The 72,089-nt window shown below is 39.9% G+C and overlaps 1 protein-coding gene across 4 annotated transcripts; it reads right to left on the bottom strand.

Annotated features, from left to right (window-relative positions):
* Positions 1–41,135: 41,135 nt before the first annotated feature.
* On the bottom strand, positions 41,136–71,345 carry LOC132650676 (cytochrome P450 3A1-like). 4 transcript variants are annotated; one of them, XM_060376016.1, is made up of 13 exons: positions 71,184–71,345; positions 70,150–70,243; positions 66,499–66,551; positions 62,196–62,295; positions 58,581–58,694; positions 58,407–58,495; positions 57,904–58,097; positions 55,469–55,596; positions 54,553–54,622; positions 51,979–52,139; positions 50,481–50,707; positions 48,913–49,075; positions 41,136–46,082 (listed from the first exon to the last, which is right to left on the bottom strand). In XM_060376016.1, exons 1-13 carry the CDS (start codon positions 71,252–71,254, stop codon positions 45,981–45,983), a joined length of 1,566 nt encoding a protein of 521 aa, XP_060231999.1. In that variant the 5' UTR covers positions 71,255–71,345; the 3' UTR covers positions 41,136–45,980. The 4 variants fall into 4 exon arrangements, with proteins under 4 accessions (XP_060231999.1, XP_060232000.1, XP_060232002.1 ...); XM_060376017.1 differs by having other exon boundaries at positions 57,904–58,052; XM_060376019.1 differs by lacking the exon at positions 70,150–70,243 and having other exon boundaries at positions 71,184–71,293.
* Positions 71,346–72,089: the final 744 nt, after the last annotated feature.

The following is a 72,089-nucleotide window of genomic DNA, read 5'->3' as shown; positions in this document are numbered from 1 at the left end:
TACCCCATCTTTTAATTGGATTGCTTGATTTATTACATTTTAAATTATTTAGTTCTTTATATATTCTGAATATAAACCTTCTGTCAGATATAGGGTTGATGAAGATCCTTTCCCAGTCTGTAGGCAGTCATTTTTTTTTCCTTTTGACAGCAGTGTCCTTTGCTTTACAGAAGCTTTACAGTTTCATTAGATCCCATTTATTGGGTGTTCCTCTTAGAACCTGTGTTGTTGGTATTCTGTTCAGGAAGTTGTTTCCTGTGCCAATGAATTCTAGGGTCTTCCCCACTTTTTCCTTTAACAGGTTTAGTGTATCTGATTTTATGTTGAGGTCTTTGATCCACTTGGGCTTTAGTTTTGTGCAAGGTGATAAATATGGATCTATTTTCATTTTTCTGCATGGATACATCCTCTTGGACCAGCACCATTTGTTGAAGATACTGTTTTTTTCCATTGAATGGTTTTGGCTTCTTTGTCAAAAATCAAGTATTCATAGGTGTGTTGGTTTATTTCTAGGTCTTCTATTTGGTTCCATTGACCCACCTTTCTGCTTCTATGCCAATACCATGCAGTTTTTACTATTATTGCTCTGTAATACAGCTTGGGATCAGGGATGGAGATACCTCCAGATGATCTGTTGTTGTACAGGATCATTTTGCAAATTCTGGGTTTTTTGTTTCTCCATATGAAGTTGATAATTTTTCTTTCACAATAGCCACTAATAACATAAAGTACCTTGGGGTGACTCTAACCAAGCAGGTGAAAGACCTGTTTGAAAAAAAAAATACACTTCTTCAAGTCTCTGAAGAAAGAAATTGAAAAAGACATCAGAAGATGGAATGATCTCGTGTGCTCATGGATCAGCAGGATTAACATAGTGAAAATGGCCATTCTGCCAAAAGCAATCTACAGATTCAATGCAATTCCTATCAAAATACCAACACAACTATTTACAGACCTTCCCTTGTATTTTTATCACAAGCTAGTCTAAGACATACGCACCAAAGTGCAAAAGTGGCTTTTTTGTAATTTAGTATTTTATTTTTTAATTATCATTTTTTATTAATTACAGTTTATTCACTTTGTAGCTCCCTGTACTTTCCTCTCTCCTCCCTTCCCAATCCTGCCCTCATTTCCCCTTCTCCACCCATGTCCCTCACCAAGTCCACTGATGAGGGAGGTCCTCCTCCCCTTCCTTCTGATCCTAGTCTACCAGGTCTCATCATGAGTGGCTGCATTGTCTTCCTCTGTGACCCAGTAAGGCTGTCTAACAATTTCTTAACATAGATTCAACCCCCTTCCCTTTTGTTTTTTTGACATTAGACTTCTTGAAGAAAATAATGTACTCATGAGTATGAGTCAGAACTTTTAATACACAGACAGATTTGGAGTCTCTTCTTCAACACTGTGAGGCCTGAGCAGAGACAGCCTGGCCTTCAGGGTGTGGGTGTGGCAGGTGACACATCAGAGAAGTGTTTCAGTATATCTGACATAGAAAGAATTTTGCAATTTCGTTCTTCCTGCTTTTTCATGCTACAATTTTTCCACTTGACCTTTCCACTAGTAAGCCAGCAGCATTGTCTTGAGGAGAATTAAGATATGTGCAACCAGAATGCAAACAGAAAGAATCAGTCTGAATGAAACCACTAAATGTTCAGTTTTCTGGCTTTTTTTAAACAGCCTCTTGAAGCTCACATCAAAAGCAATAGTTTGAAAGTCAAAGCTTTTTGATCGCAGAGAGCCAGCTTTTGTTGAGAGGAAAAAGGGCTCTTAAGAATCAAAAGGGGAATCCAGAAGCTCCAGGGTTCCAGCTTCACCCATGTGGGAAAGTGAACTGAGCCCCTCACCCAGTCCTCTGCATCCTTAGGAAGTGGTGGTGGGTAGAGGGGTGGGAGATGGGACAGTGGGTAGAGAGGGGCATCCAGTTTAGATGTGATAGGTCAGTCTAGCTTCCTACACGGTGTGAGGAGGTGGAGAAGAATCACATGTTTGTAATCACTACTGCCATCTAAATGGGCCTAACTTTTCTTAGTCAGCATCCTGTCACCTGTATTCCTTTGACTGCAGGGAATTGACTGTCATCCACAGCATCCTGCAGGTTCTGCTTAGCATAGGTGATCTCAGAGTTACTGCTGAGCATCACCCTTCACCTCCCACCCAGATTACTCCACTCCACCAAAGACACTCACCAGCTACCCCTGTTATGCTCAGTTCCTGAGACCCCCCCCAAAGACTACCAGGAATCAACTCGACTGCAAATACATGAGGATCTTTTATTCAAGCTCAAGCCCAGGAGGCAACAACCTACCTAGTTGAAGAGGAGGATTTTGGCCTTGTGGTCTTGTAATGCCAGTATCATGGAACCATCAGAGACCACCAGGAGATGACTTGATGCAATAGCAAGAAGGCTTTATTATGAGAGCATCGAACTCGGGACCCAAGCCTCACTGATGCAGCAGTAGAGAAATGGGACCTCGAGCTCTGAGTGAGCAGGTTTTTAAAGGGAATGTCTGTGAGCATGGGGTTTCCATGACAACAAGCAGGGGGGCACGTCTTGACATTACAGGATTAGGTAAAGTTAGAGGGAAGAGGTGACTTTCTCTGAGGCACATAATCACATTTGCTATTCTTCTAAACTATATCTGAAACATTGGGAGAATTTTCCCAGCTGATTCCCAACTGATTCTCATTGATTATTGCCAGGTAGATTGTCTCTATTTTCTATGAAGTATTTATTCTGTGATATTTCCTGGAGGCTGTTGCTAGAAGAGTTAAATTTGTTTTCTGCCAATGTGTACATTCCGTGATATTTCCTGGCACCTGAGGTCAGCTCCCAGTCAAGATGGCTCTTTATTTTAAAATGGAGTCATACTCAGGCTAACTTAAACTCTTCAGTCTAGGAGAACAAGGTTTTTTAAAGGGAAAAATGCAAGCAGGGTGTTACATGACTTGGTGTTACATGACTGGCTAAGGGAAATTGACTTTTGAAATTATTGGTTTACTGTAGGTGTCAAGACCACAAATGATTCTGGCCTGCCCATCTGGGTTGGTTTCCTAGCAACTGTACCTCTATTGGGCAGGAAAACTATGTAGTAAAGCTAGTTCTTTTCCCTAGGTGGCTGCACATGCCTCCATTTGGCTGGACTTCATTCGGGTTTGTGCTTTAAACTTTAAACCAATATCCAGAAGGTTTGGTCTCTCATTCCCCCCTTTCCTTTATCATTTGAAGGCCCAGTGTTGGGTCTTCCAGATATGACACCTACCACTCTTCCCTATCCCACCTCCACCAGGACTTCTGCAGATGTTCAGAGAGGTGATCTAGCTCAGTCATTCACCAAATGTGTTCCTGAGTAGGATCTGTGATGCAACACACAGGAATGGGATGGCTCATCCCAGGTTTTATCAGGCACCATCTGATAGGAGAAAATATCCAGGGTTATTTCCTTAATACACTATGTCATTTTAAAAGCATTAGATTTGACATTAAAAAAAAAACTTCATATGAAAAAAAAATTAACAGACTCATTAATCACTGCAAATAAAAAGATTAAAGGCAACATGATAACAACAGAAAGAAACTCTTGAATGTGATTACATCTTCCTGAAGATGGCAAAGAGGAAAATGCCACTTTCTAGAACCATCAGATAGTTCATTTCTATTCTCTATGACTTCCATAAGATGACTAAGAACCCCTATCAGGCCAGTCCAGTTCACCATTACCAGTACCTCCACATCTAATCCAAGCTCAGAGTCTTATCTTTTTATCAGAGTGTCATCTTCATTTCCCTGAAAATGCCTCTTCCATAATATTCCTCAGTTTCCTCAAAGAAGACAAAGATAAAACACCTGAAGATGTCACAAGCAAACTCCACCTGAAGCCTACTGGCTAGTTCTAGTAGGAAGAGCATTTTTACTTCAGGGGTGGGGTGGGCTGGAATGCTACTGTTGACACACCCTTCAGAGAACAGTTCTGTGTGAGAACCAGCCTTCAGTTATGGCTCTTATGATATTGCTGGTCCATGAGGAAGAGATACCCAAACTCTTAAGGCTTGGACCTTGTTCAGGGAACTTACTGGGCCAGACCCTGTAGGTGCTTCCTAGGTCCTCTTGAGTCACAGTGACATCCTGGGTTGAATTTACCCATATCATATCAAGGTATTCTTGTTCAGGAGAAAGCTGTAAATTATAAGTCTTCATTTCTGGATAGAGACTGGACAGGAGCAATTCTCAAGCTAGAGATTGTGATGGGGGCCCTGATAATGGATTCAACTGGAAAAGACCCAAGGGGCACTTTTGCAGTAACTCAAAACATTGGAAGCGAATAATTGAATGTGAACTTCATGTTAGCAAAGAAATGAAAATTCATTTTGATGACCATGAGGCAGAAAGAGGCCAGGACTTTGTGGGGAAGAATTTCTGGTAATTTTACTCTCCAGGCTTAGGTGAGTGACTGCTGCTTTCCTACTCAAATGAAAATTTGGAATTTGAAGGGACAGCTGTATTAACCAATTAATACAACCTCAAAAAAGTATCATGGAGTTGGGGCTTGTACAGAGTCTTATAAATGGGAAACAAAATGGTGTGGAGTCAGGTTATGATGAAAGAACTCCCAGATATTGTATGTCCTACAATGGTAGCATCATTTTTACATTTTCTTTAAGACATAATATCCTTTTTCTTGGCTGACACTGTAGGTTTGTTCACTCAGGAATGTTTACAACTTGCCTTCTACAGGGACTGCATCACATACAAGCTCCCAGACTCCATTTCAGTGGAGAAAGCAGTGTAGCACAGCTTGGGAAGCTGGTAGCCCCTGTTCATACAGGTTTCCACTTTTGTACAGAATGGAGAAGATCTATGAGGGCAGAAGCTGCTGTTGCTGCCTTCTTCTAGCATGGAGCTTAAACACAGTGTTAGTAGCAGCATCTGTCTTGTGATCAAGAGCATGAAAGCTTAAAGCTTAGGGTGGTGAGGAAGAAGGAAAGAAGGGATCCTGACTCCCCAATGAGGCCTGTTAGCAACTATGCTTTTCTGGTTCACTCACTTTTTTGTTAAAAAAAAAAAGTATTTGGCTGGGGAGATGGCTCCGTTGGCAAAGTACTGGCTATCAAAAGCATAAAGACCTGAGTTTTGATCCTCATCACTCATGAGAAAAGCTAGATGTACAGTGTGTACCTATAGTCCTAGCACTGGAGAGACAGACAGGAGCTTGCTGACCAGCCAGTGTAGCTGAAGCAGAGAGCTCTGAATTCAATGAAAGATCCTGCTTAGAAAAACAAAGTGAAGAATGAATGAGTAAGACATCTGATGTTGACCTATGGCCTCCAAATGCATGTGCACACGCATGGATGCATACTCACATATAGGTATGCACACACTGAGAACTCTGCACACATGTGCATGTGCACACACACACAGACTCACACACAGAGAGACTCGCACAGTCTTTACCCTTTTAAACTAGTAAACAGGCTATCACTCTGATTATATTCTTACTATAATCATGAATAGAATTTTCAAGTAAGCCCCTGCTGTTTAACTCACTCTGGAATTTCTGATGAAGAGACCTAACTAAGCCTCTGTAAGTTTTAAAACTCCTCCACCAGTTCTAATGTGCAACCCATACCAGAAACCTATTGTTTAAGCCAGTGATTATGGCTTTGAGTGTTTCCTTGCCTTTCTTAGCTGGGGGCAACCATGACTGATACATCCCACAACCCTATTAAATAGTTAAAGACTACTTTTATTTTCATCTATATTGGTCTCTACTTCTAGGATCACTGTAAGGATCGATGGAATAATACACATGTGCATACCTTTAAGCACTCAAGGAGGTAACGGCAGGAGGATCTCTGTGAGTTCAAGAATAGCCTGGTCTACAAAAGAGAGTCCAGGACAGCCAAGACTGTACAGAGAAGTCCTGTCTCAAAAGAACAAAATAGAAATATATTCTATTTTTCTATTCTAAAACTCCTTTTAGGAGTTCACATAAGGTCAGAGAATTGTCATTGACACCTGGCTTGGAAAACTGGAACAAGGCTAACCTCTATCTCTGTAAACCTCAAGAACACCTGGGAAATGCCAACATTTAAGCAACCAGACTCCATCACCTGGGTGTATCTTGCATTCTAAAATAGCACAATAACATTAATTCACAGAAAGAGTTTAATCTTCTACTTCAAATGCTTTAAAACTATATACCAAATAGTTGCCTATGATTTTAATTAGTTATTAATTAATTAATTAATAATTAAAGAAAGTTCTCATTATGTAGCCCAAGCTGCAGTGGAATTCACTGTGTATATCAGGCTGTCCTTGAATTTACACTATTCTCTTCTCTCAGCTTCCCACTCACTTGGCATTATATTTGTAAGCCACCATGCCCGGTGACCAATTTTTCCTTCCGTGGCCTTTACTACAACTGCTTTAGTCACAGAAGCATCATAAAATTGTGACACTGACTTTGTCCTTGAAACTTCAGTGACTTTGCATCCTCAGGACAGCCACCTAACCTCATCCCTGGCCCTTTCTCTTTTTATCTTCTAAGGTCCATACTTTCTGTGCTGACTGTCACATCAGGACCTTGGCACTTACTATTTCTCTAACCACGTTTATTTTCCTTCACCTCCACCTTTTTGCCCTGTTTCACTTCACTCTATCTTCCTGCCTCCTACTGAACCTTCTTAATCTCAATTCAAATATTATTTCCTCTCAGAAAACTTTCCGGTTTTATTTTTTGAAAGGATATCCTTATGTAGATCAGGCTGGCTTTGAACCCATAGAGTTCTGTCTGTTTGCCTCCTGAATGCTCAGATTATAGGTGTTCTCCACCACAACTAGAAAGAAGGCTTGTAACTACCATATCATCCATATATTCTTTTTGTTGTTGTTTTCTAAGACAGGATTTCTCTGTGTATCTGTCCTGGCTGTCTTGAAATTCACTTTGTAGACCATGCTACAAACTGGACTCAAACTCACAGACATCAGCCTGCTGTCTCCTGAGTGCAGGGATTAAACATGAGCCCCTAGGCCCTGCCCTATCCATACATTCTTCTAGAACTTGATTTTTTTCTCTTCTTGCCTTTCATCAGACTGTATTATAATTAAATCTGTTTATCTGTATCCTGTTCTAGAGGGAAACAGACACAGCTTGATAAGGACTGGGTCTATATAGGCAATACCTATTAATTTATCATAATGCTCCTTTACATTTGGATACAGCATCTTTTTTGATAACTAATTCTCATACAGTTTCTTGAGAGACTGCTGTGTCTATGAAGCAATTATAATATAGAACTATGGTAAGATAATAATAAACTATAGTAGATGCTGGATTCAAATCCTCACTCACAATTTATTATTCAGAGCCACTTTTGGGTAGGGACAAAAATATTATGCAGAACTGTCTTGAGACAAGCCCTAGAGTCTCTTCTCAGCTAACCTGTCAAACAATACTAGTAAGAGACCACAGATGCAAGTGAAGGGAAAAGGCATTAGTACCCTTTTCTTATGCAAATTACTTATCCCTTCAGGATTTCCATGAGTCTGATTCATGTAAAGCATTTTCATTTAATAATGGACCACTGTCGAAAATGACCAACTTTATGCCTCAGAGGGCTGGATGGCACCCAATTCATAATGGGGAACTTAGCTGCCCTGATAACTTGGTGACATGTGGTCAAGCATCTACAGTCATTCTGCAAAACACTTCCATCACACACATGAAAAGATAAACCCATAAAGATGTCCATACACTGTACAGTGAACACCTAGGATTTCTGGAAATTTGGTTTCTTGTTTGGAGGGAAGGTTGTTGGCTGGTTGGTTTGGGTTGGGTTGAATTTTGATTTTCTTTTTGAGACAGGTTCTTATGGGGGTATACTAAACTTACTATGTAGCTAAGGCTGGCTTTGAAATCCTGAACTTTCTGCCTCCATCTCCAGGCTCTGGGCTTACAACTCCATGTCAGTCATGTTCCCCTCCTCCTGGGAGCAGTTGTCTGGTACAATGACAGGCTGACCTGACAGAAATTTGGTTACAGTGAGGGTTGGATGAAGCACCTAGGAGCATCATCCTCTAGAATGTAACATGTGTAAATTAGATTCATATGTGTTGTTGCATTTCTCATCAACAGTTTTTATGACTCTAAGAATCAAGAAGAGCTGCAGGGTTAGAGTCTCACAACAGAGTAATGCAGCCATGACCATTCAGGCCTTTACAGCCATTGAAGCAGGACAGTCTCCCCAAGCATGGTTGGCTACCATAAAAAGCTAAAATGTTATGCTCAGGATGTGAGGCTAAGCATTGCACTCAGAATCAGCCGCTTTGGACCCAGAGAAGAGCATGTCTGATTGCATGCGGGTTGATGCCCCAGGTCCTGCCTCTGAGAAAAAGGTATCGGACGGGTCTGATGCTCTTTGGGTGGATGACACCTAAATGAACATTAGTACAAAGTCCCAATTTATTTCTAATATCAGAGATAAGACCTCTACTCTTGCCTGATGTGTCTAAAACAAAAAGGGGGAACTGTAGAGAGCTGCAGAATGCTGTGCCTTAAAGATGGAGCTGGTTTCCGCCTTCCACCTTCCCGATGAGGAGTGCTCTCTGTCATGAACAATTCCACATTTGGCTAAGGCTGAGGATCTGGCTTGCTTCCATGTATATGGACCTATCTGCATTGCCCACGTGGCACGCTGGGGTTGGCTACCCAGAGGCTATTTAAGCTGTGGGCTGGCTTTCCCCAGGGTCAGATGATTGTTCAAGGTTCCTGAATAAACTGCATTGAAAAAAAAAGAATCAAGAAGAACAATGTTTATTTTTAACAATTCACTAGGAATTTGTTTTTCTACTTGCTGCTACCCCTTTAGCTTTTGCTGGCCTACAAGTCTTATTGATAAGGCAGGAATTTGGAAATGGCACATTGGCATGTATTTGAAGGCCATTTGGGACTTCTGAGATGAACAGGAATGAAGAGCTCTCTTAAGTTTTTGAAACAGGATGTCCTAGTTAGGGTTACCATTGCTCTGACAAAACAGCAAGACCAAAGCCACTTCAGGAGGAAATGGTTTTTTTGGCTTACATACTGGAATAATTTATTTATCCTTGTGTATGTGTATGAGTGCCAGCAGGTAAGAGGAAGTTAGAGAACACCTCTTTAGACTCACTTCTCTCCTTGCTCTTTGGAACTGGGTGTGTGATTCAGGTTATCATGATTAGGCCAGTAAAGTGCCTTCATCTGCTGAGGCATCTCACTGGTTCTATTTGCTTATTTTTGAGATAAGGTCTCATAGAGGACATGCTGGCTGAGGATGGCCCCTTGAGGCCTAACTGGGATATTTCAGCTACTTCTCCTGGGCTGGATTTTACTCCCAAGCTCCATGTGTCTTTGTCTATGTGGGATATGCTGAACCTGGACCCAATTTCTCACAAGCAAAAATGAATGAGAACAATGTTATTTTTCTACATTCATCATACCTGGAAATTTGCCAATTATCTGTTACACAATGAATTTAAGCCCAAGGCTCATGAGGGTTATACTTGAGGGATAACTAGATATTCTTTCTGTTTCTTTGTTTGTTAATACTGGCTGGGTGTTTTGCATATTCTTGGTTGTCCTGGACTTACTTTGTAGACCAGGCTGGCCTTGCACTCACAGAGATATCCCTGCCCTGCTTCCCTTAGTGCTGGGATTTACAGGTGTGTGCCAACATGCCCTGCTATTGTGGACATTCCTGATATTGGTTGAGTATTAAGAGAAGTACCAATTTATCCCAGTGGGATAGGACAGAACTAAGGCTGGAAGTCCACCAAAAAGACCCTGGCAGGTATTTTTTAGGCCACATGATCTTCCCTCCTTTAGTACTGGTCTTGTTTAGAAACCAAACTGTGTGCCTGTCCACCATTTCTCCTAACAATGTCTTCTGGGAACAAGAAGCCACCATCTCAGTGATCCTCATTCACCCTTTCTTGTTTACCTGTGTTGCTGTGTCTTAGTCAGAGATTCTATTGTGGTGATGAACCATCATGACAAAGAGCAACTTGGAAAGGACAGTGTTTACTTCAACTGACATTTTGTAGTCCACTAGCCAGAAATTCATGAGAATTCAAGGCAGGACCTGAAGCTGAGAGCATGGAGGAATGCTGCTTACTGTCTTGATTCTTGTGACTTGCTGGGATAACTCTCCTCCTCCTTCTTAAATTTTTAATGATGGAAACAAAAATATACCTAAAAGTGAAGCTTCCGGAGAAACCATTTGCTCTTCTCCTGTCTTATATTGTTCTTTGAACTTGATCTTGGCCTCCCACCTGGCCTTGCATTTCAGAGCTGTGTAGCTAAAGACATCCTTTTTGACAACAGTCTTGTCCAAGGGTATGTCCACAGATTACCTTGTGGGCATAAGGTGATTGTAGTTATAAATTTTCACAAAGGACTTGACCTTTCATCTTTTAGCAGTTTTCATCTGGTCCTGGGCAGTTGTCACTTTTTGAGGATAGTGGTCAATTCCAGCCATCAGGGCATGACAGGGTAAGGGCTTTCTGAGGTGCCATCACCAATATTCTTCACAGTGATGGGTTTGCATCTGGAGTGGCATCCAGCTAGGACGAGCAACACTTTCCCAAGTTTCATGAACTTGCCCACTTTAACAGCAAGCAGCCAGCACCCAGCAGAGAGGAAAGAAGGATTTTTTTTTTCTGGAGCCAGCCTTGTAACAGTATCCAGGATTACCAGCACAGCCAAAGAGTGACACTCCCCATAGCAACTTGAAGAGACCCCATATGGACTACCAATTAAGAAAACATACCACAGGACTTTCCCACAGGCCAGACTGATGGGAAAATATTCTCAGATGAAGTTCTTCTTTCGAAATGACACAAGTTTATGTCAAGTTGATGTAAATTAGCCAGCACACCTTTCAGTATGGAGAGGATTACAAGGAGGCTGTTTACTAAGCCATCAAGATACCTCAGTCAGTAAAAGCACTTGTTGCTAGGCCTGATATATTGAGTTTAATCCCTGGAACCAACATGGTGCATGGAGGGTATCCATTCCCTCAAGCTGTCCTCTGACCTCTGTGAAGGAGAGTCTCTGGAAAGAAGTTGGGTCTGCAAAGACTCATTGCTTAGAGATGCAGTGATGTGCAGAGATGGAAAAGTTGCAGCCCAGTGCCAAATTGTACCTTATCTTGGAAGTAGTTTTTGCCTTCCATTAGCTATTTCCTTGCCCACCTATGTGTTGGACGAAACGTCCTGTAGTTAACAGATAAAAACCATCAGTTATCTGAGCAGACCACTAGCATCCACCAACCCTGAAGCTGATGATGTCATCAGATAGCATCTGAGACCTGGGGAAGTGACTCCAGCATCTTGCTGTCACTGTCTCTTTGATGAACCCGACAGTGTATTTTAAATTGGCTCTGGTTTTAGGGTTTTCTTTATTCTGCAACTATAAAACATAAACATAAAACTACGTTAGTGTGAGAACATGAAACCTGAGCTGACTTATCTGCATGTTTCTTGGGCAGTCACTCAGTTTGGCTCCAGAATAAACTGAGTTTTATTTTCTTTGAGACCTGAGCTGTGCTTTTTGTGTCCATGTATACACCACTACATCCTTGTATCTTTATATTACCTCTCCTGCCTACACAATAGGAAAATGAAATGTAGTTTCTACAAAAAGATTTATTTAAATGTTTTCTATTATTTATTTTATGTGTATAGGTATTGTTCCTGTGTATCTGGGCACTTTGTGCATGTTTGGTGTCTGTAGAGGCCAGTAAAAAATAATAATAAGATTCCCTGTAACTGGAGTAATCAGCATTTGTGAGGTGCCATATGGGTGTTAGGAATTGAACCCTAGCACCCTGGAGGGACAGCCAGCATTCTTAACACCCAGGCAGTCTGTCTAGCCCAAGACCCACTTAAAAAATGTCTATATGTGTATGTATCTGTATATATGAGTTTAAGAAGAGGTCAAAGAGGCTGTGGGATGCCCTGAAGCTGGAGCTACAGGTTATAAGCCCTCTTTGGTGGGTGCTGGGAAGTGATACACGCTTTTAACAGCTTAGTACCTCTTTAACTCCAATAAAATGTAATTTTCTTTTTTTAATTTTTATTAAGTTTATTCACTCTGTATCCCAGCTGTAGTCCCCATCCCCACATCCTCCCCACATCAACCCTCCCTCCTTCTTCTTCTCCCATGCCCCTCCCCCCAGTCCAATGATAGGGGAGATCCTACACCCCTTCCATCTGATGCTAGTCTATAAGGTCCCCTCAGGACTGGGTTCTTTGTCTTCCTTTGTGGACTGGTGAGGCTGCTCCCTCCCCTCAGGTGGAGGTGATCAAAGAGCCAGCCCATGAGTTCATGTCAGAGATTGTCCCTGTTCCTATTATTGAGAAACCTTCTTGGACACTGAGCTGCCATGGGCTACTTCTATGCAGGGGTTCCATGTTACCTCCATGCATGGTCCTTTTTTGGAGTATCAGTCTCAGAAAAAAAAAAAACAGTGCCCTGCTCTTTTGCTTTTGTTGCTCTCCTTGTGGAGCTCCTGAAAATGTAATTTTCAAAAGCAGGTGACTCATGGATTTGTAAATTAACATAGTGAAAATGATCAAAAGCCATTTACAAATTTGATGCAACCCCAAACAACCCCCCCTCCATTTCTTTCTTCATGGAAACATTAAAACAAAAGCAAAACCAAACAAATGAATAAACAACAAACAAAACAAAAACTATCTTAAAATTCACGTGGAATCACAAAAGACCCTGGATAGCCAGAAGAACCATGAACCATGCTGGAGGAATTTCCATCCCAGATATCAAGATACCTTAAGAACTATATTACTGAAACAGAATGCTACGGACACAGAAACAGACATGGAGACTAAGGGAATAAGACAGAAACCCAAACATGAGTGAGCTTAGCTGCAGCCATGTAATATTTGACAAAGATACCAAGAAACAAACAAACAGCAAACAATCACTGGAAAAAGGCAGCATCTTCAACAGATAGTTCTGGGAGAATGGGATGTCCACAGGTAAAAGAATGAAATTGGAACCAAATCTATTACCTTGCACAAGAAATGACTACAAATGGGCCAAGGACATAAATTTGAAACCCAGAACACTGAAATGTCTAGAAAAAGAACACAGGCAGTACTCTGCATGGTGTAAGTGCAAAAAAAAAAATATTTTCTCAATAGGACACCATTTGCTCAAAAATTAAGGCCAACAATTAGTTTTATAAGTGGGACCTAGAAAAACTCAAAGTCCTCTGCACAACTAAAGAAATGATGGAGTGAAGAAGAAGCTCACAGAATGGGGGTCTTGCCAGTTATACATCTGACAGGTTTAATAGTAAGAATATATGAAAAACTCAAAAGAAACAAAAACAAAAAACAGAGAAAAAGAAAAAAAAAACAAAATCAAAGTATTCATTTAAAAAAATGGGTCTGGGACCTAAACAGAGAATTCTCAAAAGTAGGAAAAAGTGGCTAAGAAATATTTCAAAAATATATAGTATGCCTAGTAATTATAGAAATGTGAATCAAAACAACTTGAGGATTCATTTACCTTATTCAGAATGTCTAAAAGCAACAAAACAATAAACAAGAATGCTTGAGAGGATGCAGGGAAAAATAAAGCCTTATTTGTTGCTGGAGAAATTACAAACTGCTCCAGCCACCCTGCAATTCAGTGTGGAGACCCTCAACAATCTAAAAATAAACCTACAGTATGTGTCAGTTATACCACTCCTTGACACATGCCCAGAGGACTCATATCCTACTCCACAGCTCCCCACATAGCCATGTTCACTCACAATAGCTAGGAAATGGAAACACCTCCACAGCCCAGGTAGCCTTAATTCAAAATCATCCTGCCTTATCCTCCCTAGTTCTGAGATTACAGATATGTGTTACCATGCCTGGCATTTTCTCCTGAGTATTTTCTATCTGCAGCCAGTTGTCTCTTTGAATATGGAGCATGTGGGTATGCAGCCAGACTCTCTTTATCATGTACAGCATGATGTTTTGAATATACATGTATAAACACACACTCACACTTCTGGAATTATTCAACTGAACTCATTAAAATAAACATTTCTTCACATATTTGTGTGTCTGTTTAATTATTAATTCCTTCACATTTATTTACTTACTGTGCATGTACACAGGCAGGTGTAGAATCCCAAGCCAAACCAACTTGAGACAAGCAAGGAGTTCACTGACAGAAGTGTTTCCTCGAATTCAAGAACAAGTTTGCATCAGCCCTTAGGTACTGGCCCAGCTCTGCATCTCCTGTCCCCATGCCCTACTGTTTACCACCATCATTCCCAGATAGTTAGCTGAAAAATTGCCGGGTTGTTTTTCTTGTCAAGGTTGATTTGCTTCTTTTCTTAAAATTTATTTTATTTTATTTGGTCTGTGTGTGTGTGTGTGTGTTTGTTTGTTTGTGTGTGGGGGGTATGTGCCCATGAGCGACAAATATGTCGTAATAGATGCCTTCTATCTGTATGTGGGTTTCTGAGTCTTGAACTCAGTGTGTCAGGCTTGCACAGGGCATCTGCTGAGGGATTTCCTCATCCTTGGTTCAGGCTTTCCACTTAATAATAATGACAGCAAATGTAAGCTAATTAACAAGAATAGGTTATTCATTTTGTACTGCCACCCTATACTGTAGTGTTTGGCACAGGATATGGGGACTTCATGGCTTGTGTATGCATACATGTTTATGTGTTATATTTGTAGTCTGTAAGGTAAGTTGAACTTTACATTTTTATTTATATGCACTGATGGTACAAAATAATTGGTTTCACTGTGACATTTTCATACTTACATATACTGCACTTTGATCATAGTTTCTTCCTGGAATTTTAATTTAAAAATTGTTTAGAAATTAAATATAATTCTTTCTTTTTCCTCTTTCCTTTCTCTCTCTCTCCAACCCTTCCCTTGTACCCATTCCCTTGCTCTTTCTCAAATTCCTTGCCTCTATTTCTTTCATTGTTGTTACCTATTTGTATATATATTCCTAAATTTATAAATACAGCATGCTTGTTATACATAAGGTGTGTATATGATTTCAGGACTGACCACTTGTCATTGGATTACCAAATTGGAAGCTCTTCCTGAGGAAGACTATTTCCCTGCTCTCAGAATTCCTTAGTTGCCTGTAGTTCTTCTAGCATTGGGACCCCTGACTTTCTGATAGTCATCTGCCTGCCTCTTAGCACAAGGTGACACACAGAGGACATACTGGAAAAAGCTTACGAGATGGACAAATCCCAAGTCCTCTTTTTCCTGATTCTTTACACTCCTTGGCACAGGCCCTTGCTCACCACAGGTGTCTCCTAAGAGCTTATGTCCCAATGTTTCTTTCTCATCCTGGAAATGGAAGTTTACTTTGAAAATGGCTCTCTTGTTTGCCCGGCTGAACTGGAGCAACCCACTGCATGTTTGGCCAGTCTGTACACAGAGTGTTTTTGAGATCCGTAACCTTTCCTTTCAGATCAAGTACTGCCTGGTATAACTGCAAGAGTCAGCACATCCAGAGTAGCAAGTATCCTCAGTTTCAGCTTTTCCTACTCTTCGGTTGGTGTAATTCAAACTATGACATCCACAGAGCCTCACTTTCTCAAAGTTTGATTTCTTAAAGGTTGACAAAACTGGCAAGAAAGAGGGGGAGGGGCTTTATATATGCAAAAGGAGCCATCACCATAGACCCTTTAGGTATTTTACAAAGAGAATACTGTGATCAGTTTGTGCTTAATGAGTGCAGTGTACTAGATTGTGTACTAGAATGGAATACTACCAACCTGAAAACATATCTACAAAACAGATGAGGGATTTCACTTCATTCATTCTAGGTGGTCAGCTTTATTATGGTTCCACAGCCAGACAATGATATCACAAGAAAAGTACAGACCAGCATTCCTCATGAGCTCATAAAATACCAGTAAATTTCCAAAGTGGTTGTACAAGTTTACATTTCCATCAGCAGTGCAGGAGGGTTCCCATTTCTCCACATCCTCTCCAGCATGTATTGCCCAGCATGTACTGTTTTTGATCTTAGATATTCTGATTGGTGTAAGGTGAAATGTCAGGGTTGTTTTGATTTGCATTTCCCTGATGACTAAGGAAGTTGAACATTTCTTTAATTGTTTCACTGCCATTCTACAACCTTCTACAGAGAATTCTCTGTTTAGCGCTGTATCCCATTTTTAATTGGATTACTTGATTTGTTACTTTTTAACTTCTTTACTTCTTTATATATTCTGGATATTGGCCCTCTATCAGATATAGGGTTGGTGAAGATGCTTTCCCAGTCTGTAGGCTGTCCTTTTGTTCTGGCAACAGTGTCCTTTGCTTTACAGAAGATTTTCAGTTTCATGAGGTCCCATTTATCATTTGTTGCTGTTAGATCCTGTGTTGTTGGTGTTCTGTTCAGGAAGTTGTCTCCTGTGCTAATGAGTTCTAGGTTTTTCTCCAGTTTTTCTTCTAACCTATTTATTGTGTCTGGTTTTATGGGCACAAGGGTCTTTTCTGAGACTGATACTCCAACCGTGGACCATTCATGGATGTAACCTAGTTAACCTAGAACCCCTGCTCAGATGTAGCTCATGACAGTTCAGTATCCAAGTGGGATGCCTATAAAGGGGGACAGGGACAGTTTCTGAGATGAACTTAGTGGCTGGTTCTTTGATTACCTCCCCTCAGTGGGGAGCAGCCTTGCCAGGCCACAGAGGAGGACAATACAGCCACTCCTGATGAGAGTTGATAAGCTAGGGTCAGATGGAAGGAAAGGAGGGCATCCCCTATCACTGGACTTAGAGAGGGGCATGGTAGGAGATGAGGGATGGGAGGTGGGGGTAGAAGGGAATGAGGGAGGGGGCTACAGCTGTGATACAAAATGAAGAAATTGTAATTAACATAAAAATTTATTTAAAAAATACTAGTAAATTATAAACAATACTATCTGAAAAAATAACACCAATTATGACTAAGTGGGACTAATTCCAGGAATGAGAGGTTGATTTATAATTCAAAACAGGGACAAAATATTTCAGGGCAGCGGGCCCTCTATGAAACTGTTTCTCCAACCAAGGAACATGTAAAGATATAACCTAGAACCCCTGCTCGGATCTAGCCCATGGTAGCTCAGTAACCAAGTGGGTTTCCCTAGTAAGGGAACAGGAACTATTTCTGACATGAATTCAACAACTGGCTCCTTAACCCCACACCAAGGGAGGAACTGTCTTGCTAAGCCACAGGGGATGACATGGCAGCCAGTCCTGAAGATACCTGATAAGCTAGGGTCAGATGGAAGGGGAGGAGGACCTCCCCTATCAGTGGACTTGGAAAGGGGCGGAGAGGAGATGAAGGAGAGAGCATGGGATTGGGAGGGAATGAAGGAGGGGGCTATGACTGGGATACAAAGTAAGTAACATGTGATTAATATAAAAAATAAAAATTAGTTCTCTGTCAGATAAGGGGTTGGTGATGATTCTTTCCCAATCTGTAGGTAGTTGCTTTGTTTTGATGACTGTGTCCTTTGCTTTACAGAAGCTTTTCAATTTCATGAGGTCCCATTTATTGATTGTTGCTCTTAGAGCCTGTGCTGTTGGTGTTCTGTTCAGGAAGTTTTTTCCTGTACCAATGAGTTCTAGGGTATTCCCTTTTTTTTTCTAGCCAATTTAATGTGTCTGGTTTTATGTTGAGGTCTTTGATCCACTTGGACTTCAGTTTTCTGCACGGTGATAAGTATGGATCTATTTTCATTTTTCTACATGTAGACATCCAGTTGGACCAGCACCATTTGTTGAAGATGCTATCTTTTTCCATTGTATGGTTTTGGCATCTTTGTCACAAATCAGTTGTCCATAAGTGTGTGAGTTTATTTCTGGGTCTTCTGTTCAGTTCCATTGATCCACCATTCTGTTTTTATGCCAGTACCATGCAGTTTATATAACTGTTGCTCTATAGTACAGCTTGAGATCAGGGATGGAGATACCTCCAGAAGATCTTTAATTGTAGAGGATTTTTTTTAGCAATTCTTGGTTTCTTGTTATTCCATATGAAGTTGAGAATTTTTCTTTCCAGGTCTGTAAAGAATTGTGTTGGCAATTTGATGGGAATTGCATTAAATCTGTAGATTGCTTTTGGTAAGATGGCCATTTTTACTATGTTAATCCTGCCAAGCCATGAGCATGGGAGATCTTTCCATCTTCTCATATCTTCTTCTAATTCTTCCTTCAGAGACTTGAATTTTTTTCATACAAGTCTTTGACTTGCTTGGTTAGGGTTATACCAAGGTAAGTTGTCCAAAAGCAAAAAGACACACTCGGTATATACTCACTCATATAAACATACAACATAGAATAAACCCACTAAAATCTGTACATCTAAACATACTAAGCAAAAGAGAGGACCCTAACTAAAATGTTCAATCCCTATCCTGAAAGGCAAAAAGGATGGACATCAGCAGAAAAAGAAAACAGGAAACAACCTCAGAACCTGCCACAGAGGGCCTCTGAAAGCCTCTGCCGTGCAGACTGTGAAAGCAGATGCTGAGCCTGATGGCCAACTGATGGGCAGAGTGAATGGAATTTTATGTAAGAAGTGGGAAATAGTAAGAGCTGGAGAGGACAGGAACTCCATAAGGAGAGAAACAGAACAAGAAAATTTGAACACAGGGAACTTCCCAGAGACTCATACTCCAACCAAGGACTGTTCATGGAGATGACCCTGACAATGCAGCCACTTCTGATGAGAACTGATAGACTAAGATCAGAAAGAAGGAGAGGAGGACCTCCCGACCTCCCCAAATCAGTGGACATGGGGAGGGGCATGCATGCAGAATGGGGGGAGGAGGGTGGGATCGGGAGGAGAGGAGGGAGGGGCTTATGGGGAGGGAAACAAAATGAATAAAGTGTAATTAATAAAAGTTAAATAAAAAAAGAAGAAAAAAATAAATAAATAAAAATTAATTAAAAAATTCAAAAAAATAATTCAAAACAGAAAATCAACAAATATGTGGAAATCACTCACATATTTTACCTAGTTTTACCTAGAGTTTAATTTTGTATATTTGAAAAATCGAATAACAGAGATGAGGAGATGGCTTAGTTGGTAAGGATTTCTTTTCCAAATATGATGACTTGAGTTCAAATCCCCAGCAGTCCAGTAAAGACTACGGATGGCCATGCATACCTGTTAAGACCAGAAACACCAAGGAGAAATGCAGCTTCTGAGAGCTTAGAGGCTGATAAGCCTAGGGAAAATTAGAGCTTCCATTTTCAGTGAGAGACCATGCTTTGAGCAATAAAGCAATGAAAAGTGATAGATGAAGACACTGGCATTCTACTCTGGTCTGTGTGTGCACGTGCACAAGTGTTCACACTTTCACAGTCATGCACCCACATTCATACACACATTTAATGTTTAGTTTTAAATAATATAGAACTCACTTGGATGTGTGGTGCCAGTGACAACCTAATTTTTTTGCCAAAGAGCTATTTTAACAGATGATTTGTTAAATAATTTCATATTTTAGTTTATATTGCTGTGCATTAAGTTACTAATTTCATATTTGTCAAACACTCTTGCCATTATTGTCACTTAATAATGTTTGGTAATAGTATTTTAAACACTTATTTATTTATTTATTTATTTATTTAGGAGCTAGGTCTCATGTAACCCAAGCTGACATTGGACTTTGTAGCTGAAGGCAGTTTTAACTCCTCCTGAGTATGTGCCACCATGCTTATTTTATAGTTGGCTACTTTTTTGGTACAGGGTCTTTCTATGTTGCTTGGGCTCTCCTCAAACTTGTGATTCTCCTGCCTCATTCCTCTGAGTGCTGGAACTCCAGGTACATAGTGTATTAAAGGTACATAACCATATAACCTGTAATCATTTTGAACTAAATTATTTACATCTGACAAAGAAAAGGAGATCTCATTTAAAAATCATTGCTGTAGCCAGATAGAAGTGGCATATTCATTTAGACAGAGGCAGGCAGACCTCTGTGAGTTCTGGACCAGCCTGGTGTATAGAGTGAATTCCAGGACAGCCAGGGCTACACAGAGAAATCCTGTCTTGAAAAACACAACAGAAAAGCATAGTTATAAAATCAATTGTGTTTATTAATAGGTAACATATTCACTTGGCTGTAGTCTCAAATAATAGATTACAGTATCCCAGATACTTTACTAATTTCTTTTGTATTTGCCCATAGATATTTTTTGTTGCACAGGCTGATCTTTCACCTCTGCATTTAAACTGAGTCTTTTGCTTCAGCTTCTCAAAAACTTAGAAACACAGGAGTTTTGCCACTACACCTAGGTGCACAATCTTCTAAGTGTGTTGCATTTTTCACTTAAATTTATATTATTGGTGCTCATTCCCTTTTAATATATGAAGCTTTCCTCCTTATCCTTCTTTACAGATGCATAGTGTACCATCCAATGGAGAGTGGTTACTAATGGTTGTTTAGATCATTTATACTTTTTTTAAATGGAGAAACAACAAATAGAAATAATATTGTATAAATACTTTTAAAGCATAGATTTAAGAATATCTTATACATTAGAGTGTATAATATATACATTAAATGTATATAACATACATATAGTGCATGTTACATACTTTCATTATATAATTTAATCTCGAAAAGAGAAATTAATAGATTTAAATATACATATGTTTTATTTTAAAGTAATGACATACTGTTTCCATTGGATTGAAGGGGTTGTTGTTGCAAGGAGGCAATGGGCTTGTTCTGGCTGCTTCTAAAGGAGAAAGATCACAGGGCAGACTCAAAGCTGGAATTTACCTACAAGCGAAGCAAGAATTGAATGTACACCCACAGAGTATGAGGGTCTGGTGCAGTCTGGCTGTGTAGCTATGCAAGCCTTTGAAGCCCAATGAAACAACTTGTATGTCCAGCCTTTTTGTCCACCTCTCAGTGAGCAAAACCAGATACTGAGGCCTGAGCTATGCATTCCAGTATCTCCCCTGGTATCATATGAAACCAAGGCCACAGCATCTAGAATCTGACAGACTGGGGGTTTGAATCCTGCACAGGTCACTTACTTGCTGTATGACTTTGGTCACACTGGCTTGGAGGCTGGAAATTGAGAGATGAAGGTTAGATGATGTTGGCTCCCTTAATAGACAGTGAAAATTTATTGGTCTATGAGTGATCAAACTGAGTCCTTAGGCCTGGGCAATAACAAAACATTCTCTAACAAAAGGAGTTAGTCCACATTAGAACTTGAATAAAGGTGTATGGTCCTATGGAGTCTACAGCCAGGCAAGATAGAGGGTTATGATGCACCATGTTACAGCCACCTCCAGGTCTCTCTGTGGAAGGCCTTATGTGGAGATGGAAGCTGTGGCCTGAATGAAAAAAGCTTGGTCAAGTAGTATGTGTGAGCCCTTAGATTCCTAGGAGATGAGCTTCGATCAAAAAAGGAGAGAACTGGGGTCAGCCAGTACACAGGTTGATGTGAGCTTGGCCCAATTTGGTCTACTAAAAACTATGGTCAACAAAATGACAGCCTACAGACTTGGAAAGGATTTTCACCAACCCTATATCTGACAGAGGGCTGGTACTCAAAATATATAAAGCACTAAAGAAGTTAAAAAGCAATAAATTAAGCAATCCAATTAAAAAATGTGATACTGAGATAAATAGAGAATTCTCTGTAGAGGAATATAGAATGGCAGAGAAACACTTAAAGAGATGCTCAATGTCCTTAGCCATCAGAGAGATGCAAATCAAAACAACCCTGAGGTTTCACCTTGCACCCATCAGAATGGCTAAGATCAAAAACTCAAGTGACAACACATAGTGGAGAGGATGTGGAGAAAAAGGAACCCATTCCACTGCTGGTGGGAATGTAAACTTGTACAACCACTCTGGAAATCAATCTGGTACTTTCTCAGACAATCAGGAATAGCGCTTCCTCAATATCCAGCTATACCACTCCTAGGCATATATACCCGAAAGATGTTCAAGTATACAACAAGGACATTTGCTCAACATGTTTCTAGCAGCTTTCTTTGTAATAGTCAGAACCTAGAAACAACCAAGATATCCCTCAATGGATACAGAAATTGTGGTACTTTTACACAATGGAATAGTACTCAGCAATTAAAAACAAGGAAATCATGAAATTTGCAGGCAAATGGTGGGATCTAGAAAAGATCATTCTGAGTGAGGTATCCCAGAAGGAGAAAGACACACAGGGTATATACTCACTTACAAGTGGGTACTAGACCTATAAGATAGGATAAACATACTGAAATTTGTACACCTAAAGAAGATAAACAAGAAAGAATGCCCTGGGTAAGATGATCAACCCTCACTTAGAAAGACAAATGGGATGGACTTTGGTTGTAGGAGAAAACAAGTAACAGGAAGGAGTCTACCACTGAGGACCTCTGAAAGTCTCTATGTAGCAGTGTATCAAAGCAGATACTTAGATTCATAACCAAACCTTTGGCAGAGTACAGGGAATCAAATAAAAGAAGGGGGAGTTAGCATGACCTGGAGAGGACAGGAGCTCAACAAGGATCAAATATATCTGGACAGAGGGGTCTTTTATGAGACTATATCTCCAACCAAGGACCATGTATAGATATAACTTAGAACCCCTGCTCAGATGTAGCCCATGGTAGCTCTGTATCCAAGGGTGTTCTCTAGTTAGAGGAACAGGGATTATTTCTGACATGAACTGAATGGCTGGCTCTTTGACCTCCCCTCTCCCAACTCAGGGAGCAGCAGCTCTGCTAGACCACAAAGGAGGACTTTGCAGCCAGGCCTGAAGATACCTGATAATCTAGGGTCAGATGAAAGGGGGGGTTCCTCCTGTATCTGTGGACTTGGAAAGGGGTAGGGAGAAATTGAGGAAGGGAGGGTGGGATTAAGAGGGAATGAGGGAGCAGGATACAGCTGGGATACAAAGTTAATAAACTGTAACTAATATTAAAAAATAAAAATTTAATTAAAAAAGAACTTATGTGTATGGTAAAGGGATAGTAAAACAATTGTCCAAGTGGGTTACATAGTAATGGGAAGAGGAACTGCCTCTGACATAATCTGATTGGCCTGCTCTTTGATCACCTCCCCCTGAGGGGGGAGCAGCCTTACCAGGCCACAGAAGATGACAATGCAGCCACTTCTGATCAGAACTGATAGACTAAGATCAGAAAGAAGGAGAGGAGGACCTCCCCTATCAGTGGACTTGGGGAGGGACATGCATGCAGAACGGGGAGGGAGGGTGGGATCGGCAGGGGAGGAGAGAGGGGCTTATGGGGGGGATACAAAATATTAATTAATAAATACAAAATATTAAATAAAATAAAATTTATTTTATTAAAAAAAAAGAACCATGGTCAGTGGTCAGGTTAGAGTTGGAGGTTTGCCCATTTCTGTAAAGAAGGTTGGGGGATGCCTCTAAGGATCCCAGGGGATTGGGTAATACTCTGGAAGATGAAATTGAATGGCCACATGACCTCAAGTCCATAGTTTCTTCCCTGTGCAGACGTGAGTGTGAAGTGAAGTGTAGTCAGAGAGGGGAGGTGAAGGAGGGCCCCAAACTTGAGGCAGAGTACTCAAGGGATTTTGATTTATTTTTGGGGTGGGATGTGAGGAGGCAGTGGAGAATGGCTGGGAAGGGAGTAACTGGCACACACACACACAAGCACACACACACATACACACGTGTGTGTATATTAGCACATCCTTGTAGAAGTCTCTTAAATCCCAGACTTCTGCACTGGTCCCTCCTTCACCTTTCTGCAGTTTGTTCTCATAGGCTCAAGAGTCATGAGTCCTCCTTGCCAAGTATTTCTTGATTGCTCCTCTTCCAGGCACATGATAGAATTGCTTTTCTTAGATCCCTGTGGCTGGCCAGAGTTGGTGTGACAATTTACGGCCAGTGGGTTGTGTATGGGAGGGACATACGTCATCTCTGTGCTAGAGCATTTCATCGCTAGTGCAGGAGCCTTCCAGGACTCTCTGCCTGCCAATGGTGTGGGCAGTGTTCAAGATGGTGGATGGGCTGGAGAAACGGCTCAGCTGTTAAAGGTTAGGCTCAAGATGGCAGCTGCCCTCTCAATGAAATGTGGAACAGACCCCTAGTGTGGAGAGGGAGCATGAGGGAAATAACCCTCTGCTGCCATAAGACTCCTGTTACTATCCACATTGTGCCACTACAGATCTCCTGTCTACCCCACAACCATGCTGATTTTCTTTCTTAAAAGATATGTACCCTCCTTCTCTCCCTCCCTACTTATTTTTTTTCTTTTGCATGTATGTATGTCAGTGTGCATGGAAGACACAAACTAAAGTTTCTTCCTCATTCGATCTCCATCTTATTTATTGAGGCAGAGTATCTCACCGAGCCAGGAGCTCATAGTTCTACCTACTAGTTAGTTAGCTTTCCCCGAGGGATCCTGTCTCTGCCTCTTGAGTGCTGGGATTATAGGTAATACCGACACCTGCCTGGCTTTATGTGGGCATTGGGGAGCCACACTCTGGTCATCATGTTTAGCATCATGTATAGCAAATGTTTTATACACTGAGCTATCTTCACTAGCTCTGTTACCCCAACCCCAGCTTTCCTTTTCTGGTTATCATCCTTGAAATGGACATCCCTTGACTCTTGGGCTACACTGTTGCTGTTAATTCCATACTTGAGACCTTTAAAGACCCTTCTTCTTTGACCATGGAGAAAGGTGGGTTCCTCCCAAGCTAGGTAGGAGGCTGGAAATGGAGAGAGGGTAGACAGTGCATGGTGGCCAATGTCCAAGATGGTTCCTGTCATCTGCACTTTCTATCCACTCCCTGTGCATACTGCTTCTCATCTGGTAGGGTGGGACTGGTGGCTAGAATATGACAGCAGTGGTGATATGTGGCTTCCAAGATTATGTGGTAATAAATGACATCTATTTTGGTCTTGTTCATTTTTTCTGCCTTGGATGATTTGCATTGTGGGAAGCCTGTCATAAGAATGATCTTGAGATAGGTGTTCCAGACCCAGACAAATGTCTGATGATTCTAACCTTGTCTAAACTTTGATGACAATCTCAGGAGAGTCTTTAGGCTAGACCAGCCCACTGAGCCTCTCCTGAATTTCTGACTCCAAATAATAGTGTGTTCTTTTAGGCAACTGGGTTTAGAGGAAATCTTTATGTAGCAATAAACAGCTAATACTGGGAATGTGGTTAGGAGATTATGCTTGGGACATCAACATGTGAGAGGAAAATGATGACAAGTCTCTGTTTAGCCCAGGTATATCACTTGTTTGGGGTTAGACTTAGCCACCTTGACATGGCTGGTAGTACCAAAGGCCATGTTTTCCATATGCCCCTGTGAATAATTGAGGGATGACACTGTTCTCAGGAGAGAACAGAAACAGTAATTTTAGGACACACCCCTTAAAAATCCCTCTTTTTGCCACAGAGGATGACTTTGCAGCCAGTCCTGAAGATACATGATAAAACAGAGTCAGATGAAAGGGGAGGAGGTCCTCCCCAATCAGTGGAATAGGAAAGGGCCAGGGAGGAGATGAAGGAAGAAGGGTGGGATTGGGAGGGAGTGAGGTAAACCAGCTCATATTTACTGTGTTATGTTGTCTCATCTGGCCCAAACTGGCCTCAAACTTGCTCTGTAGCTGAGAATAACCTTGACCTTTTGGAGTCTCCTTCCTCTATCTCCAAAAGTCCTTCAATTACAGGTGTGTGCTCCTTGCTTTGATTATCACAGGATTGTAACAGTGGACCCCAAGGAATTGGAATTTCCCCAGAAATCTCATGCTGAAGAAAGGAGAGGCTGAATCCTGGTGCCATCCAGAAGAGGAACTTGCCTGCCAGGAAGAGATTTCACACAGGGATGACGTCTTATCAGACCACCTCACAGGACAGCCTGGATGGAGCTGATACAATGATAGACTACACCTCGGCCAGGATTGCTTAGTTATACATAGCCATAGCTGTTTATTAAAACATAAACCACATGCTAGTAACTTAAGACAGACTGGCATGATCACTGAACCACTTTACTTCCCATCTTTCCAACTGTGAGTGTTATCAAATGCATTGCCTTTCTCTGCATTTCACTGGTATTTGTCTGTATGATTGTCCTATTGATGATGGGTCATTAGCTGTACTTAGCTTGTTAGGGCTGCTAGACTATGGTCTGATCCCAACAATTCTGGCAATAAGTAGACCCAATGTCATATGGGTCTCATTTCTTGGTCAAGGAGAAATCCCAAATGAACTATCTCCTCTCTGTCTGTCTGTCTGTCTCAACCCCTGCTCAGATGTAGCCCATGGTAGCTCAGTATCCAAGTGGGTTTCCTATTAAGGGGAACAGGGACTATTTCTGATATGAACTCAATGGCTGGCTCTTTGACCTTCCCCTCTCCCTACTGAGGGAGGAGCAGCCTTGCTAGAGGTGGATATTGCAGCCAGTTATGAAGAAATCTGATAAGCTAGGGTCAGATGGAAGGGGAAGAGACCTCCCCTGTCTGTGGACTTGGAAAGTGGCAGGGAGGAGATGAGGCAGAGAGAGTGGCATTGGGAGGGAATGGGGGAGCAGGCTACAGCTGGGATACAAATTAATAAACTGTAACTAATATTAAAAAAAAGAACTGTAGCAAACCACAGGAAGCAAGTATGGGAAATCACCCTGAGATCTGAAAAATTAAAACATGAGGCCTCTTTTCTCCTCTGGCAGGCCTCTCATGTAGGTTCTCAGGCTCTCAGAGGCAGCCCCTTTAAAAAAAAGTATGGAAAGGAGTTGGGAGTCTTGACCACTCCAGAAAGGTGGGATAATTTGGCTATTGAGCTGGGCATTTGGGAAAGTGATATATGGTCCTTGACAAGAGAAAGTTCTTTAAAGAACCAGGCCTCATCTTAGAGTTGTAAACCTTGAGAAACATGATTTCTAGAACTTTGGGAACTCTTGTGCCTTTCCAAAGCTCTAAGATGTATTTAGTTGTCCCTCTTCTGCTTTTTTCAAATCCCTAGACAAGTCCTGAGGATGCCACCACCTATATGCCTTTTGCCATGCTACCTCATCCCAGGAATAGAAGTGAGCCCCTAAGTTAGGGATATGCTTCCCTCGGTAAAGTGTTTGCTGTGCAAGCATGAGGACCTGAGTTTGGATCCCACCACCCATGTGAAAAACCCTACAATGTAGTATTCATCTGTAATGCCAGCACAGAAAAGGCAGAGTCAGGACTTGCTGGCTAGCCAGAGAAGCTAAATCAATGAGCTCCAGGTTCAGTGAGATGACCTGTGTGGTGGTTTGAATGAGAAATGTCCCATAGAGTCTCATTTATTTGAACTCTGGTCCCCGGTTGGTGGTGTGGATTAGGAGATTATGGAACCTCTATGAGGACATACCTGTTGAAGGAAGTATGTCCCTGAGGGCAGGCTTGATAGTTTATTGTCCTTCCTAGCTTCCTTTTGTGTAGGTGAAAATGTGACCAGGTGGCTTCCTGATACTTTTGCATGCCTTTTTGCTATGAGAGTCTGTGTTTGTGTAGCTGAGAGCTAAAATTGACCCATTTCTCTTCTAAGTTGCTTTTGATCATGGTATTTTATTACAGCAACAGAAAAATAGCTAATACATCCTGTCTCAAAAATAAGGTAGGACAGAATTGAAGGATTGAGGAAGACAGTATTGACTACCAGCCTCCATGTTCGCTTGTATATATGTAAACACACACACACTCACAGGATAGATATAGATAGATGTCTAGGCGATGGATAGATAGATACATTGATAAAGTAGCTCCTTTTATTGACTTATTCATTCCCCCCATCCCTTCCTTTGCTTAGAGACAACAGACATTTTTTTCCTAGACCATAATTTGATCCTAGACTGTAGTTTCTACATAAGGGAAGACACCAGCTGCTGATCTTGGGTTCACACAACTTCTCTTCCCTTTAGTTCTTGGTGCATCTTGCATGTGAATCCTAGAAATACCTCCTTCCCTTTACCCTAGTTCTGTCACTTTGCCCTTTGGCCAAGATTTCTTATATTCCAGTTTGTCGTAGTCTGTGATCTCTAAGGTTCTCGCTGGATTTCTGTTTTTGGAAACACTCCCAGATAAATCACAGCTATAATGTCAACTCTGCACCTCTCCCAAAATAGCATGAGGCAGTGTTAAAGTCTTGGGAGAGCATCCAGGAAGCCTTGTGTTAGAGATGGGAAAACAAGTCTTTCTGCATAGAGGACAGGGACTCATCGTGAGTTGGTGCCAGAAATAAACTCTTCTGCCTTCAGGGATTTCTGCTTTTTTAGTACTGGCCTTCTGTCTCTATTTTTAGCCTTCTAAGGAACACTTCTTTGGCCTTGACCTTTTAGGTGGTGTGTCCACAGAGGCAACTTAGTCTCTCAACTTTGCTCCAGGCTGCAGAAGAAAGCTTGAGCAAAGCAGTGTGGATATTAGCCAGTGGCCCTCTTGATAGTGCCGGGAGGAAGTGACATCTACTGTCAAATAATAGATTGAGAGTGAATTGTGCAAACAAATAGTATCTGGTCACTCCAAACCTGAACTTGGTGAAGGTTCACGATGATCAGAATTGCTGTCCTCCCCTTCTGTCTTTTGTCAAGGAAGCTGTTTTACTTTACTTTACTGTTTTCAGATGGGGTTTTACTCATCAGTTGAGGCTGATTCCTGACTGAGTTCCAATCAAGACCTCTGGCTATGCCTTGAGTGTTATGGAGGTCAGAAGACAATGACGCCATTTACAAAGGAAGCTCTTATTAGTCTCGTTTACTGTGAATACTACGACCCAGACAGTTTGAGTGCTTACCTCAAGGCTACACAGACAGTAAATTATCGTTGCAGCCAAGAAAGGTGCTAAAGTACTTGCCACACAAGCATGGAGTCCTGAGTTTAACTCCCCAGAAGCCATGATTTTTTTAAAGCTGGGTGCATTGGCCTATGTCTTGTGATTCCAAAACTGGGGAGGCAGGGAGAGGTGGATCCTTGAGGAAGGCTCACAGACTTTGTTAATCTAATATTTACTAAGAAACACTGCTTCCAATTAACAAAACAAACCACCCAATGTCAGTTCCATCCATGTCCACAAGTGTGCGTACATCAACAGACACATGCTCCCTCATAAATACACATGTCTCCCCCACATCAAACAGCCCTCCTACACCATCAAACCACAAAGTCATCATTGCCTCTGTTCCTTACTATAAAGTTTTGAAGTTGAGACCTCACTAGCTATGAGAGCCAGATCATTCCTTGCCAACTCTCTTTCCCCTTGTGTTTAAACCTGGGAATCTAGTGAGTTTTTCATAAGAATCCTGGGTGACTAAATGCTCACTATATGTAAGGTTCTCATCCATGAGGAGTCTGATGAGGAGTGGGTTCTCTGTATGGTTGGCACAGTGTTCAGTCAGTCTGCCCTCACCTCCAGTGGGGATTCTCCCAGGAGATCTCTGGGGAGATGGATTTCAAATGTCATCATACTGTATGACCTTTTGAGATTGCCCAGGTTACCTGCACACTTAATTTCGTTAAAAAAACCCTTGATACTTGAAGACAATCCTATGCAATTATCCCTGTGATTTGTGTTAATAAGGCAACTAGGCCAGTGATCTGTTTAAATAGTCGAGTTTATTATTATGCTGTGTAACCAAGAGACATTTTAAGATGGCCTTTTCTTTCAGTTGGTATTCTTTGGTGTTTACAGCACATCCATGTTATAGGCACCATTTAATCCCAACTGCATGCCCTGGCAGTGACTCACATTATGAGACAAAAATAGAAAAAAACAAATGCATTAGACATGACATTTGGGAAATGGGAGATAGGAGATGGGACACATTATGGAAGTGTTAATTTTCTGATTGATATTGCCTAAAACTGGATTACAATAAGATAACAAGAGCTTTAGTCTCTAAGTAGTATTTTAAATGCATTTTCTTCTTGTTTTGATTTGAGACAAGTTCTCACCACATAGCCCAGGCTGGTTTCAAACTTAAAATCCTGCTTCATTCTCCTGAGTGTTTGGATCACACTACCATATCTGGCTAATAAACACTTTTATTATGGAAAAGAAATAAAGTCAAGAAATTCCATTACCTCGATGTTTTTCATCTGTTAAATCAAAGATTAAATGATTTTTACCATATTTATGCACACATTAAAGTAGTGACACAACTTGTGGGTCGAGACCCTTTTGGGGAATTGAACAACCTTTCAGAGGTCACATGTCAGATATCCTGTATATCAGATATTTATACTATGAATCATAAAAGTAGCAAATACAGTTATAAAGTAACAACAAAATGATTTTATATTTGGGGGTCAGCACAACATGAGGAATGCTATTAAAGGGTCACAGCATGAGGAAGGGTGAGCACCATTGCATTAAATTAGGATCCATTTATTATTTCTTCCATTCATTCATTCATCCATTCATTCATTTATTCATCTATCCACCAATGCATCGTCTAGCCATCCATCCATAATCCACTTTTTCTTTATTAGTCACCTACCTACTTGTTTGTGCACATAAAGAAAGACATCTACAATAATGTTTTCTCATGACAGCTATGGTTATTTTGGGGTGGTGTTATACTGAAGATTCAAGATTTTTCTCTCTGTGTTCTTTAATATTGTTCAAATTCCTTATAATAAGCATACAATATTTTATGCAAGTAAAAAAAAAAGCATAAAAGAGAGAGAAACAATATTTGAAATCTGGGCTGTCTTAGAAAAATCCAGAATGAATATGAGCACATCCACAGCCAACTAGAAGTTTAGCATGACTCAGGTAAAAGAAAGAAATCAGACAGGAAACAGGCCTGCCCTGGACTCTGGCACCTGCATGGTGAGGATGCTCAGAAAACTCCCTACTGACAAAAATAAACATTCGGAAACCCATGAAGCTGCACATTGTTTCTCTTAATAAAAGAGTAACACTGGCACACAATCCTGTAAGAAAGCATGTGACCAGACCAGCTGCTTCCAGAAGAGGCTCATTAACTTTTAGCAGATGCCTCACAAAACAGTCTTTGCCTTCGGAAGTATCTTTGGCTGGAGCCTGGGTCTTAGCCTGGAGGGCTCAGAAACACATTTTTTTTTCAGTGCTTGAAATGGCCTCATCCAAACTCACAGGTGCCTGCTGTGTTGACTATGAGCCAGATAATTCACTAGTAATGAGAGGCAGAAATGAATGAGGACTGAGGCATTGGTTACATCTAGTCAATATTCTTTTTCTTTAAGACAGTGCCTCAGTATATAGCCCTACCTGACCTGCAACTCTCAATATAGACCAGCTTTGAACTGACAGAGATCTGCCTGCCTCTGCCTCTGCCTCTGGAGTGCCCATAAAAGACAGATACCACCATGCTAGGCTACTCTCTTTTTCTATAAGAAGAAAGATGATTGGTGTTGGAGAGATGGTTCAGACTGTGCTGAAGACCCAGTTCAGTTCCCAGGATCCATGCCAGGCAATCCACAGCTGCCTAAAACTGCAGCACCAGGGTGGTGGGGGACATCCAATACCTCTGCTCCCTGCAGGCAGCAGCACACATGTGCAAATATCCACAACCATACACACAATTAACAGTAAAATAAATATTTTAAAAATGATTAAATCTAACCAGATTGTAGTGCTTTGTGCTTCCTGCTCATGACTCTGAGAATAGCTTTATTGCATGGTTCTAATTTTATCAAAAGAAAGTTGTCAGCATTCAGTTATCAATGTGGAGTGAGGAACTTGCTGATACCCAGTTGTGCTGCTCAAAGGAAATGGAAGTGGGAAGGAAAAGGATCCAACTAGTAACTGGAAAAAGAGGAACATTCAGAAACAAGGTATTTGATGTGTTCTGAACTTTTTGTGACCGCTGTTTTCTAGAGTTCATGTGGAATAGAAAGTGGACAAGCTCAGCCAAGAACATTATGAAAAAGAAGGGTTTGCTCTATTTGATATCAAAATCCACACTAGAGATACAACACTTAAACCACTGTAGGGTTGGCATGGGAATAGAGAGATGTGTACTTTGAACACAGCAGAGAGAACAGAAGTGGATTCTTGTCTATGATGGGCATATGATGGGCATTTCAAAGGAGAGGCCAAATTGGTGGAGAATGAGGGGCATGTTATCCAATATTGGATGTTATTATAGGTGCTTACTTGGCCACACATATAGAAAAACAAATATTCAAGTGGACTATGGAAACAACACTAAAGAATAAAGTAAAAATTCTAGAACAAAACTTAGTAGACATCATTCATTATTCCCTTACTCAGAAGGTTACATTTCAAGACATTCTGTTGATGCTGTAAATGGGGAATAGTATTGGTCATCCTCCTCTCTATACATACACAGACACACACCTACAACAAAGTCTAAATTATAAAGGCACAGTGGGCTGACAATAGCAGCAATAAAGTAAAATAATTAGAACAATATGCTGTAAAAATGTTTAGAATTTTTAAATTGTTTTTTTCTAGAATTTTCTGTTTATATTTGGGGACCAAGGTTGACATTCAGAGCTGCCATAGTTGTGTCAACTTTCTGTCTTTTACGTTTAATTTAAACTAAAAGCCTAGATTTTTTTCATTTTAAAAATACTCATTTTTTTGTCCACATAAAAAAGGTCACAAGATAAGCTGCATATTCACAGATGCCACTTTATTGGCTAAAGCCTCTTCTGGTCTTCAATTGTTTTTACTGAAGAGCCTGCTCTGCATCCCCATTCTCCCTGAATGACATGTGGGCTCTGTCTCACTACCTAATGGCATATATTTAAGGTCAAAGGCTGTTGGGTGAGGGACAGTGTTTACATGCCTCTCTGTGATGTGACTGATGTCTCTGAAGCCTCAGAACAGAGACACCACATTCTGAATTGTGCTGGTGAAAGGGAGACCTTTCCGGAAACAGTAGCAGGTGGTTGTAATTTTCCTGGCAGCTACTTGAATCCTGTGTTCACACTTAAGCTTTTCCCCTGAGCACAGTGTGACAAGAATTTCACTCCCCACTATGGGCAGCTGAGGTTCAGAGAGACTCAGAACATGAGCAAGGAGACAGTGACAGGACCTGACCCTATGGCTGGTGCACATGTCTCAGTGATGTTTTTGCTTCTCTCAAATATTTGCCCCTCCTCTCTGTGCTCCTGTGGGTCACTGTATGTTCTCAGAGGTGCCAACCTGGAGGATGTCTGTAACTCTTCTGCCATTCTGTAGACCATTGTATACCACCTCCTGTCAGGTCTGGAAGAGGCAGACACACTTCACAAACTGAAGTATATAGCATCTCCTTGTGCTGGGATGGAGTTGGCAAAGGGGATGTTGGGAGAGCAGAGGAAGGCACTTGATCAAGACATGAGAAAAGGGTAAAGCCCAGTGTTCTTTATAAAAGCAGTTAAATTCCTGGCCAGAGGAAGGAGAAGACAAAGGGACCCAGAAGGGAGGGAATCAGCCTGCTGCTGGCCAGGAAGGGGAGTGAGGAGCCTCAAAGGTAGCATTGGCACTGTTTTTCTTTCTTCTGGAGAGCTGCCAAGTGCTGCCACAGTGAGCATTTCACTGGTAGATGCATATTATCACAATGTGTTTATACAGGAAACCAGAGCCCAGATCCAGCATCTGATTTGCAGCACAGCCTGGAGTGCAGTCCAATTTTCCAGTTGGATTAATAAAAATAAAAGGTGGGAAGCTGTGGGATGGCTGCATCAGGGGTTGATTCCCGGCCTTATGTGGGGTCACGGATATGTTGTGGACAACCTTACTCAGGGAAGGAGAAGCAGTTGGCCAGGAACACACCTCACAGAAAAATGCTGGCTTTGGCTTTCCTCTGTTTCAACCTGACATGAGTTGATGGAACACTTACTGTAGCCAAAGCACTGCACTGAGGTCTAAAATGGCGTGAGACACAGATGAGGACCAGAACCTGTCTGGACTTGTGGAGCAGGACCAGAAAGTTGTAGAGACCAGCAGGACATAGGCCTGTTAATATTTGCTCTCTTGATCTGGAGCAGACTGATCAGAGCCTTCAAGTCTATATTTAAAAGCCAGCTCGAAGGGGTCAGGTGGCTCAGTTTGTAAAGTTACTACTCTGAAGCATAAGGACCCAAATCAATCACCAGCACCCACATAAAAACCCAGATATTATGGTGTATGCTTATGTGCCAGGACTGGGGTGGGGCAAAGATAGGGACCTACTAGCACTCCAGTCTGGATGAACTAGGGGGCTCTAGACTGATGAGACATCCTGTCTTGAAAAGAAGCAAGACAGTACCTAAGGAATGGCAGCCTAGATTGTCCTACAGCCTCTGTGTGTGTGTGCATACACACACACACGCACACACACACACACACACACACACACACACACACACACACACACACACCTCAGCTTGAAAAAAAGCTTTAACTTAGAAGAACCCAGGTTTCAAGCTGGCTTGAATTGCAGAACTAAGAGCACCCAGGCTCTCTGTCCCTCCTGTCTGCTGGCCCCCTCCCCCCTCCACTCTCTGGATGGCTCAGTTGAGAAAATGATTACCCCAGCTTCTGATCTCTCTCTCTCTCTCTTATTTTTTTCTATCCCGAAGAACTTAGGGAAAAATGTGATCACTAGCCCTATTTGAGGTGTAGACAGAGTCGCTCTTGATGACATCAGCTATAGAATCACATCTATAAAAGTGATTAAGAGGAGCTCACCCTGAGGCATCAAGCTTCTCAGTAAAACACAATTGCAGACATTGTTACCCTCACCTGACTGAACTCTTTGAAAGAGGAAAGGTAGGGAAACCAAGGCCACCTTGCTAGGCTGGTCCAGGGCTCCTATCTCCCAGCCCGGTGCAACTTCCACTACACCTGTTCCTCTGGTCCTGATGTGAAGCCAGTGATTGTCAAATAGACTGCCTAGCACTGTTTCCCCAGGAGTAGCTGAAGACTGAGCAGCATTGATTAAAGATAATTTTACTGGCAGAACTTAGAGTGAGCTGCGAGCCAAACTCTGAGGTGTGGCCAGTGTGACCCTTGGGGAAACAATCAGAAAGCATATTTCATAGGCCCTGGTGGGGTAGTCTCTCACAGTGTGCATGGTGGGGATGCAACCTTAATCTTATTGGCAAACTGGGGTCGGCGGTGAGGAGGCACCTCTCCTGAATCTCAGCTCAAACTAGGGGGTTTGGGTCAGGAAATAGGATTTGGAGAGAATCCTTTCCTTTTTTCCTCTGGGGAAGGAGAAAAGTACCCCAAAGCAGGCCAAGAGTCTGGCCAAGGGGAAAAGTTCTTCATATCTCTTCAGTCAGCCTGAAGGTATTGCCTTAGTGTTCCATAGCTGTGAAGAGACACCATGACCATGGCAACTCCTATTTTTTAAAAGCATTTGACTGTGGCTTGCTTACAGGTTCAGAGGTTCAGTCCATTATCCTGATGGTGGGTATCATGGTGGCATGCAGGCAGACATGGTGCTGGTGAGACAGCTGAGACTTCTCCATCTGGAGCCACAGAAACCAGGCAGAGAGAGAGGAAACACTGGGTTTGGGATTTTGAAAACTCTGAGCCCACCCCCAGTGACACACTTCCTCCAACAAGGTCCTGCCTACTCCAACAAGTCCACACCCCCTAATCCTTTCAAGTAGTGCCATTCCCTGATGACTAAGCATTCAAATCTATGACCCTATGTGTGTGTGTGTGTCAGGGGGGCATTTTTATTCAAATCCCTGAAGACATTGTTCTTATTCCTTTGGCTACTGATTTTTTTTTAGTTAATCTTGTATCCACCCACATTGCTGAAAGTATTGATCAGCTAAAGGAGTCCTCTCATGGAAGTTTCAGTATCAGTTATAAATGCTTTCATATTATTTGCAAATAACAATACTTTGGCTTCTTTTTTCAAAATTTATCCCCTTTAATTCCTTAAGTTGTCTTATTCTACCTAAATTGTCTAGTACTATACTGAATAGACATATAGAGAGTAGACAAACTAGTCTTGTTCCTGAGGGTAGTAAATTTATTTGAGTTCCTTTCCATTTGATTTGATGTTGCCTATAGGCTTGTGAGAAATTGTCTTTATTGTTTCCCTAATATCTTCAGGACTTTATCATGAAGGTGTGTTGGATTTGTCAAAGTTCTTTTCTCTATTTAATGATATCATCATTCATTATTTTCTTTCACTTTGTTTAAATGCTGTGTTGCATTTACTATTTTTTTTTTTTTTTGTATATTGAACCATCCTGAAGTCTCTAGAATGATGCCTAACTGTGGCCTCACAAAATGAATTGGGAAGTGTTCCTCCTGTTTCTTCTTATTAAATAATTGTAAGAGAATTGGTGTTAAATCTTCTTTGAAAATCATGGAGACTCCTTCACTAAAACCATCTTTCCTGGGGCTGTTCCTGTTTGGGAGATTTTACTGACTGCTTCTATTTTGCTATTGGTTAAAGGTCTATTTAAATTTATTTATCTGATCTTGCTTTAACTTTGTTATATAGTGCCTAATGACAAAATTAGTCATTACTTTTAGATTTTCCAATTTTATGACATGCATTTTAAAAAATTATCTCCTATTATTGTCTGGATTTTCTCAGTGTCTATAATATGTCTCACTTTTTGTTTCTGATTCTGTTAAATTTTTTGATCTCCATTCACCTTAAGGAAATTTAGATAAGGATTTGTCAATCTTATTATTTTCTCAAAGAATCAACTCTTTGTCTTTTTGATCCTCTGTATAGTTCTCTTTATTTCTAGTTTGTTGTTTTGCATCCTTAGTTTTATTATTTTTGCCATCTACTCATTTTGGATGTGATTACTTTTTGTCCTAGAGCTTTCATGTGTGCTCTTAAGTTCTTAGAATAAGATATCTTTACTTTTTATTAATTACACTTTATTCACATTGTGTCTCCCCTGTAGCTCCCTCCCTTCTCTCCTCCCAGTCCTTAACTTCTTCCCCCTTCTACATTCATGCCCCTCCCCAAGTCCACTGGTAGGGGAGGTCTTTTCCTTCCTTCTGATTCTAGTCTATTATTTCTCATCAGGAGTTCCTGCATTGTCTTCTTTGTGGCCTTGTAAGGCTGCTCACCCTTCAAGGGGAGGTGATCAAAGAGCAGGCCAATCAGTTCATGTCAGAGACAGTCCGTGTTCCCATTACTATCTTTGCTTTTTAAAGTAGGCGCCAAGAGCTGTGGACTTTTCTCTTTATACCACATTCATTGTATTCCAAATTTGGAGGGCTGTTTTGTTGTTGTTGTTGTTTTGTTTTGTTTTCTCATTCAGTTAGATAGTTGTGATAGTTCTTCAGTTTCTATGAGTTTGTCAATTTTTTTTTGTATCTGTTTTTGTTGAAGTCCAGCTTAAATCAGTGGTAGTCTTCTAAGATTCAGGGAGTTATTTCATTTTTATTGTTTTTGCTTTGACTTGGTTTTTGTCTGAGTATGTTGTCAATTTTGGATAAAGTTCATAAGGTGCTAGAAGGAATGCATATTCTTTCATTTTTGAGTGAAATGATCTATAACTTGATTAGGTCCTTTTGGTTTAAAGCACCTGTTAGCTCCAGTATTTCTCTGTTAGTTTTGTCTGAATGACCTGACCATTAGTGAGACTGGAGTACTGAGATCCCCACTATCAGGGCTGGAAGGTCAATATGGTATTTAAGCTGTGAAAAATCTTTCCTTTTTAAAATAGCATAAGCACACAAAATCAGATAATTATTATGAACTATTTGCAGAGAAAGGACATGCATTTTCAGTGGACTCATCAGCTGTAGCCTCCTCATCTGTTTTTCAGTTTCTAATTTATTTCTGCTTTAGAAACAGAAAGTGTGGTACATTTACACAATGGAATAATACTCAGCAATTAAAAACAAGGAAGTTATAAAATTTGTAGGCAAATGGAATGAACTAGAAAAGATGAGACTGACTAAGGTAACCCAGACACAGAAAGACCCACATGGTATATACTCACTTATAAGTGGATATTAGCCATTTAATATAGAATAAACATACTAAAATCTATAGTCCTAAAGATGCTAAAGAAAAAGGAGGACCTTGGTATTGTTTCTTTTACAAACATTTGTCAACTTGTCTCGAGCAGTGATGTTAAATATTGAAATGTCATCTTGATGGAATTTTACTTTGATTAGTATGTAGTATATGTAGTATTTTTACTCATCTCTTTTGATTACATTTGCTATGAAGCCTATTTTTTAGATAGTAAAATGTCTACACAAGCTTGTTTCTTAAGATCATTTCCTTGGAATGTTTCTCCAAACCTTTCCCCTGAGGTAATGTCCTATTTTGAGGTGTTTTTCCTGGACCCAACAGAAGGATAGAAAGTCTTTTCACATCCACTCTGTTATTTTGTTTCTTTCTATTGGGAAATTGGGACCACTGATCCTGAAAGATATCTGTGACCAATGACTGTTGATTACTTTTATTTTGTGTATGCTGCTGCTGTTGCATCTAGTGGTGAAGGTGTGTGTGCGTGTCTGTGGTTTATCCTTACTTTTACTTTTCTTGTGAGATTTTTGTTTTCTGTGTTCTCATCAGTGTAGTTAACTCCTTAGATTGGAGTTTCCCTACTCTTTCATTTTATAGACCTAGGTTTAAGATTGATGTGGTCTAAACTAGACTTTATTATGAATATTTTATTTTTCCAACTTGTTTTGCTGACTAAATTGCTGGATATAGTAGTAAGTGCTGCCGTCTATGTGATGTCTTATAGACAGGCAGGCCCTTCTGGACTGAGAGTCTCTACTGAGATGTCAGGTGAATTTATAATATGCCTGTCTTTGTATTATATTTTATAATTTTCTCTTGCAGCTTTTAATATTCTTTCTTTGTTCTTATGTTTAGTGTTTTTATTATTATGGGATGAAGGATCTTCTTTAGTTCTATACACTTGGTTTTTTTATGTTTCATGTACCTTTATAGGCTTCTTCTTTAGCTCAGGAAAATTTTATTCTCTAATTATGTTTAAAACCTATTATAGCCCCTTAGGATGGGTTTTTTCTCCTTCTCCTATACCTTTTATTTTTAGGAATGGTCTTTTCAATGTGACCCAGATTTTCTGTTTGTTTGTTTCAGGAGTATTTGAATTTAACATTTTCTTTGACTGATGGACTCATTTTCTCTGACATATGTCCAATGACTAGATTCTCTTTTCCATGTTTTGCATTCTATTGATACTCACTGAGTCTGTATTTTTTTTTTTTTTTACTTCCTAAGTAATTTCCAGAATTCCCTCAACCATGTGTTTTCTTTATTGACTGTATTTCTGTTGTCAGGTCGTGATGACTTTTTTTTTTCCTTCAAGGGACTGTGGGGTTTCATTTGTTTGTTTTACGTTTTTTAAGAGATATATTTATTTCCTCCAACTTTTGTTCATGTTTTTCTGGATTTCTTTATGGAACTGATTAATTTTATCTTTGAGAATCTCTAACATCTTTACCTAGTTTATTTTAAGGTATTTTACTTGTGCTTGAGCTAAATTGGAATATTCAGAGCCTGCTGTCATGGGACAGCTGGGTTCTTCTGTAGACATATTGACTTGGTTGTTACTGATTCTGTTTTTTTTTTTTTTTTTTGCCATCACCTAGGCACCAGGTTTATCATGATTAGATATCTAGGAACTGATTCCTGGGTGTTAGTCTTTGTTGGGTGGGTGTCTTGTTTCCAAGCTTCTGTTTTCTTTCTGGATTTTTGTAGAGTATAGTGAATGGGTGTTACTTGTTTTATTTGCTTGCTCAGCTGCTGTGTTCACAGGGAATGCCTCCTCCTGTTGGAGCTGGAATAGTCGAATGAGTTGAAGGAAAGAAAATTGGAGGAGAAGTCCTTGTGACCGGTAGAAAATGGTATCAGAGAGGAAATGGAGACAAAACATTTTTTGCTAGAAAGTTGGAAAAGTTCTAGGGGATTGTATCTCAGGAGCAATAGGAGTGCTATGGGTCTGTATTAACCTGCTTTTTGCCCTGGGAGGAACATCCCTTGGGTTAGCAGGGAGTGCATGCTAAAATTGGTGCCTGAGACAAAGCAACGAGTGGAGACAGGAAGGATCTAATGGTAAGATCTGTGGAATCCATTGGAGAAAGGAGCATAGGAGACAGATGGCTGCCAAGAACTTCATCACAAATCACTGTACAGAGAGGCTTCTTTGAGTAAGAATGAGAGTATTACTTTTCCTTGTACACATACACAAATATTTAGAAGATTGTTTGACAATAAGTACATTAAGATAATGGGAACCTCAAGTTATTTCTCATGTGATATGGTTTCCCACCTCCTAATATTTCTTGTGGGTCCATAGTACCAGATATGAAATATTCCTTGATAAATATCTTTCTACTGTATTTTATGTATATGGTAGGTGCATATATATATATATATATATATATATATATATATATCCAATATACACAGAGTAGGAACACTTCAGTCCTGAATACAATAGCATGCACAATTTTGTCATAGTGACTAGATTGTGAAATATACTCAAAGCAGAGGAAACACATATATGATAAAAATTAAAATTTGAAACTACCAAGGATTCATTATTGTAGCACAATAAAATCCTATTTTTAGAATAGATATTTAAAAAGAAGTATTATCTGTATATAAATTAGTTAATAAAACACATATCATAAGTCAGATCTGGAATCCAATAGTTAAAGCATACATTTGATAATGGAAAAGCAACAACAAAGCACTCATAATAGCAGCAAAGTGAGTGTGAAATTATCTTCTTGAGAAAAATTTATTATTGTTCATGATCACTAAAGAAAAAGTATACCAAAATTGAGATTTGATTGTTCTGACAATAAACTTGGTAAATGTTTAGTTCAAAATGTAAAACAAAATTATTTGATGAAATGATAGTTTTTAGAAATACACAAAGGTTAAATGTAATAGAAATATTTCATTACAAACGACAGTGTATGTGTTTTTAAATTCAAGATAAAAGTCACAAATGTTAGAAACAAAGTATTCTAAACTTATTTTTTGACTACCTAGAAATACTTCTCCTCCATTTCTGGTTGAAATGTAAACTTGTACAACCACCTTTGAAATCAGTCTGGTGCTTTCTCAGAGAATATCCATCTATACCACTCATAAGCATATATACACAATATGGTCAAGTATACAACAAGGACATTTGCTCATCCAAGTTTATAGCAACTTTATTTGTAAGAACCAGAATCTGGAAGAAACCCATATGTCCCTCAGATGAGGAATGGATACAATAATTGTGGTACATTGGAATACTACTCAACAATTAAAAACAAGGAAATCATGAAATTTGCAGGCAAATGGTGGGAACCAGAAAATATCATCCAAAGTGAGGTATCCCAGAAGTAGAAAGATACACATGGTATATACTCACTTATAAGTGGATATTGGACATATAATATAACATAAACATTATAAAATCTGCACATGTAAAGAAGCTATGCAAGAAGGAGTACCCTGGGTAAGATGATCAATCCTCATTGAAAGGCAAAAGGGATAGACCTTAGAAGATGGAGAAAACAGGGAATAGGAGCATACCACAGAGGGCCTCTGAAAGACTCTACACAGCAGTGCATTAAAGTACATGATGAGAATCATAGCGAAACTGGGCAGAGTGCAGGGAATCTTATGAAAGAAGGGGGAAGATGGAAGATCTAAAGGGGACAAGGTGAGCAGCAGAAACAAAATTTCTGGGCACAGGAGTCTTTTCTGAGACTGATACTCTAGCCAAGGACCATTCTTGGAGATAACCTAGAACTCCTGCACATATATAGCCCATGGCAGCTCAGTCTCCAAGTGGGTCCCAAGTAAGGAGAACAGGGGTCTTCTCTGACATGAACTCAGTGGCCTGCTTTTTGATCACCTCCCCATGAGGGGTGGTGTAGCCTTGCCAGACAACAGAGGAAGACAATGCAGCCAGTCCTGATAAGACCTGATGTGCTAGGGTCAGATAGAAAGGGAGGAGGACCTCATCTGTCATTGGGCTGAGGGAGTGAGTGGCAAGGGAGAAAAAGAAGAAGGGTGGTTGGGATTGGGGGGATGAAGGAGAGGGCTACAGATGGGATACAAAATTAATATATTGTAATTAATAAAATTAAAATTAAAAAAGAAAAATAAAATAAATTTTGTTTGAAAAAACAAAATAAGGCAGAGCTGGAATTCTATAGTGAAAGTGTACATTCTACAATAAAAAGCTGGAGTTTGAACATAGAATCAGATTTCAGCAAACCTTAGTACAATCAAATGTTCTATTACTTATTGCACTTACATGCCATTCCATGGTTATTTGGTTAGATCAGAGGGAATATCATCTATTCAGCACAGGTTAGAGGGGCCAAATTAATATGGAGGAAATGACAAGTTCATTGCATGCAATCAGACTTTTTACAGACTTATCAGAAACAGAATGTAAATGCTGCTCCCCTGAAGAATACAATTGTAGTTGCTGGGATGTTATGATATTTGCAAGTTATACAGAGTATAAAGGATTAATGTCTAAGATTAAATGTTCTTTAAAGCTTCTTTATGCTTTTCTGAGTTCTAGGGAATGCAGAGCTACACAGGTGTCCTTAATGCTCCAAAGTCTGAGGGAGGGTTTCAGGTCTCAGGGACTGAAATGGACACAGTGTCCAAGGAGCTCCTGAGTATAAATGGAAAATACTATGGCACATGCTCCTCAAGGAATCAATAATAGACAAATTCCATGACTCCCCAGAGTTCCCAATTTTTTTATTTTGTTTATAATATATATTTTATTTATAATATGTATTTGTATTCCAACCCAGATTTTCTTTTATTCCCACTGTTAGTTCTGCTCTTTCCTGATCACTTTTACTTTTAATATTAACTGGAACACTTTTTATCTGTTATGATTTTTATTTCTTTCAAAAGCTGAAATGCATCGCTAGAAATTTTGTTTTAGTTCCATTGCATCAAATTATTCTTTAATATCATTTCCTAAATTCAGGATTTGGACACAACGGCAGACAGTAATGAGTGCCAAAGGTGAAAAGGATTAAGATGTGGGTGATGTAATGACAGGTTTTGAACACTGATTTCTTTAAAAAATACAAAAAAATGCTTTTATTTCAAACCCATGTATAGGGATGTGGGGGTGCTTAGGACTGACCACAGAAGCTGACTATGATTTGCTCTATAATCCAGCAGAGGAGTGGTTTTGGCAGATAGTTTCTGTGGTTGTGTAACATTCGTAATTCTGGAAACATTTCAGAAGGTATACAAATGCTAAGGCCCCAAGAGGCACGGTTGTTGGTTGTTGGCTATCAGGGGTGTTTCCAGGTTATTAGGAGTTGTGCTCATAAAAAAATGCAAGAACTAAAAGCAATTGTTTTCAGGGATCTCTTCCATCTCCTTTCTCTCCTTTCTTGTTTTTTCTCTCCTATCTAGTTTTCTCCTATCTAGTTTTAAAATTGAAAGTTTAGAATTTAGGCTTTCAATACCAGTCAGTGTTCAGTGTATATTGCAGTCACAAAAAGACTAAGAGCCACAATAATATGACCTGTCTGAGGTCTTAGTTATGTTAGCCCACAGACAGATTAAGAGTACAGAAATAAGGTAAATTCATCAATTTCATCAACCCGGTACTTTCGTTCTCTGGGTTTTAGATTTATCAAATTGTCCTAGAAAGAGGCAGGACATTCATAGACACTTCTAAGAGTCAATAATTTGTGAAAATTATCTGGAGCTTTTGACCAAACGGGTTCCTGAAAATGACCTAGGAAGTTTTTGGTTTTGTATAGGGATTTCTTGGGAAATGGAAAGTTAAATGCAGCTTCAGGGGTTTGTTCAGTCTGTACTTCCTGTACTATTTTTTTGAGAAGCCCATTTTAATTTTAGAGACTGCTTTGACCTGGTTATCAGCATACACATTGTGGTAGTTAGATGGTAACAGTGTGAAGGAAGGGGTTTTAACATGGAGCCTGGGTTTTCAGCAAACCTTAAGGGAAATGGAAATTTCTAGGATCCAATTTTAAACTGTCTCTCTCTACCTTGTTATCCCCATCTTTCTCCAACCACTTTCATGATTGCTACATCAAAATGCAGAAGACCCTAGTGAGTTTTAACCCTATAGTGTTATTTAAATCTCAGACTGTAAATGTATTATTAATACTCACACACATCCTTTATCTGTGTACACTCATCCAAGTGTTTATTTTTTCCAACAAAATCTTACAAAAATATCAGTACATGATTCCAAGGAGTGAATTGCCATGGAATACATTTGTTTCTGTGTCCTCCTTAGTTAGAGAGATCACAGCAGATTGCTGGAGTTAGGTTGAGGCCAAGCAGAGCCACACAGAGGCCAAGAGAAATGCCAGATTGAATGAGTCAGCTGAGAGAGGAGTTTGAGCCAGAACAGCTGAGCTGAACCAGCCAGTCCAGAAATCAGAAAGAACAAGAAAGGGTGAGCTCATTCAGCAGTGAGGCTCAGATACTGAAAACATTCTAGGCCTGGGTTAGATTGTATGGAGGCTATCAGCTTTCAAGACTAAGCCTAGATAGCAGAAGGGGGAATAAACTTCTCAGATGACAACAAAAACAGGAGAATAAAAGCTACTTTTACAGATGAAATTGCTGGATGAGAAAAGCAATATTCAGTCTCACCCAGATGTGAACTATAATGACCAGCCTGAAATTTATGACCACTGGTGCAATTGTGGCACAAATGTTATGGAAGTAAACAACCACTTTTAAAATTGGACTTCATGCCCACTCCATAAGATTGAATCCATGGCTGATATTGTCAATGAAGCCACAAAACAGAGAGCAGATAAATCATAAGCCCTAAAAGAAAACATACTACTATTAACCTACTACATTAATGTAAGAATAAAAAGATTCCTAATGACACACAGCTATATCTGTAAAAATAGTGGATCACTCAGTCCTTATGAGAGAAGCTTCATCCTGCAGTATAGAGTAATTAACAAGGAAACTTATGACCTGTCAAAGTGAATGTTAGATACTTTGGAATTCTCAGCTCTCACTTAGGATGTTTATGTCATACCTCTCCCCTCAAGACCCAGAGATCTGTATGGAATAGAAGGCAGAAAGTTTGGAAGAACCAGAGGTAGTAGATGGCTTCAAGGAAACAAAATTTTCAAGCTACAACACGGCATATGCACATAAAAACTCCAAGAGACTATGACAAAATTCAAAAGATCTGCACAAGATCAAACGAAGCAAAATCCTAGTGAGAAGGTTCTCAAAGTCCTACCCCTTGCCAAGGAGATATTGTCAACTGAAAGCTCCTGAGAGAGGATAAGTCCATTTTCTTTGATGGGGTGGCATGCGGTATATCAACTACTCTCCAGAGCAGGCCTCACACACAGGGGTAGTTATCTAACATGAACTGGACTCCTTAGTTTTGGTTTTGTTTTGCTTTGTTTCATTGTGAAACATTTGGAGAGAATGTAAAGGTAGTTGGGAGCAGAGGTGAGAAGAATATAGGAGGAGATGGAGGAAAAGAACTAATATGATCAAAATACATTGAATGATGCTCTCAATAAATATAAGACACTTTTAGAACCAGGTTTTTTGAAAGAGGTGTGTATTTATATTTTCAGTGTAACTTTTATTGCAGAATATTGCAATTAAAACATCTTACACACATTTTACAATTTGAGTTGTCACTATAGTTCATGTTTTCATCAAAAAATATTGATAAAATACAGTTATCTGGTTAATCTCAAAATAGCTCAAAAGAAATAGATGGAGTCAATCATATGTGGATGGAGATGGTCCCATGAGAACCAGACAAGATGAATTTCCTGTTCTGTCACTGACTTAGTCTTCTTTAAATGATATGGACCTCTGTATAGACAGAGAAACCTTAGTGGGTGTACTGAATCAGGGCCAGTTGATTAATCCCTATCTCCATCTTGGTTTTATTCATGATGAAAATTAAAGAGTTCAATGTTCTTAGACACCACCTTTCTGAAAAGCACAGCAGAACTCCTTGAGAGAAAGTCATGCTCCAGTTATGATTGCATTCCTTGACACAACCTTTAGAAAAATGTTTTTTTCTGGTTGAAGTTGAAGAAGTGCTTGTCTGCTTAATTTCAGAGGTATCTGCAACAGTGGAAGAAAAATATTGAGAGGCAATGAATGAGCCGAAACAACTCCAGAAGAAAAGTAAAACAAACATTCAGTATAAGAATGCCTCTGAGAAAAAGGTATCGGACAGGTCTGATGCTCTTTGGGTGGATGACACCTAAATGAACATCGGTACAAAGTCCCAATTTATTTCTAATATCAGAGATCAGACCTCTACTCTTGCCTGATGCATCTAAAACAAAAAGGGGGAACTGTAGAGAGCTGCGTAATGCCGCGCCTTAAAGATGGAGCTGGTTTCTGCCTTCCACCTTCCCGATAGTGAGTGCTCTCTGTCACAAAGAATTCCATATTTGGCTAAGGCTGAGGATCTGGCTTGCTTCCGTGTATGTGGACCTATCTGCATTGCCCACGTGGCACTCTGGGGTTGGCTACCCAGAGGCTATTTAAGGTGTGCACTGGCTTTCCCCAGGGTCAGAAGATTGTTCAAGGTTCCTGAATAAACTGCATTGAGAAGAAAAAAAAAGAATGCTTTGCAGAAACTTAATACTTACATTTATCATCATATTTTTACTTCCTCTTCCCCAAACTGTGTCAATTGGATGGTGAGAGGATGCAACCAAACATGCATTGGGTAAATTGATTGATAATCTACTTAATACAGGCCCTGAGACAAGTCATGTTGGTTTGTATTATTTTTGTTCTCTGCTCATTTAGAGTAAAACAGGTAAGCTTAATATTTTTCATCCTAATTTTTAGTTAATATGTCATACTATTGTTTTAAGTATTGAAAAGCTATTTTTGGTTTGTTGAAACTTACATTTTAATCCTGAGAGGATGCACTTCAAATCAATGAATTATCCTCAGGTCCTAGATCATGTGTCAGTACTACAGTTGAGCTACTAAAAGCATATATTCAGGGGAAACTCACTTTATTGTCTTTGCTAACATCTGTTTTTTTTTTTTTTGTTTCAAAATACAGAATGAATGTATGGTGGAGAAAGTCTCAGTTGCAGGAAATGTAAGGTAAACAAAGTTGTCATGGAGATAGAGAAATGTCAAGTTTAAGATTACTGGTGCTTGCCAGAGAATCTTCCCCTTGCCAATTGTGCCATAGGCTCTCAAAGCTAGACCCTTGATTTATCTAAATTCTGGCATATGATTTAAATGCTTTATTGACAAAGTAATAAAATTAGTGAAGTTGTATGTAGATAAAGCTATATAACTTCCTTAAGCCACAAATCAAAGAATAAATACTTCCATCCCTTCATTTGCCCAGAAGTAAAACTAACTGTGAAAGAGAGCCACACCAGATAAACAAGTCCTGTAAATTTTAGCCATCCATTCACATGAAACAAAGAGCAAGTTGCTCAGGAAAATATAAATACTTTATCTAAATGTCTTATCTTATACTAGTAAAACTTTAAATACTATACATGAGTCTTCCATGGAAACATACAAAAGATACCTTTTAATTTAAATTATTGCTTTTATGAAAAATGTTATAACTGTAAACCATGCTTTAAAACATTAACAAAAGGGTTCAATGTGCAAACTCTCTTCAAAGAACAACTTGGAGTTTGTGGAAGGAATAATATGAGGTGATATATAAATGAGAGGGGAGATCCTTCAATAGAGAGAAAATAAATTTAACTAAAATGGACTTTTTAATGACAAAATAATACCATAGGTGATGATAACAGCGTGTAGAATACAAAGGTAGAGCATAAATTAAATGAGGTTTGGAAATGGAACAGAAGATTAATTTGGGAAGTGACTAAGAATTTGAAGTATGAGAGAAGAATAAAGAGAAAAAATAAATTATTTCTGGAAATACCTGTCTTCTGGAGCAGAGCTCCTAGGAAATGATGCAAAATCATCTAGTTAGGATGGAATCATCATAACCAGCAACTTTTTATAGGTTAATATTTTGTGTGTATGAGTGTTTACCTGCACATTTGCATGTATAACTAACACGCATGTGCACTTTCAAATGATGCCAGAGTAGGGCATCAGAACCCTAGGAACTGGGGTGACAATTAGTTTTTAGCTACCACATGGGTGCTGGAAACTGACCTCAGGTTCTTTGCAAGAATAGCAAATGCTCTTTACCACTGAGCCATCTCATTAGCCCCAGAAATTGTATTTTGACATATTGATTCTCAACTTGGCATAACATGGGAAATCAGAGATGAGCTTTTAAAGCCACACTCTGGGTGAAATGTTGTATGACCAGGCATCATGAGTTTCTGTTTTAATTTTTTAGACTGCGTGTCACATGGCCCATGCTGGCTTCATATTAACTAAGTGGTCTAGGATTCTTTGAATTTCTGATCCTCTAGCCTCTAGTTCAGAGATTAGAGGTAAACAATACCACTTCTAGTTCTTGTAGTTCTGCCAACTGAGGAACATCTATAGAATCCATATATGAGTTTTAAATATCCTCATTGATTCTTATGATCAGTCAGTGGTTGAGAGGACTGTGAGAATAGGACTTCTGTGAGATCTAGAAAAAGAGTTAACCACTCAACAAACACTGAAAATGTGACCATTGCAACTCCTGGTGACACATAACATACCCGATTTCAAATGGACATGATTAGAAGTTCAATAAAATGCATATAATTTGGTTACATTTGTCTGCACTGAGTCTTCATAATGCTACAGCTGCATTATATACAGGTATAGAATAAAAGGCCTCTTAACTAATTCTTGAAGAGAAATAGCTCATTTGGCCAGAAAAAAAATTTTAAACCCCAAACAAAAATATTCATTTTTATACATAAAACCTCAGTTCGAAAAATGTCTCCTGTAAAACTTCATTTATACAGATAATTTTCTCTCTCACCTGTGTTTCCTTACAAGGCTGGAAGGAAAAGTTCTGAAGGACTTTAGTGAGAGCAAGTTTCATATTCATGAGTGCAAACCTTATGCCAATGCAGTTTCTGGGTCCATATCCAAAGGGCAGGTATAGATAAGAATCAATGCTGCCCTTGTTCTCCTTGCTAAACCTGGAGACACAGCAGTAGGTGACAAGTTAATGAAGAATAAAATCATAAGGACTACCTATGTGAAATTGCCTTTCAACATCTATCCAGCAGCATACAGATAGTTTGGGTTAGATTCGTTGAAGTTCTTCTTATAGGTATTTGGCCTAGAGGATTGTACACTAAAGGTCTTTTCCATTCCCCTTGCCTTGTCAGGGTCCCCATATGATTGAGATGAGACAAATGCTATTTGAAATAAATGAATCATTATGTTTCACTAGTGTAATCATGGTGATATGGCTAGATGTAAGAACCATTTTCTGATTATAGTGGCAATCCATTTTCAAGAGGAAATTAATGTCTGGTATTGTAAATCTGGCTAGTGGGGTCACACGTACTATAGGAGAGCTTACTACTATTGCTTTGCTAAGCATATATGGTATCAGACTGCCTTCTAAATATTTATGTTTAGACAAAAAAAATAGGGTTTATCTCAGCCTTGGTCAGTTTGCAGTGGGAGTCAGTTAACCTAGAATTTCATGACTGGTCAAAGTGCTGAGAATAAGTGATGGTGGGGTGCTCAACCTCCTCCAAGCCTCAGGAAACATCACAGAAATGGGGCAGCAAGAACTTGAGAGCCATGATATGAAATGGATGTTGTGAAATACTATCTTCTGAACATGGCATGGCATTGCACGCATGAACAAACATGTAACTACACAAGACTCTCAACACTCCACATGAGAAAGGGAGTTCATGAGACTCCACCTCCCTAAGAAGCTACTGCCAATTAATAGATGCTAGAGGAGGAAGAAGCGTATCTTCAATAGTGTAGCCACTGGTGAGTAGCCCATTCTCCAGTAAACAACGGCTATACTTATATTTATTCAAGAAACCCTAATTAAACTTATAGTCACAAAAAAAACTAAAAGACATAAAAGCAGGAGAATTGTTGAGGACAAACAGGGATTCAACATGAGTTGGAGAGAGAAGTGGCAAGATAATGTGATGTGAAAATGAGCAAAATACATTATACATTCACACAATTCTCAAAAAATATGAAAGAGAGAGAAAATTTAAAAAGGGAAATACTCCTCTAAAGAATAAAAATTCATTCAATATAATGGCATGTTCCAAGTCTGAAAAGCACATAACATTTAGACTGAAAATAAAGTGGGTTCCTGCCTCACACTTAAGTTGCTCATTTACTACTTAAAGAATGAAGAAAAAACATTCTGTATTTAAGTTGTCATATTGTCTTCCCAACTCATGCCCCCTCTCCTCTCTTTCTTCCCTTTCTCTGCCACTCTCGTAACAGAATGAAGATGGATACAAAAATCATAATTAGACCATCTTTCTACAAGAGACACCATAGCATGAACAGACCAACATAATTCAGGTTTGGTTTTCGCTCTTGGGATTTTGGTACCTTTCAGGGTAGAATTTCTCAGGCTCTGGCCAGTGCTGTGGGTCATGTTGAAGAGCATAAGATGGTATCATCACTATCGACCCTTTGGGAATAAACACACCATCGATTTCAACATCTTTTTTACAGACCCTCTCAAGTCTATTAGCAATTGGGTATAATCTGAGGGTTTCATTCAACACCGTGTCCAGGTACTCCATCTCCATCACACTATCATAGCTGGGAGATGCCTGAGAAGAAAGAAAAAGATTTGTGCTAAGATTTTCGAAAACTTTCAACTCCATCTGCTTTGTACTGGTGAGTTCTCTGTAGTGAAGCACAGCATCTCAGAGCATCTTCATTAGCACGACACATTTTAAATGGTTTTAAAACTTGTTTTGTTTGTTTGTATGTTTTAATCATTTTTATTAATTACAGTTTATTCACTTTGTATTCCCCTTGTACCTCCCTCCTTCCTCCCTTCCCAATCCCACCCTCCCTCTTCCCTGCCCATGTCCCTCTCCTAGTCTACTGAAAAGGGAGGTCCTCCTTCCCTTCCCTTTGATCCTAGTCTATCAGGTCACATCAGGCCTGTAAGTCCATGGCCTGCTAAGGCTGTTCCCCCCTCAGGGAAGAGGTCATCAAAGAGCAGGCCAATCAGTTCATGTCAGAGACAGTCCATGTCCCCATTACTATGGAGACCACTTGGATACTGAACTGCCATAAGCCACCTCTGTGCAGGCGTTCCAGGCCATATCCATGAGTGGTCCTTGGCTGGAGTATCAGTTTCAGAAAAGACCTCTGTGCCCAGACTTTTAGGATCTGTCACTGTCCTTGTGGAGCTCCTGTCCTCCCCCCACTTCTATCATAAGATTCCCTGCACTCTGCCCAAACTTTGGCTATGAGTCTCAACATCTGTATCAATACCCTGCAAGATAGAGCCTTTCAGAGGTGTGTGTACGTGTTTTGCCTACATATGTGTTGTACCTCACGTGGGATAATTGCCCACAGAAGCAAAACAGGGCATCAGATGCCCCATGAATAAGCTTCAACAGAGTTGACAGCTGCCATGTGGGCACTGGGACTCAAATATGGATAGAACCTCTGTAAGAACAGCCAGTGCTCTTAACCATTGTGCCACCTCCCCAGCCCCTTACACAGCAGTTTGTATAACTATCACGTGAGGCTGGGAGGATGTCTCAAGTAGTGAAGTGTCGGCTACACAAGCCTGGGGACCTGGGTTCAGACACACATCATTCATAAAGACAGATGCAGTGGCAGATATCTACAGTATTAGCAGTTGGGGGACAGAGGATCATTGGTGTTCATTGTCCAGATACCCTAGCCAATCAACAAACTGCAGGTTTAGTGAGCGAGCCTGTCTCAAAAATATATGTTGGAGAATAATTTAGACAAATACACACACACACACACACACACACACACAGAATTGAATGTGATGAGAAGCTGTTTTTGATGATCTTTCCTCTTTCCCTTCCTACTCCAAGCACCAACCAGTCACCTTGTTGGGCAGAACGCTGTCGATCTCCTCCTGCAGTTTCTTCTGTATATCAGGGTGAGTGGCCAGTGAATGCAAGATGAAGGAAAGTGTAGTGCTGGTGGTGTCATAGCCAGCAAAAATAAAGATAATTGACTGTGCCATGATCTCCATGTCAGACAGGGCTAGAGGTAAAAAAAAAAGATATCTCATGTAAGTCATGTCAATATGGACTATCACAGATGGAATGAGGAAAACCTAACGAGGCTTTGGTTTTCTTAGAGAGAAATATGGAGAAGCTGTTTGGTCACCCTGAACCTGTTATCATTATGACATCCGAGTGACACATCCAGAGATGAGGGAGATCACTTCAGCCAGGTTGTCCCAAGGTGTGTGCTATGTTACTCATGGTCACCATTGGGCAACTTCGAGATATGGGATTTCTGAGACTCATAACCAAACTTTGGGCAGAGAGCAGGGAATCGTATGAAAGAAGGGGGAGATGGTAAGACCTGGAGAGGACAGGATTTCAACCAGGAGAACCATAGAACCAAAATATCAGGGCACAGGGGTCATTTCTGAGACTTATAATCCAATCAAGAACCATTCATGGATATAACCTAGAACCCCTGGTCAGATGTAGCCTATGGCAGCTCAGTATCCAAGTGGGTACACTAGTAAGGGGAACAGGGACATTCTCCAACATGAACTCAGTGATAGACTCTTTGAACACTCCCTCCTGAGGTGGGAGCCTCCTTGTCAGGCCACAGAGGAGGACAATGTAGCCAGTCCTGATGAGACCTTATAGACTAGGGTCAGATGGAAGGAGAGGAGGTCCTCCCCTATCAGTAGAATTGGAGAGGGGCATGGGAGGAGATGAGGGGGGAAAGGTAGAATTGTGAGGGAATGAGGGAGGAGTTACAACTGGGATACATAGTGAATAAACTATAATTAATATAAAAAATAAAAATTTAATTTAAAAAAGGGATTGCTTATTTTTACGATTTAATTTTATTTCATTTGTGTGTATCTTTGTGTGTGTTTATGTAGAAAGATGGATGCCACATAGGTGTCAGGGGTATGCCCATGGAAGTGCGAAAAGGCCATCTGATCCCTTAGAGAAGGAGTTATAGAAGGTTGTGCGCTGTCAGAGGTAGGAACAGAAAACTGATCTCCAGTCCTCTTCTTGATCTTAAGATTTTTTTTTTACTAATATTTATGTGTGTGCACACACATGTGTACAAGTGTCCATGTAGGCCAGAAGATGGCATTGGAGACCATAGAGTTAGATTTACAGGTAGTTGTAAACCTACTGACATGAATTCTCTGATTCTGTTGTTGGTAAATTCTTTTTCCCAAATAGTATAAGCCCTTGCTTCTATATTGAAATGGGACTATAAGCCTGTTCTTTTTTTAAATGAATATCTATTTTAGAAATCAAAATGAACCAGAAGGGTTGAGGATATATAGCTCAGTAGATGGACTGCCGTGGAGTCATTCCCCAGAACATGCTTAAAGGTCATGCATTCTCAGGCATATTATGAACTTGAGGTCAACCTCTCCTTCAAACAGGGCCATGTAAAACTCTGTTTCTAAAAAAAGATGAAGTACAAAAGAAGTTAACATTAGCTGATCACATGAAAGGGTTTCAAGTGGACAAACTGGAAAGAATTTATACAAAAAAAGAAACAGTGACTTTGAAAAGTATATATATATATATATATAACAAGTGTCATTTTGCCACCATGAAAGTAATGATAGTTTTAAATTTGAAAAGAAACATAGATGGAAAATTACAGAGATCGCTCAGTAGGTAAGAGCACTTGTTACACAAGCTTGAGGACATGAGTTTGAATATTCTGTCCCCATGTGAAAACCCAGGTGTGGCAGTACACCACTGTTACCCCAATGCTGTGTATCATTGGGACCTGCTGGCTGCCAGCTTAGATCTAGGTTTAATAAGAGGAAATAAAGCAAAGAGAGATTAGGAGAGATGTTTGGTGCCTTCTCTGTTTTCTGCATACACTACTTGGGTTTTGCACATGTGCACCTACTCGTGAACACACATACATACACCACACAAAAAAGATAAAAAAATATATAGGTAGTTTTTAAGTGTGTCAAAGAATGGAGAGAAGCAGCGTGTTTGTACAAAGAGGCTTTCCTTGGAAGCTACTTATTCATCAGGCAAAGGAAAAGTCAATATCTACCATAGATTAAGGTATAGAACACATTCATACTAGGGGTTCCCAGAATGCATCAGCACTGTTTGGGTACATGCCTCCTGTCTGGATGTTTAGACTCAGATGTCTAGGCAGAGTTTCAAGTCAGTGTGTGGGAAAAGACAGAAACAACACCTATAGTCTCCTGGATAACACAAAGGCATCTGAGGTCTTCCATTTTGACTACCCTTCACGTTTGGAACAGTTATGCTGGTGCGCTTTCAAAAAAATTTCATGAAGATGGTAGCCATGTCTGCCTTTCAGCAACTTGACAGAAATATTCCTCTATCTACAGAAGCCTCCTTGCATATTTTCTGAGCAGCATGCCCACTTCCTGAGAGCTTCCCTGTGCATAGACCAGGTAGTCCTTGGTTACCTTTGTGAGACTCTGTGTCTTTGGAATTCTTGTGAGCATTCATTATCAGCTGGAGAAAATCCACTTGGTGCTGGAAGCAGAAAGAGTATTTACAAATGTAGAAGGTCAACTGATGAGGTAAGAGATGGATCAGGAGTGCAGAAGCTTTATTCTCTCCTTTCTGAGTATGTGACTCCCTTACACTCACAAGCATAGTTAGTGTCACTTGAGTCATCAAAGACCAAACTCACAAGTGACTAAACCAGGAAGCAATCCAGCCACCGTATCAACTACTTTTACAATAAATTACAAATAGATGCAGTTTTAAACAGTGGATTTTATTCTTTGCAAATGCTTTTGAATGACAGGAAAATAATCATTTTTATTTGTTATTAGAGAACTTCACACATGTGCACCATTCTTTTTTTCCATCCAATTCCTTCTATATCCTATGTAACATTTCTCCCTTCCTTAATAACCCACTGAGTTCAACTAGTGCTGCCCATATGTGCAGGGCTGTGGACATCCACTGCTACATGGGAATCCTTCCAGTGCCCACAGCCTCCATCCACAGCTATTAACTGCCAATAGTCACTCAGCAAGGGGCAGAACTAGGAGAGCTCCTCTCTGATATATGTTAGAGTTTTATGGTATTGATCTTGTGCAGGTCTTGCACTGTGACTATTTTTTTAATTTTTCAATTCTTATGCCTGGCACTCTAGTTCTCATTCAAATTGCTATTCCTGGCTTATTCTCAATCAAAAATTTAAAACTTGAACTGCTCCTGCCCTAGAAAATATAAATATTCTCTGTCTTTGTCTACTCGAGCCTCCTCTATCTACCTTTACTAACAGATGAAGGGAAATACACAACTCACATGTTCACAGCCCAACATGTTTTCAAACCATGGACCTCTCATGAGACCACCACTTTTTACCTTCTTGTTTGAATCCAGGCGGGTTTCCTTCATTTTGTACAAAAATTTTTTGAAAAATGCTAAGGAATCCTTTGAGAACATGGAGATATTTAACATCTCATATATTGGGGTGAGGAATGGAAAGAGTACTGGAAAGAAAAAAAATAAGTTTTAATGGACATGCAAGGTTCATCTAGAGAAATTAAAACATAATCCAAATGAGTCAGTGTCTCAGCCAGAAGCTGTTATCCCCCTAATCTTGCTCTCATACTGCGACTGTGCTCACTTTGTGTCACTTTCACACTGCTTCTTCTGCACTTTGCAGCAGCCAGAACTGCAACTCTGACTCTTGTATTGAACTCTGTTCCTGTAGTCCTTGTATACCCAGAGAGAAAAGATGGGGGCTTTTGAGATGGTTCAACAGATAAAGGATCCTGCAGACAAGTGTGAAAATCTCAGCTTGATCCCTAGATCCTACACTGTGGAAGGACACAACCACAAGCAAGGTGAACATGTATAGACACACACAAACACACACACACAAGGACAGCTGATGATACACAGAGAAATCCTATCTCAAGAAAAAAAAGACAAGCTCAAAAACAGGTGACCACAACACAGAAAGAAAGAAAATCACGTAATGTTTCTCATTTCCCAGTTCTATACTATAATGAATAAACGTAAATATGTAAACAGGTGTAAGTGTGGATATCATCTAATACTTAAAAGGAGACCAAGAGGATGATAGTAAGTGGAGAGGAAGGATGGAATGTAGGCAAAAGGACACATGAGCTGTATATGGAAATGTAATTAACAAGGAAAAGCATTAAAGCCCTAAATCAAGCAACAAGTTAAATGGACCCAGAATATACATACATACACACATATATATATATATATATGTACATAAAGATACATATACATAAACACACACACAAACACACACAAACACACACACATATACATATTATATATATATATATATATATATATATATATATATATATATATATATATATATATATATAATATATAGCCACTGTACATTGGCTGGAGACATGCCCCAGCAGTTAGCCTACTTTTGAAGAGAACCCAGGCTTCATTCCCAGCCTCCACATGGCTACTTTCTAAGGAGAAGGAGGTGGGTGAATGAGAAGAAGGATTATGTGAAAAGACAGAGACAGCAAGGAGAGATGGGGGCTATAATAAAAATGTAAAATGAATACATAAATAAAACTTCAAAAATAAAATATTTCCACACAAAAATTTTAAAAATAGGGTTACCTTTTATCTAAGCAATGATGATTCTTAATATATACCATGAAACATAAAAAAGTAACTATATCCTTCTATGCATATGTTAATAGCAATAAAATTCATGGCAAACATGTGAAACTAACTTCATGTTTGTCAATAGATACAGAGCATTTTTTGCTCATGGGTACAGCAGGTAGTGATGTTTGTTTCATTTACTATTGTGCTATATAAAAGATGCCTGCCACAGAGACCACAATCTATGATCCCATTGACGTGAAGTGCCAAGGATATGTAAATATACAGAAAGTGAACAGGTGTTGCTTAGGTCGATGTGGCTTAGGTCTAGGTGAAGAATGATGGTCCAAAGAGCCAACACAGCTAGAACAATGTACTATACAGTCCTCATTGGCAAGGAGCCATGTGGTCCTTCAGTCAATGCAGATTTCCAAGTGATCAAAGTACACAGAATCAGTGACTGCTGAGTGCTCACCCCCAAATGGAGTAACTGTATCAACACCCCACCCTTCAAGGCTCAAGGAACATCCTGAAAGAAGGTGTGGAAAGAAAGAGCCAGCAATGGGGCATCTGCAGTGCCATATCCCAGGCATGGCATGGTCCACTCATGGACTGAACACCTGCATAAGATGAGGCCAATAATACTGTCCCATCCTAGCAGGCTGTGACTGAGTGCACTTGGTTACCAAAACACAGAAAGGGACATGAAATAAGGAGGAAAGCATGTTGGTGTGTCTGAGGAAAGTGGGAGGGAAGAGTTATGGGTGGGTCTAATCAGGATATGTTGTATTCCTATATGACACAGTCAAAGAATAAATAAAATGATTCTAAAACAAAGCCAGGAATTCTGGTGCACACTATAGTCCTCAGGAGGTAGAAGCAGGAGGATCACTATGAGTTCAAAGCCAGTCTGGTCTACACAGCAATTTCCAGGCCAGCTAGAGATACACAGTAAGACCCTGTCTCAAGATAAAATAAAGTTATAAAACAAACATAATGGGCTACATGTCTTTGAATGCACTAAAAACATTGAACTGTGCCTTTAAGAAAACTAATTACATGGCAACTAAACTACATTCCAGTAGAGAAGCTAGTTTTTGGGGAAGTGTGAAAGAGAAAGGCAGAAGTGACAAATGCAGCCACAGACAAGACTAATGGAGCAAAAGACAGAACTTTCTACATACCTACTGACAAGAACAATGGATCAAAAAAATCAAATCTTAAGAGATTCTTGGCTTTCTCCACAAAAGGATCATTTGGGTTGTTGAGGGAATCAACGTTCACTCCAAATGATGAGCTGGTGACCACATCCATGTTGTAGGCCCCAAACACTCTGAGGAGGCAGAGACATGGGAATTTAAGACAAGCAGCATGAAGCCTGAAATGGTTCATAGTTTTGGGACAAGAGAAACAAAGCCACCTCAGTATTGACCAAGTGCCTTCCCATCCTGCCCACCATCTACCCTTGTGGCTTTCAGACCATCATGATTCTTCTTTTCAAACTGTGTATTTATCTAATATATATATTAGATACATATAATATACACATACATGTAATCTATGTATAGTATCTAAAGGTAGAGTATATGCAGCTAGGCCATGTGAGATACACAAGGAAAAAGACTCTCTGATGAAGTTATCCTCCCAGATAACCTCCCAGAACCACCTTGGATGCACCACCACTTACTCTTTAATAGGGACAGGCTTGCCTTTCTCTGCCTCTCCTCTCAAGTATTTTACCAAAATATCTCCATACTGTTCAATAATGGGGAACATCTGAGCACAAAGCACAAAAGCATCCATAGTTAGGTTTGGAGAGTCAGGTCACACAAAGATTTCAATCATAAGTCCTTTCAGTCACCTCTTTGAGTTTTCCACTGGTGAAGGTGGGAGACAGCAAGGCTCGGATTCTCTTCCACTCGTCATCCTCAGAGAAGAAGACAGCTTTTTTCATAATCCCCACTGGGCCAAAATTCTACAGTCAAAAAAAAAATGGTTTTGTGTAAGTATGGAACTCACCATGGTTGCAAAAGTACTGAGCAGATAGCACCATATTACAATTTGTTACACTGCTTACTGTTATACTGTTTACTATGGACTGAACTGAATGTTGGATGCAAAAGAAAAAAAAGTTTAAAATTTCAGCACTTCCTCACAGCCTATAAGAAATCCAGAGCTCACCAGGTAACCTGTTGTGGTTTCAAGCCTGTATATCCCAGGATTCTTTTAAACGCAAATCTCTCTATAAATTTAAATTAGGTCCAATGTTAGGGAAAAAATAGGAGCAATAAGGAGCATGTGCCTCAGAGTTGTGAAGATGGCAAATGGCTTGGACACAGAAAGAAAGTGAACTTTGCATCACAGAGGTTCTCCAGTTCTGTCTTTATAACATAAACAGTGTGTGTGTGTGTGTGTGTGTGTGTGCACATGTAAGTGCTGGTGTACCTGCCCATGTGTGGTCCTGTGAAGACCAGAGGTCTGTGATCTTCCTCTATAATTCTCTACAGCACTTTTCTCAGGCAGGGTCTGTCACTGAATCTTGAAGGTTCTGGTTTGGTTGGAATAAGGTGACAAGCAAGCCCTTAGGATCTACCTGTTCCTATGCACAGTTCTGGATTCACACTTGCATGCTGCTCTGCCTTTTATGTGTATACTGGGGATCCACACTCAGGCCCTTTTCCCATTGATGGTGCCAGTAACACTTAAAAGATTTGATGTATGAGTTTTTAACAATTTGTTTTACTATTTTATGCATGCATGTATGTATGTATGTGTGTGAGTGTGTGTGTGAGTGCATGTACATGTGTGTAGTGTATTCAGAGGACAGAGGAAGGATTTGGATCTGGTAAAGCTGGCAATACAGTTGGTTGTGAGCTGCTGGATATGTAGACAACCAAGCTCCCATCCTCATTCAGAGCTTTCAGCAACTAAAACATCACTCTAGCTTCTGGATGGTTTGATTGATGGATCAGTTGTTTTTGTTTAGAAATAATGCTATAGAAATCCCTTTTCCTTAATTCTTTATACAGTGATAAAGAGACAAAAAGAAAAATTTCCCTAATAGGACCTTTCTTCTATCTTTCATATTTATATATATTTTTAATTTTTTATTTAACTTTTATTAATTACACTTTATTCATTTTGTATCCCCCCATGTGCCCCTCCCTCCTCCCCTCCCAGCCCCCCTCCCCCCCTTTCTGCATGCATGCCCCTCCCCAAGTCTACTGATAGTGGAGGTCCTCCTCTCCTTCTGTCTGATCTTAGTCTATCAGTTCTCATCAGAAGTGGCTGCATTGTCAGGGTTCTAGGTTATCTCCATGAATAGTCCTTGGTTGGAGTATGAGTCTCTGTGAAGTTCCCTGTGTTCAAATTTTCTTGTTCTGTTGCTCTCCTTGTGGAGTTCCTGGTATCTCCAGCTCTTACTATTTCCCACTTCTTACATAAAATTCCATTCACACTGCCCGACGGTTGGCCATCAGGCTCAGCATCTGCTTTGACAGTCTGCAAGGCAGAGGCTTTCAGAGGCCCTCTGTGGCAGGTTATATTTTATGCTAATGTGGAGTCCTCAACACACCCTTAAACTACAGTACTCAGCACTAAAGGAAGAAAGGAAAACAGCTTGACATGATGAAGGGCAGCTGCAAACAAGGCCTTCAGCGAACTTCACCAAATGACCAAAGACTAAATGAGGTCCAATAAGCTATCTCAAAAGGTAAAGGTGATTGCTGCCAAGCCCAACAACCTGAGTTTGATACCCAGGACCCACAGTGTGGAAGGAGAGAACCAACAGGCTTCCCCAGATAAAACAGTTAGATAGCCATGGTTTCAGAGAGAGGCCATGCATGGGAAGAGCCTAGATCCCCTCTTCAGAGGAAGCCCATTGGGGCTTCAGTTTCCAAGTGGGTTCTCTGGAAAGGAGTACAGGGGCTGACTCTGATGTGAACTCAATGGCCTGCTCCTTGATCACCTATCCATGGAGGAAGATGATCCAGCGAGCCTTGGTGTGACCTGATAGACTAGGGTCAGAGAGAAAGAAAGGAGGTCCTCCCCTATCAGCGGACTAGGGAAAGAGCATGGGGGAGAAGAAAGGGGGTGCAGGGACTGGGAGGAGATGAGGGATGGGGCTACAGCAGGAATACAAAGTGAATAAATTGTAATGAATAAATATATAAATAAAATTATATTAAAAAAGAGAAGTGGGGACATTGAAGTAAATAGTATCCTGCATAGAAAAATTAACATAAATAAAACCATAGATTTGAGATCAAATCTCAAGAGCAAATCTATGTGCATGTGATAGGTAAACAGTCATGAGATTTGACACCTAAGAGCACAGTCCATGAGAAGGAAAATGGATAAAAAAAGGCAAAGAGAAGACAGGCTGTACACAACAGCTAATGGGCTCTAGAGGGAGCTGTGTGGTCAAGGAGGTTCTCTGTATTCTGAATGTTTGACACCACAAAAATCAATACCATACAGACATAAAAAAGGACTTGTAAATGGGAAATGTAAATTACTCTAGATGACAAGTGTCCACCTACAACTAGATTACAATGCCATAGTATATTTAAACTTACTCAACACATTCCTATTAGCAATACTAATACCTAGACCCTGCTTGTACATTATTATGGAAGCCACTTGAATCTGTATTTATTTCATTTTTAAGTAAGTAAAATATAAAGGTTTAAATTATGAAAAGGGGAGGTTGTGGAGATGACTCAACAGTTAAGGGTGCTTCCTGTTCTTCTGGAGGATACAGATTTGGTTCCCAGCACCCCTGTCAGGCAACTCACAACTGTCTGCAACACCAGCTCCAGGGTATGTCATACCTTCTGCTGGCCTCCACAGGAACCTACACACATGGCATTCGCTCACATATCCATACATATGTAACTGTAGGCATAAGGTTGTTGTGTAATTCAAATACTGACTTCTGTACTCCCCCATATCTGGTTGCCATCCTTGTTCTGAGAATCTCCTGTCTCAGTGCTATATAAACACTGCTCCCAATGGTCTTCTGATATGTCAAGGAAGAAGCTTACAGCTCATTGCTGAGCATGGGAGAAAACGGGGCAAGACTTCTACTAGCCAGGGAAGGAGGATTTAGAAAAGGAAGTAGGGGATGCAGTCACAGAGTAGGTTGAAGAGACATGAATAGAAAAAGCCGGAACAAGAAAAGCTAAATGCAAGTACATCTGTGATGTACACTGGGAGGAAGCCAAATTAGCTTAGAGGGTTAGAAATAAATTAATAACTTCTTAGCTATTGCATTGTGAAGCTTATTACTAAACAAATATAAAAGAGTGATTTGTGTGATGTCTATATTTAGAGAGAAACTAAGAGTAACAAATACAGCTTTATAAAATTAACATTAACATATACCCATAAATAAATAAAATAACAAAATAACCATAAATAAAATAACAAAAATGATCATTTAAATTTTTTTTAATTAAAAAAAGAAGTTACGTACCCGCCGGTTTGTGAAGGCAGAATAGCATTCTTTCACTAGCACATTCCGGATCATCTCTGTGTCTGTGATGGCAAATAGAGGTGTTGGACCTTCAAACAGCCTATGCAAGGAAAACAGCTGATTAACCCAAAGTCAGGCTCTGAAGTGAGAGCTACACACAGACTTTGATTTTAATGGAGCATGACCCTCACTCTGGTTATACAACACACTGTCACAGGAGTTCCCAGGGCAATTCCCAGATTCTGACCTGGGATACAATGAAGTCTTTGTAAAATGTCATTCAAGACACAGTGAGTCACTTAAAGACAAAACAATTCTGAAAGACATAACTAGAAAAAAGAGGTGGGAATTTGATAAGTCTAAATGTCCATGTGTGAGAGTTGCCTATGCCATTTTCTGTGATTTTTGAATAGATAAAATACTGTGAGGAGCTGGAGAGAAGGTACCACAGTTAAAAGCACACACTTCCCTTGTAGAGGATCTTAATTTGGTTCCTAACACTCATATTGGGTAGCTCACAACCCCCTATAACTAGAGCTCCAGGAAAATCCAGTGTTTATGGCCTCCAAGTTCATTTGTACTCATGTGCAGAGACACATATGCACATGTATAATTAATAGTAATAAAAAGATATGTTTAAATATAAAACATTAGTTAATAATAATTTAAAATAAAAATTACTATTAAATTAATATTAACAAATTTGTAATAAATAATTAATTATTTATTAATATGTACTATTAATAACCATAGTTATTAATAAATAATTGTTTATTTTTATTAATAATTATTTATTTTCCTTGGCAATTTTATTAATAATTAATTTTTTATTTTATTGTTTATCGATAACATATATTTATTGATAACATATATTTATCGATAACATATATTTAAATATAAATATATATTTATATTAATGCATATTAACATTTTATTAATAACTATTTATTTTTTATTTTTTATAATTATTTATTTTTATTAATACCTCTTTATTAATTTTTTAAAAAATATTTATTTTATTATTTATTGATAACATATATTTATATTATATAGATATATATGAATATATATTTATAGTAATGCATATTAACATTTTATTAATAATTATTTATTTTTATTAATAACTCTCATCAATATTTTATTGCTAATTAATTATTTATTTTATTAGCCATTAATGATGTGTCAATAAATATAGTTATTAATGACTAAATAATGCTAATAATTATTTATTTATTAATATGTTGTTAATTATTAAGAAATAATTGATAATATATTGATATTGAAATAATATTAATATTAATATTCCTCCATTGGTGGTGGGAGTGTAAACTTGTACATTCATTTTGGAAAGTAATCTGGAGGTTCCTCAAAAAATCATGAATAGCTCTATCTCAAGATCCAGGTATACCACTCCTAGGTAGATACCCAAAACATGCTCTACCATTCAATCAGGACATCTGTTCAACTATGATCATAGCCGATTTATTCTTAATAGCCAGTATCTGGAGACAACCCAGATATCTCTCAAGTGAAGAATGGATAAAGAAACTGTGGTACATTTACACAATAGAATACTGTTTGGCTATTAAAAACAAGGGTATTATGGAATTTGCAGGCAAAATGTAGAACTAGAAAAGGTCACCCTGAGTAAAGTAACTGAGAAGCAGAAAGACACTCATGGTGTGTACTCAATTATAAGTGGATATTAGCCATATAGTACAGCATAACCATACCACAATTCACAGACCCAAAGGAGATAAGTAACAGGGAGGACCCAAAGAAGGGTGCTTAAATCACACTCAGAAGGAAATAGAAGAGATATCAGAAGTGGTTAAAGAAAAGGAACAAGATAGGAGAGGGAGCATAGAGAGAAATGAAAGCAAAGATCAGACCTTGGGAGAGCAGAAGCAGGAGGACAGAGAGAAAATAAACAGAGTGGGGACATCTCTTTGACAAGCAGGAGACCTATGACAACCTAGTGGCTTCTGGGAGGATATGGGGATGATCTGGCTGAGACACCTAGTAGCAGGGGTTATGGAGACTGAAGAGGACATCCTCTTACTAGATAGGACCCCTTGTTGAAAGGGGAACACCAAGTAACCCACAAAAACATTGACTCCAAATTTACTCTATCTACAAGATGTGCAAGGATAAAGATAGAGCAGAGATTGAGGGAATCTACAACCAATGCCTGACACTATCAATGATACTTTGCTGTGATCACAAATAAATGCCCAGCATAGCTGTCTCTGAGAGTCTCCATCCAGCAGCAGATAGAAACAGATGCTGAGACTCACAGCCAAACCCTGGGTAAGGCATAGGGAGTCTTGTGGAAAAGTGGGGTCTTTGTGTGCAGAGATAGAAGTATCTGGAGTGGACAGGAACTCCACAAGAAGACCAAGAGAGCCAGCTAAACAGAGTCGAGAGCATCTTGTGGAGACTGAAGCACCAATGAAAGACCATGCATAACTAGGCACCCTATACAAATATAGGCACATGTCTCTAATCTCAGCACTTAGAAGGGAGACTCTGACTGATCTCCAAACTCAAAGAAAGCCTAGTCTACATAGTGAGTTTCAAGATAGCCAGGGCTACATGAAGAGACCTTTGTTGTGGTTAGTCTAAAAATATTTATTAACCCACTATCACAGTCAATAAAAGACACAGACAACTGATAGATTTTAGAATAGTCTTATATCACCTGGGGCAAAGTAGATAGTAACCTTCTAAACAACCTTTACTTCCAAGCCCCAACCCAGGCTGCCTTCCACCCATAATTCCATAAACACTTGCATATTCTCTCATATGTATAATTTCCTCCATCCATACCAACATATGCTTCTTTCAAGCTAAGCTGTGATAGCTCTCTGCTTTCTTCCTCTACCTCTTCCAGTACCTGTCTTTCTACCCAACATTCTTCTGTGCCCAAAGCCCAAGAACGATAGTCCCATCTACCTCCTTCTGCCCTGCCCGGGTATAGGTATACTAATCATCTAGTAATAGATAATTGAAAAATATTCCTCCACATCCCATGGTTACAGGAGATAGTTAAACATCATAACAATATCCATAGCATGGCAGTAACCAGATCTCAAGGCACTGAAATAGCATTTGAATACATAACACATGACTAGTCCTCAACAGACACTGGAGAGAGAGAGAGAGAGAGAGAGAGAGAGAGAGAGAGAGAGAGAGAGAGAAGTTATTAGGTCAGAGAAAAATGAAAAATCACTATCAATTGCCAACAAGCAATAATATTGCAAGGAGAAGTTCATACAGGGCCATTGGACAGACAGAAAAGCCTGCAGTTTGCATTGAATGATATGGTCTTTATGGGCTATATCAACTTAGTAGAGCCCTTTGTTCAGACCTGTGGTTCCTAAGAATGGATAAGAAGAGATGAAGAGGCAGGTAGAGCCAGAGCCTCTTCCCACATGTTTGTGTCTCACAGCATGATGACATTTGCTCCAAGGCTCTCACTAAACTTCCAGCATCAATGACAGAAAACAACTGCTGCTACTCTCTTGGCTGCTTTATAGAAAGAACCATTAATGCCAGAGATTCGAGGAAGAAAGTTGTGGTTTTTAAATACATTGTCTCCCCAAAGTCGGTTTAATTCAACAGGACACAATGATGCACAGTCATAAAAATCCTAGCTGGTGCTGATGAGATTGTTCAGCAGATAAAAAGAACTTGTACCAAGTCAGATGGACTGAGTTAAATCACCTGAAGGTACAAAACTTACTTCCACAATTGTCATCTGACCTACATATGTGCCCAATGGCATATGTCCCCCTTGGTTTGAAGTAAAATATAAACAATCACAACAAAGTCTCTAACATGGTCTTTGAAAGCAATAATGGGATGACACAGCTAAGGCCTTGGCAAATGATTTATGCTCTAGCATTAAAAAATAAAACTTCTGCACATGTAAAGTCAACAATAAAGTGAAAGTGTGGGCTTCTAAAGAGAAGTGAGTGGATGTGGCAAGGAGATAGTATTACAAATTTTCAGAGCACTGAATGTATTTCATGTAATGAAAATTCATTACATTCAGAAAATGTAATGAAATTTCAGAAGAGGTTAGGACACTGGATAAAACACCAAAACCCATTAAAAAACAGTGTGCAATGTTCTCAAGTTAATTAGAACTATAAGCAGTGACATTTAATGACTGACATGTGAAAGTACCTTCACAAAAGAGATGCCCATTACTACAGTTCTGGGCTGGTATTGTCCTTGCATAAGTAGGGCACCTTCTCCTAAAAAGAGTTGACTTGATGGAACTTTCCAGAATACTCACCCCCATATTTTTCCATACTTTTTATAGCATTCTGCATCATATTTCCAAATACCCTGGAAAGACAAACAGTATGAAATCCATTATTGTCCTGTATGCACTGACTCTTGTGCAGCCAGAGCACAAAAACCTCAAATCCCATGAAATCAGGTTTATTGTCTCTGACAGAGAAAAGTTCTTCTTCAGAGATGATTGAAGTATCACCAGCAAGATGTCTCAGTGGGAAAACACAGTGATAGAGCAGCACATCTTTCTGCAACCTCTGCATGCACACTCATAGACACAATTACCTACACAGACACAAGATACATACAATACACACATGGACATAAATTTGATGGTGATGATGATGAAAATGATAATGAAATTGTTTAAAGAATGTACAAGATAAGCGTAGAACCTTAAGAAGAAACCTGAGCCAACAGCAACACACGCTTTGCCACATGTCCTTTTGATGTGAGTTCAGGAACATCTATCTGGGACAATGACCATGGAGCAGGTAAGTCACAAATTATCCACCTAGAATTAAAGTCTACATGGTATATACTCACTTATAAGTGCATATTACACATATAATGTAGGATAATCATACTAAAGTCTGTACAACTAAGGAAGCTAATCAAGGAGGACGACCCTGTATATGATGCTCAATTTTCATTCAGAAAGGCAAATAGGATAGACATCAGAAGATGGGGAAACAGGGAATATGACAGGAGTCTACCACAGAGGGCCTCTGAGATACTCTACCCAGCAGGATATCAAAGCATATGCTGAGAATCATAGCCAAATTTTGGGCAGAGTTCAGGGAATCTTAGGAAAGAAGGGGGAGATACAAAGACATGGAGGGGCCAGGAGCTCCACAAGGAGAGCAACAGAACCAAAAAATGTGGGGTCTTTTGTGAGACTGGTACTCCAAACAAGGACCATGCATGGACATAACCTAGAACCCCTGTGCAGATGTAGCCCATGCCAGCTCAGTGTCCTAGAGGGTTCCCCAGTAATAAGAAGAGAGAGTGTCTCTGACATGAACTCATGGGCTGGCTCTTTGATCACCTTCTCCTGAGGGGGAGGCAGCTTATGAGGCCACAGAAGAAGACAATGAAGCCAGTCCTGATGAGACCTGATAGAATAGGGTCAGATGGAAGGGGAGGAGGACCTCCCCTATCATTGGACTGGGAGAGGGGCATAGGAGAAAAGAGGGAGGGAGGGTGGGATTGGGAGGAAATGGGAGAGGGGGCTACAGCTGGGATATAAAGTGAATAAACTGCAATTATTAAAAATAAATTAAAAATTAATAAAAGTCTGCATGGAACATTGAATTTTCATTCATTTCCCAGTAATTTTGTTTAATCATTCTTTCTCTAGTGGTTTTGCCTTTAATGAATCTTTAAAAGGAATAGGAGAAAAAGATTTCACTTTATAGTTAAGTATTTGAGGTGACTGACAGCCATCATCCTGTCTCAGATATTCGCAACTCAGACTCATGCATAGGATTCTGCCGTTAAAGAAAGAGAAGCAAGAAAATTTGAACACAGGGAACTTCCCAGAGACGCATACTCCAACCAAGGACTATTCATGGAGATAACCTAGACCCCCTGCACAGATGTAGCCCATGGCAGTTCAGTGTCCAAGTGGGTTACATAGTAATGGGAAGAGGGACTGCCTCTGACATAATCTGATTGGCCTGCTCTTTGATCACCTCCCCCTGAGGGGGGAGCAGCCTTACCAGGCCATAGTAGAGGACAATGCAGCCACTTTTGGTGTGAACTGATAGACTAAGATCAGAAAGGAGAGGAGACCCTCCCCTATCAGTGGACTTGGGGAGTGGCATGCATGCAGAAAGAGGAGGGAGGGTGGGATCGGGAGGGGAGGAGGGAGGGGCCTATGGGGGGATACAAAATGAATAAAGTGTAATTAATAAAAAATTTAAAAAAAAAGAAAGAAAAGCAGCTGTAGTTAAATTTCACAGGCAGGGCACGTTGCCTAGCACACTTAAGATCCTGGATATCATTCTCAGGACTGCAAAAACAAAACAGAAGCTAAAATTTTGTCATTGGAAGCTGGAGATATGGCTCAGCAGTTAAAAGCAGTTAAAAGAGGGTATGTGTTCCCAGTACTGATTTCCAGATTCTTACATGCATCTCTAACTCTGGCTCCAGGGAACAAAGCACCCTTTTCTGTCTCCTGTAAGTACTACACTCACATGCACAAACCTGCACACAGCCAAACACAGATACACACAAAAAAAATCTTCTTACTATATGAAGCAATCATTACCCAGAACCCATAGTGAAGCAAAATATTCTAGTTACTTTGGTTCTCAAGAAGATCCCAAGCATGCCATGAATAGTAAATGCTGGGGCTAGAACCATAGAAATAAGTTCAGAGGTTCAATGACTATGCAGAAAACTCCAGTATATGAAAACTTCCCCAAAATTGTGTATATTGGCCTGTTATAAGTGGATGCTTCAGAAATAGTCAACCAAAAGAAAAAAATGTTGAACATAAGCCCTGGTACAAAGAGAAGATTTTAAATCTAGTGCATACTTCAGTGTCCTAGAAGTTGGAAACCCCTTCAAGATTTTTTCCAAATAAGTGCACCAGTACCTTCTCAGAATCTACACTGCGTAAGAAACAAACTCTTCTTTGATTGTTCACAAAGTCAGAATATCAAGACTGAATGAGCTGGAGATCTTGGCACTTCTTATGTAGAAGTTTCAGGTTGAAAATTTAGATGTGTCATGTGATGTTTTGCTACAGGCTGTCTTGTGAGAGGGCATGTGATGTCTTGCTACAAGCTGTTTCATGCAAGGAGGATGACTGTCCACCTGAAAACACCTGTGTGTGAACTCTGAGGAGAGGAGATATATAAAAGCCCACAGACATCGAGATAACATTCTTTGGATCTACATCACTTCGCTGGTCTTCTGTCTTCAACACTTGACTTTCCAGAGACAAACATTCCAGAGAACTTCCTGGGGAAATCCAAATGAGGCTTGCAGCTCTCACTGACTTGCTATGATCTTCTGAATCATGCTGATCTGTGTTGTAGTTTGGTGTTGGCCTTTGGACTGGACTGCTGGTTTCAGGTCAATGAAGAGTGGACTTGCTCCAAGGAAATACTTCTAAAATATCTACAACCCCTTATTACTAATAACCTTCTTTTCTTTTCCTACCTCTGGATAGTGGGTGGAAGAGAGCCAAAAGTGTTGAAGAACCTTAAATAAAGTAGGTTTGTTGAAAATTCTAAGCCTAAACACTTCACTTACTGTGAATTTGAGTCTCAATAAACTGACAATAGGGCCAGAGAGATGGCTCCAAATGAGAAGCACTTGACACCAAGCCTGATAACCTGAGTTCTGTCTCTAGGACTAAGATGCCTGTACACACAGTATAATAACTGTTCTCTCTCTCTCTCTCTCTCTCTCTCTCTCTCTCTCTCTCTCTCTCTCTCTCTCACACACACACACACACACACTCACATTGTTAATTTGGCAATAGAGCCCTAGGAGACACACAGAAATTCTCTAGAACTATGAGAACACACAGTATGAAGGCCTGAAGTCTCAAAGTTTTCTCTCAAAGAGCACTTATTAGAATGAGCCATAATTGGCAATCAAGAGAAACCATATGAAAAGCTCAATCAATATCCACCTTGTAGTAATTCAGTACAGTTCCTAAAAAGGGCAGAGGTGTGGGCCCAGGAATTCCCTGTTTCTTAAAAACTCCATGTGTATGAGTCCCAAACCTATAAGGAGAAAGAGAGAGCCTTGTGACCACACACAAGAGAAACATGACCATAACCAAAACAATAAAACAAATCAACAACATGGCTGCCCCTCCAGTTTGCAGAGAGTTTAGGGAATGGTGAAGGAACCTGTGTGCATGGCATCACCCTGTTCATTTCTGTGCCTACTGAGTTCTGGTGGATCTAGGGTTAACACAAAAGTCAATCAGGCCTTATCAGGTGTAAACCTTATCAGTAAACCTCACCAAGAGGGAATAGAAGAAGGGTAGAGGTACCCAGAATATCTGCATAACATCAGTATGAACTTTGAGATTTAGTATCACTGGAGCTATTGTTCAGTAGTAAAGGTATTGCCTACTAGATATAGGTTCTGGCTTGATTCCCCATACCACCAAAAAAAATAAAATAAAATGCAAAATTAATTCCGTTGTCATTTCATTTGGGACCTTCAAGATGACACCACAGGGAGAGACACTGGCTGCCAGTATTGATAATCTGAGTTGGATCTCCAGGATGCACACAACATGAGGGAACTGAGTCTGCAAAGTTGTCCTCTGAACTACACACACACACACACACACACACACACACACACACACACAGTGATAGTGATGCCCCTAACCAAAATGAATAAAAACAGAAAATTTTATAATGTTTATACAAGAGTTCATTTCAAATTTTGCTATTACTTTTTAAATTTTTATTCTAGTGCCTGTGGAGGGTGTTGGATACCCTGGAACTACAGTTACTGGTGACAGCCAGCTCCTTGTTAATGTTCAGACCGGGGTCCTTTAAAACAGCAGCAAGTACTCTTAGTCACTGAGTCATTGTCTTTCTAGCCCCAGCTTCCAAAACCAGTTGTGACCTTCCAGACAATAGGTATGAGTATTACCCCAATCACTAGAACATGGTCTGGGGAGGAACTTTGGAGGTTACTCACCAGTAGAGGAGCATGAGACTGATTGCCAGGAGGACCCAGATTTCCGGGGAGAAAACTGAAATCAGATCCATCTTTGCTTATCTGTCAGCAAATTACTCCTATGTGTTCTCCCTCCTGCTGTGCATGCTACCCTTTGCAGGGCTTCCCTTCTGCCCAACTGTGCTGCAGTGAGCACAGCCTGCAATGTTATATAATGGGAAGATGGGTGGGGCAGAGCTCCAACCAGTAGATGGCTCAGCTCTGTTTCATCTGGACTTTGGTATCCTCTCCAACTTGACTGTTTGTAAAAGTTTATTCACAGCCTATAAACTCCTTTGAGTTCATATTCTGTGCAGCAATCAATAAACAACTGTGCCATGTGAGACCAAAAGCTCTTCCTTTCTATCAAAAATTCAACCAAATTTATTGATGTGAAATGCCTTTTCACCAAGGCTGTCCTCATCCAAGAATACCTGAAATAAAGCCAAAGTTGTATCAACCACAGATCTTTGCAGAATGTCTTTGTCTACCCATGACAGATACTTTGTCATTTATCAAAACTTAACTCAGGAAAATGTGGCAATCTGTCTGAGTCTGCCTGGACCTGGACCCCTAACAATAAAATAACTCCCACATATGGTCATCTCCTTCACTCTAGACCACAGTGAGGGTCTTCTTGTACATCTCCTTTCACAGACTGTGAGAATACTCTGGATGTGATCACCACTATACAGTAGCGTAGTCATTCAGACACACTAGTCAAGTGGGGTCAGGTCTCATGGATGAGTAAGTGAGGACAATTCAGTGTGGGTCATGATTTATGGATGTTAGAAATGAGATTCAAGGCTGCAAGTGAGTCCTGACAACTACGGGTCACAACAGAAGACTTACCAAAAGCTAATATGAACCATTATAAACCATTCTGTT

The sequence above is a fragment of the Meriones unguiculatus genome (genome assembly GCF_030254825.1).
Source record: "Meriones unguiculatus strain TT.TT164.6M chromosome 13 unlocalized genomic scaffold, Bangor_MerUng_6.1 Chr13_unordered_Scaffold_28, whole genome shotgun sequence".
NCBI classification, from domain to species: domain Eukaryota; kingdom Metazoa; phylum Chordata; class Mammalia; order Rodentia; family Muridae; genus Meriones; species Meriones unguiculatus.
This window is presented reverse-complemented; position numbering and strand designations above follow the sequence as displayed.

Coding starts and splice junctions, on each gene's coding strand:
- LOC132650676 (XM_060376016.1), bottom strand. CDS start 71,254: ATGGATCTGATTTCAGTTTTCTCCCCGGAAATCTGGGTCCTCCTGGCA. Junction 58,496..58,580: donor CCAGTGGAAAACTCAAAGAG/GTGACTGAAAGG, acceptor CTTTGTGCTCAG/ATGTTCCCCATTATTGAACA. Junction 58,098..58,406: donor AAGCCTGTCCCTATTAAAGA/GTAAGTGGTGGT, acceptor GAACCATTTCAG/GCTTCATGCTGCTTGTCTTA.